Source organism: Ailuropoda melanoleuca, chromosome 3, assembly GCF_002007445.2.
Source record: "Ailuropoda melanoleuca isolate Jingjing chromosome 3, ASM200744v2, whole genome shotgun sequence".
Classification (NCBI taxonomy): Eukaryota; Metazoa; Chordata; class Mammalia; order Carnivora; family Ursidae; genus Ailuropoda; species Ailuropoda melanoleuca.
Window position 1 is genome coordinate 142,130,979 of NC_048220.1, and position 72,089 is coordinate 142,203,067.

A 72,089-nucleotide genomic window follows, 5' to 3' on the forward strand; every position below is an offset into this window, starting at 1 on the left:
TTAAGTTTTCATGTTTCTTCAGTAATTTGGGAGGTGAATAACTCTGGATTTTTTCACTGAACCTCCATACAATATATTCCTCTCTTGAGTATATTTCTAAATGTATTATAAATGTAATCTAGTACAGATGCTAAATAGAAATTGTCTGAATAATATTCTAATGATAGCATGTAATCTTTTGTAGCCTTTCATAACATCTCCAGCTATATGTTGATGGGGAACAGATCCAGGGTCCTGCTCTGAGCACACCGCCCCTAGGAAGTCTGTGAGTGGATTTCCGATGGGTCTGTGACTCCAGGGGTAGTGTGTGTGTCTGTGTGTGTGTGTGTGCATGCGTGTGCATGTACACACATGCACTTTTCAATGGAGACTGTTCATGGAGTTTCACCAGATTCTCAGAAGGAATCTAAATAAAGAAGAAACACCCTTGAAATGCACCAGAGGGTCTCCAGTCTCTCACTTTATTCTTTGGGCAGACATTTCTAAGCAATCTGCCAAAGAATAGTCCCCTTGGCATAAAATTCTATTATGAAATCAGTATTTGGATGAAGTGAAATGCCTGATAAAATGAGATTGGTGTGACTTATATTCTGCGGTCCTGCTTCTTACTGCCAGGGATAACATTGTGTGCAATGGAGGGAGAGAGAGAGGGAGAAAGGCAGTGAGGAACATGGGGAGAGAAAGAGAGAGAGAGAGAGAGAGAGAGAGAGAGAGAAAATTCTGGATCCATCCTTGGAAAACAGGAAGCAGCTTTGGGGCAACGTGCAAGACACCTGCCCTCATGTCTCTTACAATATAAGGCGAGATATTCCTTATCTTTATTTGCTACTGGTCTTGCCTGTGTCTCTGTTTGCAGAGTGGCCACTTTATCTGAGATGCTCCGTAAGCCTCTGTGGCAGGATGCTTCGCCCACCCCTGTGTTCTGCAGCCTGTGGGTTTCAGTTGCATAACACCCTGCATCTTCAACTCTGTTCTGGGCAGGGGTCCATTGCTTCTAATTGTCCTGTTCTTAAATACCCTCCCTTCCACCCTGGAGAGACACCTTATGTCTCATTTCTTTTTCTTCTTGAAAGAAGGCTCAACAACACCTGTGTCATGTCCTTAGCTCTCACTCATTCCAGAGATTTCCAATTGCTTACCTCCCTTGAAGATGATCTCTGAGCTCCTGACCCACATCTATGTGCTGAGCTGACCTCTCCACTTCCACGTCCCACGTGAACCTTAAAGTCGTTGGACTTTCTGGGTTGCCACCTGACTGTGCTGCTCATTGGCCGTGTGATCTTACACATATTGCTTATCCTCATTTTACCTTGGTTTTCTCTTTTGTAAAATGGAGATGGCAATGGGGTTGTAGGAAGAAAACACATCATGTACTCAGAGCCATCCAGACTTGCAGGTCTTTACCAAGGGACCGGCTGTTTTCTGTATCATTGTTATTCTTTTCTCTCACCCCAAATCGCTCCTTTTCCAGACTTTTCCTCCTCAGCTAATGGCACCACTAGCTTCTCAGGCTCACCCCTAGCTTCCACACTTTGAAACCACCCCTATCTTCTCATGTACTTTACTAAGATCTGCTGATTATCTCCAGAATGTACCTTCTATACCAAGATGCTTCTTCTTTACCCCCCTTTCCCGTCTTGCCAGGACTGCCATGAGCATCATGGGTGCCCCCTTCCATTCTTGCCCTGCCCTGATCTATTGTAGTGAATGTTTAGAAACACAAAAGGCCTCTCACCATTCCCAGCTTCAACAAATTCAGCAGCTTTATGTGACTCAATTGAGAGAGGCCATTGTTTTTTTTTTTTTTTTTTTTTTTTTAAAGATTTTATTTATTTATTCGACAGAGATAGAGACAGCCAGCGAGAGAGGGAACACAAGCAGGGGGAGTGGGAGAGGAAGAAGCAGGCTCACAACGCAAGAGCCTGACGTGGGGCTCAATCCCATAACGCCGGGATACGCCCTGAGCCGAAGGCAGACGCTTAACCGCTGTGCCACCCAGGCGCCCCTGATAGGGTGTTTTAAAAAAAGGATTTTGTCAAAGTCCACAAAGCAGGGCAAGGCAGCCTTGAAAAGGCTAAGACTTGGGGCAAGCTCACACCGGGGGTTGACAGGCTCATACCTGTCCCATAAGCAGGTTCTAGGGCTGAGCCTCAGTGCCACAATTCTCACACCTACAAGAACAACTGGTGAGAGTAAACCTCAGTTCCAAAACCTAGTTCCAAAACTAGTCCAAGGATGATTCTTTTTTTTTTTTTTTTTTTTTTAAAGATTTTATTTATTTATTCGACAGAGATAGAGACAGCCAGCGAGAGAGGGAACACAAGCAGGGGGAGTGGGAGAGGAAGAAGCAGGCTCATAGCGGAGGAGCCTGATGTGGGGCTCGATCCCATAATGCCGGGATCACGCCCTGAGCTGAAGGCAGACGCTTAACTGCTGTGCCACCCAGGCGCCCCGAGAGAGGCCATTGTTGTCTTCTGTGGCTTCTGGCTCGCTCTTACACTCTGGGCAGTCGCTGTCACTTGCCTCATCCACCAAACCGTGAGATCCAGTAGGCGGAATGGAATGCTTCCTTTCTCCATCCTGTCTCTAGGCTTGCCGTGGGTGCTCGAGAAACACATTTGAAGTAAATACAGAAGACTTCTGCTATCAACTTAATTTTGTCCATCACCTCTCTTCAGAGATTGCATCTCAACATGGCTGAATCCAGTTGCCCTTTCTTAATGTCCCTCTTCATGGCTTGGTTCTCCTTGCTCTAGGCCCTTGGATGACTTCATATCAGTTACAGCCACCAACAAAGCAGTCTTCTTTATACTCCTTCCACCCAAGGTTGCCAGACCCTATTATTTTATCTTTCAGAACACAGTCAACATTAGATAAGAATGCCACTTCCTCCATCAAGCTCTCCCTAACCTTCATCGATCATTTGCTGTCTCCACCTTCTGTGAATACGCTGCCATTTTGTTATTGTCTTTTGGTCCTTTGTGGCTTCTGCCTTGTTTGTACAGACATTTGTGTATGTCTGCTTGACTCCAGTGCCTGCTGGTTCCCACCCATCCGGGCTTACTCTGCTCGACAGATAGGAATTTAGTACCCTCCATCAGTTGTACAACGGGTGCTGGGGGTTGGCAAGTCAAGAGTAATGACACCATGCTGGCCTTGAGGGGCTCACAATGCCAGCACACGGAAGTGGTCCATCCTACCTACGTGTCTCTCTTGACTCCATTGCAAAACTTGTGCTGGAGTGTGGGTCCAGTTCGAGGGTCAGTTTCTTTACTAAAAAGACTCATCTTATATTTGAAGTGCTTAATTGATATGTGGTCATAAATTTGTAATTAAGAAATTGGAAGAGTGTGTGCAATGTCTGGATAATAAAGTTACTAGTTTATAATATATAATAACATCCTGTTTTCAAATTAGAAGGCATCAAAATATATCTGCGTCTCCAGGGAAACAAAGCTCTATACATCTCTCAGTTTGAAATAATTTAGCTGTTAACCTGAAAACAAACACACACAATGTATCTTGAGCAACTGCTTTCTTTTGTTGTTCATTTCAGTCCGTTTCCTAAAGTAGCAGGAAGTTTAGGAGAGGTGGCTGTGATAAAAGAAAGTTAATTCATTTTCAATTTAAATTTATTTAAAGCTTAAAGATCATATCCTATCCAGTATTGGCCACAATGAGGGTTATTAATACATGCATCTGCTGCAATTTGCATTAGCATGAATTATAAAAGAAAGCATTGGAATAACGTGTATAAGAATATTTTTTTATACTGGGTAATAGGGAACTTACTCAACAAAAAAAAATGTTTTCAGATTTCCTATCATGCTTTTTCCTCCTCTCGATTATTGGATTTTAACAAATCTTTTTTTCACTCTTTCCTGTTCCTCTGTAGTAAGTCTCCAATTGCTTCACGTGTCGTAGATTCTCAGTAATGGAACTAATAACATCCCTGCTGGGATTTAAGAAATCGTGACCATATATACATATACAGTGTATAACACAAAAAAGTCAGTCTCTAGTATTTCTAATTAATCTTATGTTGTTTAAGATACAGTGTCTCATCTGAGTGGGTCGCTTATTAAATGAAACCTCCATGAATGTCTAAATATTTGAATTAAAATGTCATTTCAACCATGTTCATTATTTTAAACACGGGAGAAGCATTCGATCACTGGACACGACTTCCTATGGACTCAAAGAGCATAAACACTTGGCTAAGGTCCCTGCTGTCAAAATGTGGAGGGGAATGACCTTTACTTTCCAATTAAGTGTGTGTTTTCGAAAAATGTGCATACTAATAATTCAGATGTGGCATAAAGGGTGGGAGGAGCAGAATAATAACAGTAAGAAGACAAGTGAAGGAAATGCAAATTATACCTTCATTTATCCAGAACTGCTGATTAAAGTTGAAGATAGATAGATGATTGGAAATGGGTGGATAGATCAGTAAGAGGATAGGTAGATGTATGGTAGAAGGATGGCAATAGATATGTAAATAGATGATAGGCTGATAGGTAGGTGGCAGATGACAGCAGGTGACAGACAGACGGACACAGAGATACAGGACTCATAGCTCAGAAGTATCTACTTGTGCAGCCTCAGCCCTAGTACCTCGAACAAGTACTGATCACTGCGGGCACTCAGGCTAGAGAACTGATGCTTTGAAATCTTGTTACAGTTCTGACTTAATAACGTTAGAGTTGATAGAAGTCTGATGACTGTTTCCAACAAGTTGCTGATTTCATTTCATTACAAAGTAATTAATAAGATACACACTTAAATACATACAAGATCTTTATGTTTAAAACTGCAAAAGCTGGTGAAAAAAATCAAAGAAAGTTTAAAGAACTAGCGATTTGTGGATTGAGAGATTCCACAGAAGAATGATTTAAATCTGGGCTCCTGGGTGGCTCAGTCTGTTAAACGTCTGCCTTCCGCTCAGGTCCTGACCCTGGAGTTCTGGGATTGAGTCCCACATCCGCCTCCCTGCTCAGTGGGGAGTCAGCTGCTCCCTCCGCCCTTCACCTTGGTTGTGCTCTCTCACTCTCTCTCTCTCTCAAATAAATAAATCAAATCTTAAAAAAAAAAAAAAAAGAATGATTTAAATTCTCCCAAAATTGATCTAGAGGTTTAATGCAAAACTCCGGGCAGGAAATACCTGTTGTAGGCAGATTTAGGATGAGAGTTCCCTGCATCGTTCCAGCTGCTGCATACCCCACCGCCATGGATGCACCTACCCCAGGACCCTACCTAGGTCCTCTCTTTTCCAGCACTTCCCCTCCTGGAATGGGTGTGTTTCATTCCAGAGGCCCGATAAAGCTTGTCCCGAAGGCACCCAGACTTCACAGGGATGGGCCCTCACCCCCATGAAACCCACCTCTGTTGACTCCCACACTCACTGGACCTGGCCTGTTGGAGGCACATGGGTCCCAGTCTGGAAGCACCTGCTGAGATCTGCCCAGGCCCTGACCTGTCAGCTGATGCCACCCAGGTACAATGTCGGATTCTTTCTCTGATGCCCAAGGATGGCTCATAATCAGAGGATAGCAGTGTGGGTTTGTGGAGGACGTGCTCTGTGGGTCCGAGGCACTCTGGCGACAGCACGTCCATATGTTGGTGCTTTTCCTGTGCGCAAGAATGACACAGAGTGAGGAAGCTGTGGTGGGATAGTCCGCAGACCCCTGGGAGGTGGGGCAACTAGTCCTGGCGACTTTGGGGCAGGCCTTTGCAGAGGGTGCAGAGAGACTGCTCCTGTCGCTAGTCAAACACGCAATGTTTCACCCCCTCCACCCAACATAGGAATGAGAAAATCAGACACAAGAGTCAAGCAGAGAACCGGGCTATGGAAGAAAGAACACAATATTCTTTTTTTTTTTTTAAGATTTTATTTATTTATTTGACAGAGAGAGACAGCCAGCAAGAGAGGGAACACAAGCAGGGGGAGTGGGAGAGGAAGAAGCAGGCTCCTAGCAGAGGAGCCTGATGTGGGGCTCGATCCCGGAACCCTGGGATCACGCCCTGAGCCAAAGGCAGACGCTTAAGGACTGAGCCGCCCAGGCGCCCCGGAACACAATATTCTTATGCGAACCATGGTTTAAGAAATACAGGCAGAAGATGGCGATGACTTCCAAATAATCTGACACTTTGGAAAGAAAGCAAGAAGCTCCGAGTTTGCAGGTCAATAAGAAGGGTCTGCACCTGGTAGTACTTCTTCATTTCTTCCTGTTTTAACCACGCTTCTCCTAAGACAAGGTGAACATCTCATGCTGCCTTTTGCCCAGAAGAAAACAGAAGCCAAGGGTTACCTGAGAGCGTATGGTTCTACTGTGAGTTCCCGAGAAAGCGGGACTGGAGCCCACATCTTCTAGCTGTCGGTGTGCGTTTTCGGGCTTTGTGCTGTAATGCCCGTGGGCTCTCTGAGTCCAGCCAGGCTCAGGCAGGATGGGGGGCAGTGCGACCGGGACATGGGGGGTGGGAAAGAAGAGGGAAGAAAGTGACCCCCCAGAAAACCCTGCTTCTGGCAGAGTTGCCTTGGAAACATCTGTTTGTACATATGTGGGGACGTGCAAGTCCTACTTTGGGGGTGTTGGGGGGGCCAAGGCAGCAGGGGCTGAGTGTGCGGCAGGTGGTAAACACAACTTCAGGTCAGCACTTCAAACTTCACACACGCCAGACAGAAGCGACAGGGGAGCAGCTTCTGAAGCTGTGGCAGGTGGCACATGGGTCCAGAAGATTCTTGGGTGTCAGGAGTGCCTGCGGTGGATTGATGGGAAGACAGACAGAGGCAGAGAGGAGATCTGAGGACACGGCAGCCAGGAGAAAGCTCCCTGAATAGTCTTCCGTGGGGTGTCCTTAGTAACACCGAGTCTGGCCAAAAACATTTTAGATATTCTTTTTTTTTTTTTAAGTTTTATCAAAGTAATGCATGTGTGTATTTCTTCTTTTTTTCCCTAAGATTTAATTTTTTATTTTTAGAGAGAGCTAGAGAGAGGGCGAGTGGAGGGGAAGGGGCAGAGGAAGAGGGAGAGAGAGGATCCTGAAGCAGACTCCCTCACAGAGCCGTGGGGGCTCCACCCCAGGACCCTGAGATCCCGACCTAAACCGAAACCAAGAGTTGGACAGCCACCGACTGAGCTACCCAGGTGCCCCTGTATTTCTGTGGGGTTTTTTTAAATTATATTTTAAATATTTTATTTATATATTTGAGAGAGAGAGGGTCAGAGGGAGGAGCAGACTTCCTGCTGAACAGGGAGCCCAGTGTGGGACTCGATCTCAGGACCCTGAGATCATGACCTGAGCTGAAGGCAGAAGCTTAACCGACTGACCCACCCAGGCGCCCCTGCTTTTCTGGTTTTTAAGCGAGGTGGTTTCTGAGAAAGAATTGGGGACACAAAAGCCTCGAAGCGCAGTGTGACAAAAGGCAAGGAGCAGCCAGGGCTGGTTCAGCAGCTGTCCTCGTGGCTGATGCCCAGGTGGTGGAGGGGAAGCCGGGTTATGGGCCGTGCAGAAACCAATGATGCCGGGAGGCCTGAGCCCTGAGAAGGAGGGATGGGACATTCTGCCCATCCGGATGGGGAATGGCTCATGCCCGCCTTGCCTCTGGGCAATGTCTCTTGGAGAAATGGAAACTCCAGACCAGGATTTCACCTGAGTGAGGAGTCCAGATTTACTATACACATGAGGTGAAGGAAAATCTAATTAGAGGGATTAATATAAAAATTGGTCCTAGGCCAGTGATCCTGCTGAGCCATCTGGAAGAATCAAACGGGACGCCAAAACTACATGGAGGGATGCTTTGTCCATTGAGGATTTGTGGACTGACAATCAAAACAAGTACGATTTCAAAATTTTAAAACACACATGGCAAACTCCTCTATGAAAATCCTGTAGAAAATAGAGTTAGTGGGAGCACTTTGCAGTGGGAGGGGGCTGAAATTGTAAAATACCAAACTTAAAAATGTTTAAATAAATAGGCTTTAAATTATTAAGAAGATCAAGGTAAGTTATAAAAGCCATTAAAAGACTCAATATTTTTAAAAAGGAAAAAAATTGTGCTAAGAAAAAGAACATAGGGAGACAAAAGATTAGCTCTCTACCTCACACGATATTGAAACAACATCTAGAAGGAAAAAAATTTATTTGTAACTATGAAACCAAAATTTTGAGAGTTCTGATTCCTACCTGGGTATGTAAAGAGCTGGAAAAAATGTACTAATATTTTTACAATAACAAGCTCCATATTGAGTTGCACCCATCAGAGAGCAAAGGTCACAGAGCAACCAAAAATCCCAAACTTGCAGAGCGATCAGTGCCTACGGGAAGAGCCAAGACTCTAGTATTTGTTGATCTGGGTCAGAAGCAGCTGGACCCTCGTAAGTAGAATTCCACTAGAACTTTCTATAAACTGGTGAAGGCCAAGTGCAGGCAGCCCCTGGGGGAAGCAGATAATTGAGGTGGGAAGCTTTTTACCACACACCCCTACCAGATGGTGGGGGAGAGGCTGGGGAGTCCCGAGAAAGCCACTGTGGCAGGGGTACAAAACTCCCCCTAGATCCCGCTGCCCATTTTCCTCATGGAATCAAAGCCTTGATCCATGGCGGGTGGGGTAGGCAACAAAACTGTCTTGCAGCTGGAGGAAGGGACAGGAATACAGCCAAAGGAAGCACATTCATGAAGTCTGTGTCCCTGAACCCCAGGAACACAAGTACCTCTAAGACTGAGGGTTAACCAGAACATCAGAGAACTCCTTCCACCCTCCACGGATCACAAGCATCAGTTCAAAGTACTCGTGAAACACTGCTGAGAAAGATACAAGGGTGTCTGTCAGAGAAAAGGAAGCCTAAAAGCTGAATATGGGGCAGACATGAGGAGAAACATCTAGAAAACCAGCCCCCATACAAAACACAAGGTATTGATGTAAGAATTTGGAGCCTGCAGTGTACTAAAGGTAACGATCATAACAACCTCAGACCCACTCACCTGCTAAGTAAATCGAGGGTCAATAAGCCACAGCCCTCAAGCCAGGTCCAGCTCCTGCGGGCTCGGTGATGGAAGCTTTTGGGGACACAGCCACACCCATTTGTTTTCCTTAGGGGTCGGAGGCTGCGTTCAAGTGTTGCAGAGAACTTATGGCTCACGAGTTTTAAAATATTTGTTATTTGGACCTTTGCATAGAATGTTTCCTGATCTTTTGACTAGATTAACCCAAAACTCCACAGGAAAGAATGAGCAAAAGGAAAGATGTGCCCATTTCTGAGCATAAAACCATTTCCTAGTTTCTGTTGTGGGACTCTTCCAGCAAAACCAACAAAGCATAAACAACAACAACAACAGCAAGAGAGAGAGAGAAAAGAGCAACAAGCTCCCAAGAAACAAAACAATAAACAAAGTTAAATTTAGATCTGACGCAGATGTCAGAGACTACTGATGGCTAGCAAGCTGGTGTTGAAGTCTCTGCTGGAAAAGTAAAAACTCCTCATACTAGAAAAGAAGGAAGGTCTTAAATCTGTAATCTAAGCTTCCACCTTAAGAAACTGAAAAAAATAAAGAGAAAACGAAATACTTCACACCCGTTAGTAGTTTGGTTTCTCACAGGACGATTGGTGAGCAATTCCGAAACAAATCAAATTAAAGGAAGTTCTCTAAAAACAAAACTGTTGCTTTATATTAATTATACTTCCAGAAAAAGTATCGAGTTGATGAAAGACAAGGAAAGTTCGAGAACCTGTGAGGATTGAAGGAAAGTAAGATGATGTCACCACTACATGTAATGTGTGTCCCTGCGTCCAGTCCGGGAATGGAAAAGGAACGTAAATTTTAAAAACTGGTGGAACCCAGATAAAATCTGTTGAGTCACCCCTGTTGACAAATGCTGCTGTTCTTTCTTCATTTTCTCTTCTATTCGGTATTCTATTGTATGCACAGTTCATAAATTATCAGGTGTCACAGAGAAAAAAGCTTAAAAACTTCCAGAGTATCTTGAATTCTCTATATATCTATATATGTCTATATAAATATGTGTGCATATAATCACAAATACTACCATAGATACAAGTATATTCATATATATATGTTCATATATAATATATATCACTCAAATAATATGTATATTATAGAAACCTGTGTGGAAATGATATATCTCAACCCCTGGAGAGAACTACGTGTGGGAGGGAATGACAGGGGTATTAATGAATCTTTATTATTTTATTTCTTCTAAGAAAACTCACAGGGCTCTACCACTAACTTTCCAAACTTAAAGACTTATTAAATCTGAGTGCTTGGATTTGTACGTGACTGTTACGTTTCATATTTGAAATATTTCACAATTTAAAAAGAAAGGGCAAAGATCACCTGCAATGGTGTGGTGGGTAGATTGGACAGAGTGACAGTGGATGGGGCGAGGCCATTCAGAATGTGATGTCAGTAACCAGTAACCTACTTTCATTTTCTCATGCTGTAACAGTATTGAGAGTGTACCAACTTTGGTTGTCAAAATTAGGTTAACTTTTTTTTAGTCTCTGTTTTGTACAAGTGACCATCAGCATATGCATGGGAAGGAAATTTCTGGTCCCAGCCAAATAAAGAGAACTCAAACCTGAGAGTTAAAAATGATTGTTCCTCATTAAATGACCCCACTTTTTAGATAATGGATAGGGCCAGTTACCTCACAGGAAGCCGACAATGGAGAGACTGTGTCTTCTGTCTCCTGGGGCTCGTCCTTTTGCTACTCCACATCCGTGTGCATTTAGATGGCCAATCACAGGGGAGGAGACATGGCCAGTTGCCGTCCTTCCCAGCGAGGCATTAGAGTGTCCTTAAGCCTAGAACACATACAAGTAAACCAACAAAATGATATCCCGGTACGTCTTTTGTCCTTTCCCTAAGAAGATTGCACTTAGACAAGAAAACCACTTGTCAATATTTTAATATGAGCCTGTTCCTTTGATAGCTGCATTTTCACTGAAATAAACTGGTTTTTTTTTTTTGGACCAGACTCCTACAGTCACGTTAAAAATTCCAGCATTATAACTCGAATTGAACTACCAGCTGAGCTCTATTTATATAAAAATTCTATAATTAGAGGAAACAATGACACCCAGCCTTAGGAGCATGTACAGCTGTAAAATAGAAGAAGCCAGGATGAGTTCATGGAAGTAAAGCTCATTCCTGCAGAGCAGCACACTCAAGTGTGCTCTCCTATTGCCATCCTTGGTCCGACCACAAGCATCAGCCACACGCCTGGTCTGGAGGCATTGTGCTGTCCTATGCGTCCTTGACACACCTGCTTTCACTTGATGTCTGCTCCTGTCGAGGGGAATGAGCAAAGTGACTCCCTGGAATGGGTTATAGAACAGAGTATGTCACGAATGCTCTCCTTGTTCAGCTAAACGTGAACTGGGTTATATAGTCCTTACTTCTTCCATACTGCCATTATGGCGAGGGACGAGTTTAGTCATGAAATTCCAAGGACACCTTTCTGATACATCATGTCTCCATTACTAATGGAGTGCTCGCCGTGTGCCCGAGATTCTGCCAGGTGCTGAGTGTGCAAAGGCATGACACGCTCTGCCCGTGAATTCTCAGCTCACGAGAGGTCACAGATGAGTTGGCCAGAGGATTTCAGGAGCAGAGAGAGAAGAAGGGCCATTGAAGCGTGAGGGAGGGTTTCCACCTCCATCAGCAGGGGTGGGGAGGCCACCTGGGGGACACACAGCCTTGAATGGGTCTCCTGAGGTTGTGGAGGACGCAAGAGGTGGTGAGGAAGGGGGACCAAGCACTTGAGGGTGAGGAATTGGCCACAGCACAGAAGAGAGGAGGCAGAATCTGTGCTCCCAGCTCTTCAGGACACGTTGGGTCTGAGCTGCAGAGGAAGCCATGCATGAGGGCCCACGGGCAGCGTGTCATCCTGCAGAACACACGGCTCACTGCGTTGAAGAGTGTTGGCTTCCAAGGTCAGTAGTGGGTACGGCCAGAGATTCTTCTTTCATAATAATCTGTCTTGATCTTTTGGGGCTTGTGAGTCTACATTATGAAGCCACACTCCTCTCCCTGTCATGCGCAAACTAGGAGGCACAGCAGGGAACATACTTGGCGGATGTGTGCACTCCAGGGCTGACACGCACTTGGGGGCTTTCGAAGACTCCATGACAATCCCATTCATAACATAAGGGGCCTTGCTTCGGTCCTTTCTTGCGGACGTTACAACTTGAAAGGCTTACTGCTGTACTAGCATCACATTCTCTTTTATTTGAAGATAGAATTTCTTGATTTGAAGATAGATGGGATTTTATTTGAAGAGAGAATATTTATGTCCCTAAATACAGAGGTTCTTTCCAAAGAGCTTTAGATAACTTCTAACTTCTGAACAAAAGTGAACAAATTGAAAACAGTAAACTGGTCCACTTTGCAGATAGAGTCAAGAGTTGCTTAGTTAAAGAAAAGACTAATACAATGCCCTAGCTAATCTAATAAGACAATGAAATGTATGTGCAGATAAGCTTAGGAATGAAACAGGGCATAGGTAATATTAAATGTTTAAGCAAATCGTGTGGTCACTGCCAGTGACGTCCCCAGCACGTATTCCACTCTCCTGCCATTGCCTGGGGCCGCCCACTCTCCAGAGCTTGCTCCTGATGGAACTAAATCAGTGAGCACAACCCCTCCTCATGCAAGTAAAATAAATGGAAGGATGTTCAGAATATTTTTGGATGAGTTAGAGGAAGGCAAACATGAGGGTTGGCGCTAGTGCTGTGACTTGGGTCTGTGAGTTGGGTTGAGTCCCCTTCCCAATACCCTGCAATCACTCAGTGTTTATAGTCGAGTTTACTATAAAGACTATCCGTGGTGGGTCTATAATGGTTCTTTAAGTGATGTTAAGGGCTGTCCCATATTTGAACACAGGGACTCTGGGGCCAGAGCCGATAAGCAGTTTTATGCCATAGCTACGTTTCACGAAAGCCAGTTTCTGTATCCCATCAGAAATCATCAATGTGACTGAGAGGCATGAAAAAGGCTTTAGTGGACCCCAGTGAATGTCTTATATAGTTTCTTCTCATTCAAGCTCAAACAGGTAGTTTTCTCAGAAAAGATGTTCATGTATAAAAACACATGGAAATGAGTGTGTTTTCTAACTTTTGGGGGGAAGAAGGTGTGGAAGGTGTATTGCCGTGTCACTGGAACATAACAGATGAAAGCATAAATGAGAGGATCATATGAAGAAATGATGTAAACATAACAGCATTTGATAGCAGAAATCAATGATCCCAGAATTATGAGAATGGCAAGTTTCTTAAGAAAAGGCTTTACTGAGTTATAATTTATATACAAAAAACTGCACATATTTAATATATACAATTTGATGAGTTTGGACAAATGCATACACCTGTGATATCACCTCCATGACCAAGGCAATGAACATGCCTCAAACTTTCCTTGTGTCCCTTTGTGGGCTGTGTGTGTGTGTGTGTGTGTGTCTGTGTGTGTGTGTGTGTATGAATGTGTGTGTGTTAAGAACACTTAACATGAGATCTACCCTCTCAAAACCTTGCAAGTGCACAACAGAAGCACTGTTAACTACAGACACTGTATTGCTCAGTAGATGTCTACAAGTTTTAAGTAACTTAATGAACTGGAAGTATGAGATGGGAGAGTGGCTCTGTGTGTATTAAATGTCACCACTGTGGTTAATAGAATTGTGTTGATGCTAGGCACAAGTTTGGGGCTCATCTGGCCCTTAGAACAACCCATTAGGTAACTTTCCTATTGTTTCTGCTGAAGGAAAAAAGTTAATAAATTTTACTGTTCTGAGTTACTCAGTTTGCGCTTTTAAGCAACAGAAAACCAACATGTTGGTGAGCTGGACAATGGTTTCTTTACAGCATCTCCTTTTAGTTTCTGCTCTTAAATAACTTTTTGAGATTTGGGTCTTTGTATGTCTCAGTTCATCGGGGAGTCAATTTAAGAGAAATTAGCATTGCCAAAGTCATCGGCCTGCAAAGATGGCAAGGGTCCTTCTCTCCTCAGTTATGTGGCCAGAGACCCCTTTCTCATGCTCATGCACCCATAACACAGATTTATTTCCCATGGACCCTCTATCCTGTGGATGCCCCCCAAACGGAAATTCAGGTGGCGGTCTCCTCATTCCGGCTGGCTAATGAGTGCGGTTGGATTGACAATTCTTTGGAGCCAATCAAATTCTAGATCATAGGATAGAATGATCCACTCCATTTGATGGCAGACATAATGTCTATTTATGCCTTGTGCCTAACAGTGCCTAGACCAGAGTGAGACCCCACAGAGCCTTTTGAATGAATCAGTTGAATGAACTGTGGACGAACTATGCCTTCTAGACACTCAGCTTGCCTGATGCTTTCCTAATCTAACATTTATTTCCATATTTCCAACGATTATACGTTTGCCTCAGATAATCCGTGAGTCCTTTCCTGACACTTCCCCTCTCTGCTAACATTGTAAAAGCTCTGCTTATCTTATTAAATTCAGTATACAGAGTTTTAATGACTAATTTATAAGCCCTGACTATGAATCTAGGAGGGATTATTCCAGATCATCTTCATCTAAAAATCAAATATCAGGATTCCCATCCTAGAGCGGTGCTCAAGAAACATTTTAATATGGCATCAAGTCTCTCTTTTTATGGCATTGCATTGATCTGTATTATGACTACACAAGGATCATCATTAAGTAAGCCAAATGCTTTCTGAAAATCTTTTATATTCAAGTGTATCTGTTAAAAATTGGCACTGCCACGTGACAGTTGAGGAAGCAAGAAACACGGTCAGTATCCCAAGCCTGGTGCTGAGGGAGCCTTTCGAAACAATGATACCATCTAGAAGGATTCTTTAAAAATCCAACTTACAGATCTGATATTGGTTTGGAGGGAGGAGCTCACTCATGGAAGTTGAACAGTAATGTCGTTTCTGCAAGTCACTAGCTGTAAATCCTTGTGAGAGTCACCACAGAACCTTCCAGCACTTCAGTTTTCCCAACTGTGAACAGAGAGGGTGGGAGTCACTATCTCTGGGACCCTTTGATTCTCGAGATTCTACGACTCTGATATTAAATATTTCTTAATAAGAGTTTAAAAATTTTATTTATCCTAAATACTAAGCTTGCTTAGTTATTGAAATGGTGGCTTAGCGGCTGAATTTTTTCAAAATTTTATTTTTAAAAAGTACGTCTTGGAGTAAAAACCAGGAATGACAAACTTCAGATCTTTTATTCCTAGAACACAGCTTGAACACAATATATTGTTTGAAAGTGCTGGTAGCATAGAGCAGATCACAGGATTTGAATTGTCTCAAAACCTCCCTGCAGATTTGTAACCTGATAATCACAACCACACTCAGTGGAAGCCTGTGCAGCAAGCCAGCTGGACCGCACCGAAGCACGGACACACGTTCTGTACCATCAAAACAACAGTAGGCTGCCGTACCTTCATAATAATGAAAATGTCAAACTGAGTATTTTGTGGAAAAAATTGATAAGCCTTTTCATAGGTGTTTATAAAAGACACATGCTTTGAAAGTGTTTTGGAAATTTTAAGGAAAATTAAAGTCTTATCCTTCTAAAAAAAAAAAAAGTCCAAATTTATAGTGTATTTGTGATTGAATAGTGTCCCCCTGCCCCCAATTCACCTTTATCTGGAAGCTCAGAATGTGATCTTATTTGGAAATGAGGTCTTGGAAGATGTAATTAATGAAGTTAAGATACCCTGCACTGCATTCGTTTGGGTCCCACATCTAAGGACTGGTGTCCTTCCAAAGAGAGGGGGAACAATAGACCCAAAGGGAAGAAGGTCAGTGAAGGCGGAGGCAGGGATGGAAGGTGGAGGCAGCTGCAAGCCTGGGAAGGCCCCGGATTGGCCTCAACAGCAGAACAAGAGTGAGAGGGATTCTTCTCTGGAGTCTGCAGAGAGCGCGTGGCCCTGTAAATACCTTGATTTTGGATTTTTAGCTTCAAGACTGTGAGAGAATACACTTGTGCCGTTTCCAGCCACCACGGTTGTGGCGATGGGTTACGGCAGCCCTGGGAGCTAATCCCGGTGTTAAACGGGGCTCGGGAGCAGAAACCGGGCAAGGCGACTGCGTACACTGAAGTCCCGCTATGCCCGTGCGCTATGTGCGTTTTATCCCATCACCCGGGACACAACTCTTGATCCATTTTAGCAAAATGAAGAACTGATTTCCAGAGACGTTCAGAGATGTGCCCATGAGCTGGTACGTGGGAGACGAGGTTTGAAATCCGGCTGAGAAAAAGCTCGCATTGTTCCTACCACTGGCACGGAGGGGAGCAGAGGCCTCGGTCGGGTATCTGAAGTGGAGGCCAGTGCAGGAGGGACCTCAGCTTCACCCGAAGGAGGGGAAAATAAGAGCAGTCACTCAAGGGAGGAGGTGGGAGACACGGCAGTGATGCCAGGGGCGGGGGGGCCTCACCAGAGCAGCCCTGCCGGCCTCACTGGGGGTCGGAGGCTTGCTGCCTCAGATCTAGGATGGCAGGGGGACAATGTGAAGGTTGCCTGGGTCCTGTTCCCTGTGAGGAAGTTCCAGAACATGAGCTCTGTGGGGTTGGTCAGTCTGTGCGCTGTGGGTGCAGAAAACAGAACCGACTGCTGACACGTTCACAGACGTGCGCTAGAACGTGCCTGCTTAGACCTTCCGTGGGCTTCACAGCCTCGCCGCCCCGGGGACCTGGTGCAGCAGGGAGCACAAGGATGAATAGTTTCAACTTTGTAGTGTGATACGGAGGGTAAGTCACACACACACACACACACACACACACACGGCAGCTCATCGACTGTCACCCTCCCTCTCATGCAGAAAATTACAGGGGTGTCGCTTCACCCTCCCATTTCAAAGGTACCTGTTCTGTGACTCGATCACATGTGTTCTGGGTTTACTGGAAATCAATGCCTGGGTGTCAAAGTCATTCTGTGCGTGGTCCCGAGCTGCCCTTTTTAATGCATGGCTCACTTTATAAAATGGATATTTACTTAAGAATTGGCCGGTGAAATGCATGTCTGAATGCTGAACAAATTTCCCATTTGATTACCTAATGAAATCGGAATACTAGAAAACTGGGATTAAACACGATTATTTCTCCAAATTGCAAATCTTGGGCCTATTATTGACAAGGAGAGAGGGATGTTATGGTTTGGGGGATGTGTCGTAGGCGGTAGCAAACCTGCTAAGGTAAGCCGCTCCTCCAGCTCCTCAGAGAGCTGGTGGGCCCTTCGGCCCCCCTTGCTCCCGAGGCGTCTGCATCTGTGTTTCATTTCTTGTGCTTTGCAGACGCCATGGATCAGGTTTCTGGAGCTCTGCAGTTCCTGGCACTGGGCAGGATTAATTAACCCTGCTCGCTCAACCTTACTGAAAGCATTAACTGAAGCTAGACAGGGACAATGGGAAAGCAAAGCGTCTGCGGACGGACCCAAGGCCAAGCCATGCTCTTATCATAACCATAACTTCCATTAAACATGTGAACCCTGTTCTTGATTTCCAGATGATCTCCCTATAAAACTGAGTAAGGCCTCAGTGCTGATTTTGGAAAGTGGCTGTATTCATAACTTCTAAAATCAATGAAAACCAGATATGGGACCCCTGTGGGGAGAAACTTGCCTTGAATGTTCAAGAAGAAAGCATTAATGAAGCATCCTTAAAATGGTGATTATGTCCCCAGCTTTGTCGGCTAGTGGAAGCAATTCTGAAATTTCAGCCACTTCACTCACCACTTGTTCAATGTGCTCCCCCCTCCCCCAAACCAAGTGGTGCATAATGGCCTTAATTATAAGACACTTAGGCTCCAGAAGGGGGGAGAGAGCAGAAGGAAGCTCCGCTTGGTTCCAGCTTACTGGTCAAAGCCAATTTTAAGTGCTTTATTTTGTCTAAGGAAGGGCAGTTCCATGCAGCCAGTGAAGATCAAATAACTTCGTGTTTGTCAGGAAAAGGACACTTAGTCCCAGAAATCGCATCTGGAACAGGAAGGCGAGAGGGCTCCTGGGAGCTTTATCAGCCCCCGTCAGAGCCGCGTGCGGTCGGAGGCCCGGGAGCACGCGCCCACGTGGGGCAGGCACGACCCGGGCTTACAGGAGCACGGCCCCCTAACAAGTAACCCAGATCTAAACCTAGGGCTGGGGAGAGGAGCCTGGCTTCGGGGGCTTTGCTTTCCGTTCTCCTTTCCTCCCTCCTGCCTTTCTGGCGTTTAGTCCTATAAACCTTGCTGTTTCCCCCACGAAGCATGCTTCCTCTGCGCTCTGATGAGCAACACTGGATGGAATGGGGCTCTGAGCGGGTCCGGTGGGACCCCCCCGACCCGGGTGGAGAATCCGTGGTCCTGGCGAGGTTGTACCTGGGTCTGGGGAGGGGTGCACAGGAGCTGCCCCCCTCCCCGTCATCCCCAACCCAGAGGTGATCAAGGCGACCCCAGTCACAGGCCGGCCCCTCCCTGTCCATCAGCTGGCAGAGTGGGCGCAGGGCCTGGGATGGGGCCCCGCAGACCGACCGCCAGGGGGAGAGCTGGTGGTGTGCGCATCCCGGAGCTGGGCCTGGAGGCCAGTGAGGGACTGCGGGGACCGGACAAACCCTTTCCACGCTGTACTCGGAGGCGTGGAGACCAGAGCAGAAATACCCTGGGGGCACTGAACCACCTGAAACCCCTGTTTCTTTTTTTTTTTAATCCACAGATTTTTTTTAATAATAATTTTTATTATGTTATGTTAGTCACCATACAGTACATCCCCAGTTTTTGATGTAATGTTCCATGATTCATTACTTGCATATGTCACCCAGGGCTCCATGCAATACGTGCCCTCCTTACTACCCATTACCAGCCTATCCCATTCCCCCACCTCCCTCCCCTCTGAAGCCCTCAGTTTGTTTCCCAGAGTCCTGTTTCTCATCTACCTGGGACAGCGGATGATTCCTGAGGCTCCAGGCTGCCACCAAGACCAAATACTAAAACAGGCTGCCTGGGGTTAGTCGCTGCCGGACAAAGACAGGCATTTCCCCTGCATTTGGTGTCAGGCCTCTGAGCGTGCGGCCCTGCACTGGAAGGGAAAATTGAGCTACTAGTGAGATAAAAGGAAAGATTGGAATTCTCAGCTTGAATCCAGAAAGTGTATCTCAGTGAGAATTTCTGGTTAGAACAGAACATTGAAGGACAGAGGTCCCCCTCCCCAGTGCCCACAGCTCCTTAGCTCACATGACACTTTCATTTATTTCTGTAAATGGTTACTCAGCCGAATAATCACCAAAACGCAAATGACCATAATCACATCCTGCCAAGGGGCACAGACACCTGTCCCTCTGTCCTATTGTCTGTCTCCCAAACTGGAGCTTTGAGCTCCAGCGGAACAAGGGTGTGCAGGACTTGTACCGATTACAGTGGTTGAATCCTAAATGCTTTTGTTGAATTAAAGCCGCGGGGCCAGGAATAGAGACATGAGCTTCTCCTGAGCAAACTGCCTGATGATTGTACAAGACAGGGAGGTGCTATGTGCTTAGAACACAAACCCTGATCTCTGTCTGTGATAGCCTTCTGAGGTCAGCAAAGAACAAAAGTAGTGCAAAAATATGTTATAAAATGTAAAATCTGCTTAATTACATCGTGTGCTTTTATTTTATTTATTAAATTAATCTATTTATTTATTTATTGGGGGGGTGCTGAGGGAGAGAGAGAAAATCACCAGCAGACTCCACACCCAGTGGGGAATGGGGATTCGATCTCACGACCCTGAGATCACCGCCTAAGCCAAAATCAAGAGTCCCAGGCTTAATCCACTGAGCCACCCAGGCTCATAACCCATAGCCTGTGCTTTTAACAAATAAATGATAAGCACTGATTTTTTTTTTTTTTGATTCGCCTCACACTCTTCCTTTCCATTAAATTCTCAGCCTTGGACTTTCAGTTCCTTGGCTGCTCCCAGCACCCCACTAAGCCCTGCCCCATGGCCAGTCCATCCCCTGCACGTTCCCCTTGAGAGCCAGCCTTCAGATCACTGCCTGTCCTCTCTCTAAGGCCTTGGGTTCTCAGACAATGACCTCCCAGCTCAATTTCTCTTGGGCCAGAGTTGTCAAATCAAATACAGGATTCCCAGTTAAATTTGGAATTTTAGAGAGGCAATTTCAGATAATTTTTAAAAAATAAACATGTCCATACAACATTTGAGGATCAATCATACTAAAATATTATTCATTTTATTTGGAAATTCAAATTAACTTGGATCCTGTATTTTTATTTCCTAAACCAGGCAACCCTACATTGGACCCCAATTCTAACAGTCTCTGATGGCACTGGGGTCTTCAAGCCTTTGGGTTGACTTTTTATGGGGCCCACATTTCTATGTCCTTCTTCCAGGACTTGGATCCCAGGGTACCTCCTTGTCATTTCTTCCAGATTTACCTGGCAGAGCCCCGACACTGGTTAAGTCCAATTCTCCATATACTTTGTGCCTGCACCTGAAAAGCTTGATGTGGATTGAGAAAAATATGATGATGACTGCTCTTGCTTTTTAATTTATGACTATAAATTGTAACTATATCCTTAGCACTGCCCAGAAGTCATGCTGTATTTCCTTTGTGAATTGTTTTCACCCTCCCGGAGAAACTGGTTCAGACCTGTGCTTCTGAAACCTCGACACCAGCTTCTCTGCTTGCTATCAGCTGATGGTCCTGTTCCTTACCTCGCTGAGAAAACGGAAAAAAGGAGAGATCTCCATCCCCCATCACCATCAAGCCAAACTGCCTGCGATGAACAGGTGCTCTTCTTTCTCTCCTGCTTCTCTGTGGGGCCACCCTCCACTTGCACGCTGGAGCCCATCCATCTCTGCCGACTTGAGATCCCTGTCTTTCCTATTATCTGCTTTTCTCCCTCTTTGTGAAGTGTTTCTATCTTTAACAGATCACTGTATCTGATTATGCCCAGAAGCCCAGAAAAAGAGCAATATGTGGAGCTAAATCAAACACACTTTCGGGTTTTAAATCATTTAATGCAAATTGATTCAAGTGTGTGTGTGTGTGTGTGTGTGTGTGTGTGTGTAGCTACAGTCGGAGAAAATGCACATCTCAGGCTTGACTACAGCACATCACCCCATGTCCACCATGCCTCTTCGGTGGAAGACAGAGCATTCAGGAGGGTGGGCAAGGACAGAAAGAAGAAAACAAAGCCAGCCGGTCTATGGTTTGAGAAAGGAAGCCTGGGCTCAATCTTTATGAGCCCAGAGTGGTAAAATTAGGCACAACCTTATATCTTCCTCTTAAGGATAGTAAATTTGGCAAAAATGTGCACATGTAAAGAGAGCTAAAGATCACCAAAGGCGATTGGTAGTGCCTCAAAAGAAACGTAATTGTGAGCTCCAGCTATCATCCAGACAATAGGATGTCTGTGCCATTTAAAACAACATACAGGAGTGTCAGGATGAAGCTTCGTAGGAAGGTTTGAAAGGGTGGTGCTTCTTGGCATTGTATACAAAGAACCAATTTTGAAATTTCTGGAATGATTGTGTGACACTGAACCTCTCTACTGAATCTCAAGAGAGCAAACTTCCGTCTTGTGTTGATGCCAGGTTTTTAAATGAACTCGGATATTAAACAAAGAGCATCTTGTTTTGCCAAATTTATTGCAAATGATTGCAGTGGCTATTAAAATTTGCATAATGTTTCCAAGTGTGGAAACTCACTTGTCACAGCTCACTCGCCACCGTGTGCAAAACAGCTCTCCAAGTTATGTGGGTGGGGGCTGCCTTCATTCAACTAGCCTAGATTCAAAGCCCATCGATTTAGTGTTTCGATAGTAGTAAGAATTACTACCACTTGTATTCCATATAAGACTGAACAGCAAGATTAATAATATTATTAACCCAAGCGGGATATGGAAACTGGCCAACGGTTTATGCTAAGCAAGCAGGAAATGGCAAATACAATTTTCTGTGTGACAAGCAAATCTGGGTTGGATTATAGTCTAAGACATGACAGATTTTGATTCTTCAAAGCCTTGGGCTGTCCTGCCAGGCATCTGATCATCTTACATCAGACTTTAAAATGGGTCAGAGAACAGACACTCAGCTAATGATGGAATGCTACAAGAAGTTTTGTTTGTCTTCCACAAAAATTGAGAACAGTTAAATTCCAAAATTCTGTATACAGAGAATGATCCAGGATTTGGGGTGGGACACACATGTTCTGTGTAAGGCAGGTCAACTGGGTCTTTGGATTATGATGTTGGAAGCTGAGTAAAACTCTGGAGCCATTTTGGCCAACTGCATAGCTCCTTAGATTTGGAGCTGGAAGGAAGTGTTCATCTTTGTGCCGTGAGATTTCCCAAGGAGCTTCCCTTGCCCTTGGCTTGTGCTCTCTGATCAGCAGCCTTGGTCTTATCAGGAAAATAAGTGATGTTGCTTGGGGAAGGAAAGCAGCTCTCAGAAGCTTCACTCATTACTGGCTGTGTGACCTTGGGCAAGTCACTTCCGTGAGCCTCCATTTCCTCGAGCCTCCACTTTCTCGAGCCTCCACTTCCTCATCTTAAAAAGGGAATACTTACAGTGCCCGCCATGCACCACTTTCATGAGGATTAAATAAAAGCATGCTTGGAAAGCACTTGGCACAGCGCCTGAACCATAACACATTTTCAAGAAGTGTTTGCCTTCCCCTTACTATTTACCATTGTTGTTACATTATTGCTGTAGTTGTCTCTTCGATGCAGCAAACACTTACTGAAAGCAGTTCTCTATCACTGAGCAGGTTAGCTTTTGTTTTGCTAGTACATGTGACACCGGTCTACCTAACTTCTTCTCTGAGTTCTAGCCATTATTCCCTAGAGTCCCCCAAGCCCTCAGGATAGGCAGGATATCCTAACCTCACTGCCACCATCTCTGAACATTTCCTTCACCTCTGTCCTTACCAACTCTCATCTCTGGAGATTCCAAATCCAAAAGGCAATCATCAGTGCTCGAAAATTATGAATTGCTTAAATCTGAGAGCAGTGGAACATTAAAAGAGCTCTCTTACTCAGTAACCAGCCATTGAAGTGAAACAGCGTTCTAGGCATGTAATAAGAAATGGGAAAAGAAAGGTCTTAAAACCCTGAACGCGTGTTTGGATTGATAACAGCTGTGAGGAATTGTCATGTTTCTTGTCGGGCACGTACAGTTGTCCTAACGTATTTGAAAGGAAAAGGCTGGTGACTGTCCTCCCCCCCACCCCCCACCCCCGCCCTTGCTCAGGCTCTATCTGAAATGTGTCTCTACTGATCCAAGCTACAATAGTCCCTGGTACGGTATTTGTCCCTCTTGATGTTCTGTATGGCTTCCAGAAAGAGCCCACGATAGAACCGTCTCCATACATGCGAACATGGGCACTGGGCATATGGGATCTGCCCATCTCATGCTCGGTTCCATCCTTGTGTTTCATTGTTGGAAGAGCTATGTGAAAAACATCAGACAAATACCAACTGAGGAACAGTCTACAAAATACCTGACCGGGGCAGTCAAGGTGATCCACCTAGGGGAGGTCTGAGACACGGTCATGACCGAGAGGAGCCTAAGCAGACACCCTGACTCCAGGTAATGTGGGGTCCTGGATGGGGTCCCAAACCGAAAAGGGACATCAGGTGAAAACTAAGGAAACATGAATAAAGTATGGACTTCAGTTAATAAAAACAGCTCAATATCGGCTCATTGTGACAAGTGCACAGTGCCGGGAAGATGCTAATGCTAGAGGAAATGAGGTGTAAGGTGTAGGGGAGCTCTCACTGCCCTCATAATTCTCCTGTAGATCCAAAGCTCTTCTGAGAGCCAAAGCTAGGTGACTAAATGAAAACAAGTGTATTAGCTAGTGGAATTAAAGAAAAACATGTTCGTGAACATTTATGATCTCAAGTATAACCATTGCAGCTTTAATGTGAGGGATTCGCATGAGTTACAACGGCATCTGTGGTCTGGGGTACTTACTGGAAAGACTGAGTCTGTTTTCATGGTTGTATGTCTCTCTGAATCTCCTTGTGTTTGGTTGTTAAAGTGTAGTTTAACTACTAATAATAACTACCTCACCATAATAACAAGTACTTGACAGGTTTTCTATGAGGATTTAATTCAACATTTGCGAACCTCCGCACAATGGCTGACACATAGTAAGTAGTTAGTATAAACTCCTTTCTTATTCCCTTTAACTTTCTTTTCAATACAGAATTAGTCACGCTCTCTCTTTTCTTCAGATCTGAAGAACTTGATCAACTGTTAAAGTAATTTTGGCCATGCCGAGTGTGGTTGCCCCATAAGAAAGAAATTCCCTAATGTTCAATGTTTAATCATCTGTGACTTGTCTGCACACAAAGCTGGAAGCTTTAAAAACAAAACAAAATAAAAATGTAAAAGAACATGGTTTCAATGTTGCCTTTGTTCCGTGTTTTGGAGGGAAAAAGTATCAGGTAGAACTTGAAGGCACTATATGCTTAAGAAAAGAAGGTTCTCTCTAGAAATGAGTTAGTCTACCTGCATGGACCATTTCTTTTTTCTGCAGTAGAAAAGTATAAGTGGAGAATGGAGAGAAAGAAGCCTATTTTTATAATCCATGGCTCTCTCTTAAGGAACATGGGTGATTTGAATGGAGGGGTACACATTCACTCAAGCAACTAACTGTTTTTTTAATAAATATAATGGATTTATTTTTTTTAATTTATTTTTTGATTATGATGCTAGTCACGATACAGTACATCATTAGTTTTTTATGTAGTGTTCCATGGTTCATTGTTTGCATATAACACCCAGTCCTCCATGCAATGCGTGCCCTCCTTAATACCCATCACCGGGCTAGCCCATCTCCCACCCCCTCCCCTCTGAAGCCCTCAGTTTGTTTCCCGGAGTCCATAAGCAGCTCACTTTTAAGAACTCACTCTATGTGACTTTTGATACTGATGCCAGAGATGGAGGGAAGGGTAGTCTCAGCTATGATATTGCTCACAGTCTGCTTGAATAGGTTCCATGGATTAACACTTGACACCTAGCCAGGGTCAGAGGTCAAGAGAATGTCCCCGAGTATGCCATTCTGCTGAGTTCTGAAGGCGCCCACATAAAAATGAGCAGAGGAAGGTGGCTGCGGGCTTAAGCTAAAAGTCCATCCCCAGATGGCCACAGCTGCGCACTTCCACAGAGACAGACGTGTAGGCTGTGAATGGAAGGCTGGTCCATGAGGCCAAAGAGCGAGGCAGTGGCCAGGTCCTGTGCTCAGACTTGCTCAGCTCAGGCGTCAAGAGGTAAGTGATCCACGTAGGCTTCCATCATAGACAGAACTCTGGGACTGCTGGCTGGGCTATAAACTAACGTGGCTCAGATGGGAAGCAGTGTTCAGGCAAGAAGTGCTGAGAAATTAAATAAGGGAGTAGCCGAAAGAACGAAAAGCAAGCCCAGCGAGTTGGCAGGGATGAGTTGCTAACCAAGCGAATGTGGAACCTACAGTCCTGACTAACTCCCAGGAGGATGGAGAGGGTGGGAGGAGCCAGTGTGGAGGGGAGGATGGAGAGGGTGGGAGGAGCCAGTGTGGAGGGGAGGATGGAGAGGGTGGGGAGGATGACGTTGATCGCTTCAAATAGGAAAATGCTGAGCTTGAGAAACCTACAGGCTGCCTAAGATACAACTGAACATAGCAAGAAGAAAGCAGTAATTCTCAAAAAGAAAAAGGTAGTGATGGCAAACAACCCCACTGCAATTGGAAGAAAAATATCACGACAAGTGCTTATCTCTTATGGAATTTTACCTTAAATGAAATGAAATTAATTTTAATCCAATCGTGGCCTTAAGAATGATCACGAGATAGAGAAAGCGTTGTTTATGGAAAGGGTGAGAACCAGAAGCATACGGGATCACTAGGGTCGAGGGGATACTTGCGGTCATGGGTAGGATTTAGTTTGCTCCCAGAAAGCACATCAGGTAAATGGAAAAATCATTACTCTGTAGCTTGGGCCTGACACGTTGCCATCCCTCTGAAAATGCATAAGACTGGTCTCCTGCATTTCTTTCAAACCCAAGAGTGAAGCTCTGATGCAGAAATCAGATTGAGAAGGACGAGAAGATATGCAAAGTGTTCCGCTGATGCTCTCCAGTGTGCAATACGGTTGAGCGACTGGGTTTCTTAGAGACCCACGGGCATCGATTACAAGCCTGAGCGACATGTTATACAGTTTATTTTCAGGAAACACAAAACTAACAATATATCAATAAAATAAAATGCTGTGTTAACTCAACTGTTAGATAACTTCATAGATATATTTTGGAAAGACGTGTTTATTTCTCCATCGCTAATACGCATGGCAGTTCATTTGTGTCCATTAGGATTCATTTTGACTGAGAGTGATAAAAACCCAGAATAGCAGTGGTTTATTCAAGATGGGCTGATTTATTTCTGGGGTAAAAGAACTCACAGGGAAGCACTGGGGGCTGGTACCAGCACCGTGCTTGTCAGGATCCCAGACCCCACCTGAACATTTGCCCCCCTGTCCTCCACACGTACCTCTCCTGCATGGCCTCTGCACCCCAGCCAACTCACACGCTTCCCCATCGGCAGGAAGGAGGCAGGCAGACCCGCCTGAACTTGGACAGGACATTCCCCTTCAACCTACCATTCAGAACCCAGCTTCCAGGGAAAGGGAGAAACACAGTTTTTCTTCTAAATAGTCAGGCACCCAGATGAAAATTAACGGTGTTATGATCAGGGAGGAATGGAGAGAATGAGTATGAGGAGCAAGGATAGATCACCCACAGATGCCCCTTAAAATTAGGCTGGTCAGATTTGAACAAACATTGATTTATATATATATATATATATATGTTTATGCCAACCAAATCTTATATACTCTGCCCCTATTTTATACCAGGCACTCTTAAAAGTGATAGAAGGAAACAGCAGTGAACAAAACAGAAAAAAAAAATTGCTGTCCTCACAGAGCTTAAATTATAACAAGAGATAACTGTTTTTACCCTCGGGATCAGGTGAACAGGTTTTTTGTTTTGTTTTGTTTTGTTTTGTTTTAAGATTTTATTTATTTATTTGAGAGAAAGAGAGAGAGAGAGCACGAGCATGGTGAAGGGCAGAGCGAGAGGAAGAAGCAGATTCCCTGCTGACCCTGACATTGAGACCTGAGCCGAAGACAGACGCTTAACCGACTGAGCCACCCAGGCGCCCCAGTCAGGTCAACGTTCAACCAGAACTGGGACGGAGGGTGAAGGAGCTACGTCCTTTTGTGATTGAACTAAGGAGTGGAAGTCTGCATCTTGGCTTAGCCATCCCAGGGCCAATCAGAATACCTTGCCCTCTGGCACAGGCAGCTTCACATGCAGAATAATAATAGTGTTCAGAATTTGTATAAAGATGACCCTGTCTAATCTCAGCACTGAATACCTTCAAATTCTGTAACTATTAAACTTTGAGCAACACAACGGAGAGCTGGCAAAATGAAGAACCCCCCTTGTGTCCCTGTCAACCATGATACTCGAGATGGATTGTACCATTGGTTTGTGTCTTGGTTTTGTGTGTCATGAAGCTATACGGAGTGGGGACGGCACCTCTGGGCTTTCTGTGTAACGTGGGGTCATCATTCGATGCTGCTTATGGGCCCTGATGTGTTGAGCATGATGTAATGCTATCCCAGCCTGGAAAGAAAAGGGAGCGGTCAAGCCTCAGATACAATATCGATAGCCCCCTCGAATGATCCGCTGGTCAAGCTAAGAATTCATGACAGGCAATGCAGTATAACAGAAACTTTTGTTTGTCACTTCAGCTGTGTGTTTGTGAGTCAGTTATGAACATTGTTTGAACTACAATTTTGCCCCATCTACAATAAAACAAAAAAAAATAATATTACTTATCTCCAAATGCTGTTTTTTTCCCCAAATGTTGTTTAAAAGTGAGTAAAATTACATACATACACATACTTTCTAATCTGTAAAACATTAATAAAAATGTCATAACACATTAATATTATTGTTGAAATGTGAATTCCTTGGGCAAGATTATTAGGCAGACTAAGATATTTTATAATTAGTATGCATTTTGATTTAGGCTATCTTTTAGGAAAGAAATCATTCAAAAAATTTTTTATTTGTAGTCAGTGTTTAGATAAGCTTAGCTGACCTTTTCCTCAATCTTGACAGTTAGCTGGTGAAATGAGATATGCCCCGCGAAGAGAATACACGGTGTACCTTACTGCCATGATAAGACAAACAGCAAACCCAGTCCCACAGAGCAAGCCGTGGAGGCAATTAAACTTTGTGGAAGGTGTCAGTCCCGTGTCCAACCAAGCAGACATAACAATCTCTGTAATAAGAGGTATTTTGATTTGCCATGAATCCTTTTATTTTTACCAGTGAAAGAGCTGAATTTGTTTTTGCTGGATACATTTCGTCTTTCTCCAGAGCGCAGTTTATTTTTTAATTGGGTTTTCCCAAATCATCAGTTTGGGCTGGCCTTCAGCTTTTTTGCAGTGTTCTGGTAGCTCTGAGGGCTAAGCTAGGAAAGGTTTGTTTGAGACACGTGTTGTATTTTTATGGGCACCGTGGCACTTGCTACCCGCTGAAGGGTGGAATGAGCAAAGGGGATGAAAGGTTGCTGGATGGGCAGCAGACAGAAGACCCAGGGGAGAATGACCAGAAGAAAAAGACAGTCTCTACCAACACAGAGGTGTTCTCGCCTAGAGAGACAGCAATTCTGGTTTGCTTTTGTCACAAGGCGCAGTGCTGGCCTTTGTTGGTAGCTTCGTTGACGTTTTCTTTTAAAAGGGTGAGACCATTCTCTCATAAGACACGGAGGAAAGTTCTGTTGATCTAATCATGTGATACTGATTTCTTCCCTAAGAAGAATGAAAGATTGGGTTGGGCAAGATGACTTTAGAAGATGTGTCCCTGGTGATGGTGTCACCAAGAGATCAGAGACCCAGAAACCCCTGGAATAACCCCCGGAAGATGGAAGGTTGTATGCCATGGAGACAGAATCTAGAAATATCTGCTCTGCAAAGCTACTGAGTGTATGCTTTACTGACTGTCCTTCATTTAAGATTCCAGGACCCCAAGAAAGGTGTACCCCAAGGTGGGGTGGGGGCACAAAATATAGACAATGGGAGGCAGGAATTGGGCAGTGGGACATCCTGCAGATGCCGCACAAGAGAGCTCTGGGGTGTTTCCTCCAAACCCAGGGCTGGAATCCCTCTAAAGGTGTTCTGTTCCCACAGGACCCAGCCACTCAACTCAGGGGAGCAGCGCCCCCGCCCCCAGTACGTAATAGGATTTCCACATTGGGTGGAGCTGATGCTAGCTTTGTTAGATTACAATGTGCTGAAGTCTAAGAGCTCCTGGAGCAGGAAGCGTTGTTATCACGGAAGGAAATGGTGCCCACAGTTAAATTAATTTAAAAGGAATTATCCTACTGTTGGATGTGCTGGAAGAAGGCAGTGGGAGGTGGGCGGGTAGGAGATTAGAGGGACTTGAGCATTAAATACAGCTCCTTCGACTTAATACTTTTTAAATGTCTTTAATGCTGATTACAAAGGGAAATACAAAATTGCCCTGGGCTTTCCTTGTAAGATGTAGTCCTTAGTGTACAAAATCTCGGATGCGGTTCTTAGCGCTCCCGTAACAGGTCATGAAGCACTTCTGCCACCCATCATCCACTGTGTTTGCTGACCTTTGTGTTTTACACCCAATGCTATCGATGATACTGTGATCCCAGAGTCTCTATTTCCTGCATTCAGGAATAGATTCTGATAGAGGTCTGCCCACCCAAGAGTTATCCTTGTTTTTGACTCATCGCACCCCATGAGCTAAGTCATTTTCTCTGAATTTGTGAATTAATAAGATAAAAAGAACATGTATTCAAGTAGTTTCAAAAAATGCATTTACCATGATTTTCCTTTTTTTAGAGAGAGTGGGGGAAGGGCAGAGGGAGAGAGAGAATCTTATGCAGGCTCCACGCCCGGCATGGAGCCTGACTTGGGCCTTGATCTCATGACCCTGAGATCATGACCTGAGCCGAAATCAAGAGTCTGATGCTTAACCAACTGAGCCACCCGGGTGCCCCTGCACTCACCGTGATTTTTATGAAATTCAAGGAGCATGTCTAACTGTGGAGGACCATAGTGGAGGGTGGGTGGATTGACATAGCAGTGGAGTTGCGGCTTCATGGGGCACTTGGGGTTTTTAAGATTTTCTCAGTATGACTTTTTATTGTTTCAGCAGGTGAAAGATGCCCAGGAGCACATTAAGGGATGCTACCTCTCCAGTTATTGGGGTGTCAAAGACTATGGAGACTCAGTGACTCAGGAGAGAAGGTAGGAGCCTGGGGAATCTTGATTCAGATGCCTCGGAGGCAAGGCTTATTTTTCCTTCCCTTGTCCCAAGCTTGCTGTCTTAATGACCTTGTGACCATATTGGCCCAAAGTATTGATTTTCCCATCCCCTGTTTTTATCATCCATCCTTTGGAAAATAGCTCCCGCAGGCACCTGTTACAGGAACAGCCCATGTGACTCATAATCATGGGGCTGTTTCCTGTCTGTGCAGCAGAACGAGAGTGGTAGCTTCTCTCTGCCTTTTTAGAGGCTAACTTGTCGCTCTTGTCCGAGCAAACTTCAGGTTAGTATGACATGCAAACAAAAGGAAATGATTTTTTTTTTTTTTTTGCTATTAGTTTTAGGGTCTTAAGACTGATTCTCATTATTTTCTCGTTGTTCTTCCCCTTTGGCAGTTACTTATAACCAACAGGAGAAATTCAGGCAGACAGAAGACTTTGCTTGTTGAAGCAGACATGGGTCCTCTTCATGCACAGATCTGAATCGTGACGGGTCTGTGGAGGCCGCAATCACACTGAACTCTGTCTTCTACGGATCTGCTTCTCTATGTCTAAAGAAATAAAAGAAAGCAGTGGTCACTTTATTTCCCATTTGCCGTTGGGTCCACATGGTCACAATACAACAACAACAAAATGGGTAACCAGATAACTATCGTTTCTGAGCTGCTAATAGGGTAATGTAATTAACCAAATTACGTAATGCCATAGGAAAGATAAAAATTCAGACTGAATTTCAGGAAATGTTTCCTGATTATAGGAACTATTTGATTAATAGAAAGGCTCTCAGGAGGATGGATAGAAGTTCTACCACTCAGAATATTTCAAAATTAGATCAAAGCCAGAGAAATGAAAGCCGGGCTTTTGTTTCTGCGTATCTCTTAGATTTTCCCTATCCAGACCACCCTGTATGGGAGCGAGAACATTTTGTTTTAACTCTGGACAACTCTGTATAGTAAGCAAGTTCCAATATGAATCGCGTTTTCCAATTTCTGAGCAAAATTCATCTTTGCAACACAACGTGGAAGGAATGGTTTTAGTCAATTTGGGAAAAACCGAAACATACAGATATCTCTGTAGCTTCAAGTTTCCCCCGTATATATGCGACGTCTGTTCTGTGTGGCTCTGAAGTTGACCTGTGAGGCAAGATTCCTTCTTGTCAGCTCCCGGAAGTGTACAGGGAATCACTCAAAAAACCCACTGAACACATCTGACGCGAGGCCCTTATGCTGTCCGTGTGGTTCTTTATATATAAAGGCCCGTTGAGTCTTTGAGGTGGGTGGGATGGCCTGTTTGTTTCACTCTCGTTTAATCATATGCCAGTCAGTGAATATATTTTTAGGCTTAAAGAGTTACTCAACACAGACATGAAAAATAAAAAGTCAAAGCCCCTTCCTCACTCTTCCCCAACAAGCCCCATTAGTTGGTATCAGTTCAGAATTTATTGTTTTACAAATTTAGGCACATGCATACACATGTGGTGTTTTTTTTTTTTAATTCCAGTGTAGTTAATAGACAGTGTTATGTTATTTCAGGCTACAGTATAGTGATTCAATAATTCTATACATTAATCAGTGCTCATGATGACAGGTGCACGCCTGAATCCCCATCACCTGTTTCCCTCATCCCCTCACCCGCCTCCTCTCTGGTGACCATCAGTGTATTCTCTAGAGTTAAGAGTCTCCTTTTTGGTCTGTCTCTTTTTTTCTTTGTTTCACACACAGCATGTTTTTAACTTAAATAGAATCATCCTATCTTTGTCGTTCTCTAATTTGTTGTGTTCAACTAATACTGTATCTGCGAGATCTTTTTCAGGGTAAAACATATGGATTTATATCATTCTTCTAAAAAAACTATATAGTATTCATGGTAACAGCATTATTTATATAATCATTCATAAATTAATAAATGTTAAGTTATTTCTCATTTTTCACTTCTGTGAAATGTTACAATAAACATTCACACTTACATATCTTGTGCACGAGTATGAACATTTCATAGCATTGCAGGCACTTCCTAATACGGCAGATGTTGTTCTCCACACTTGGCAAATTTTACTTCATGTAACCCTCACAGCTTTAAGAGGCAGATACTATCATTCCGGAACATTTATAGGCGATGAAGTTGAAACAGAGAGTATTTGTTGCTCTTGAGATTGGGTTTTTCTCCCCCCACTAAATATTCTAATTAGTTATTACTGGTTTATTAAAAAACTATTGATTTTTATATATCAATCTTTTAAGTAATCTTTACATTGAATTTACTCATAGGATTTAAGAGTTTCAATTGATTGCATTGACTTTTTTAAAAAAAGATTTCTCCATTAATTTTGAGAGAGAGAGAGAGAGCATACGTGAGTGTGAGCGGGGGGTGGGGGGCAAGGGGCAGAGGGAAAGGGAGGTGAGAATCTCAAGCAGACTCCCTAATGACCACAGAGAGAGACGTGGGGCTTGATTGCACGAGCCCGAGATCATGACCTGAGAGAAAATCAAGAGTTGGGCCCTCAAGACAGTGAGCCATTCAAACACCCAGATTGCATTGAATTTTTCAACAGTTTTATTGAGGGATAATTTTCAGACCATAAAATTCACTGGCTTTAAATATACAGTTGATCACTTTTAGTGAATTTACCAAGGTGGACAACTAATAGCATAAACCAGTTTTGGAAAATTCCCATCACTCTAACTAGACCTCTCATGCCTGTTGGTAGTTAACCTCTGTTCCTGCCTCCTTTGGTAATCAACAAAGCACTTTATGTCTTTGTAGATTTGCCTTTTCTGGACATTTCATTTAAAAATAACCATACAATATGTGGTCTTTTGTGTCTGGCTTCTTTTATTTGATGTCATGCTTTTCAGGTTCATCCATATCATAACATGTAGAAGTATTTTGTTTCCTTTTATTACTGAATATCATTCCATTGCATGGATACATTTTATCTATCCATTCACCAGTTAACGGACTTTTGGGTTTTTCTACATTTTGCTTATTATAAATGATGTTGCTATAAACATTGGTACGGAAGTCTTTGTATGAACATATGTTTTCATTACTTTTGGGTAGGTGACTAGGAATGAAAGTACTAGGTCATATGGTGAACTTACATTCAACTTCTTAAGATACAAAGAGACTATTTTCCAAAGGGCTTCACTGTTTTACATTACCATTAACAATGTATTTCCATTAACAACGACTATAGCTGATAACACTGTATTGTATAATTGAGATTTGCTAAAAGAGAGAAGTAAAATATTCTCACCAGAAGGAGAAGGAGGAGGAGGACAAGAAGAAAGAGGAGGGGAACGTAGGGGAGGAGGAAGAGGGGGTGGGGGAGGGGAGGGGGGAAGGGAGGAGAAGGCGTGATTTTTCTGTCCTCCCAGCCTGTAAATGTCAGAGTTAAGAATCACACTGAGACCTTCCTGACTCCAAACCCCAAACTCTTAAAGATTTTATTTATTCATTTGACAGAGAGAGAGAGAGACAGCCAGCGAGAGAGGGAACACAAACGGGGGGAGTGGGAGAGGAAGAAGCAGGCTCCAGCAGAGCAGGGAGCCTGATGCGGGGCTCCATCCCAGGACCCTAGGATCATGCCCTGAGCTGAAGGCAGACGCTTAATGACTGAGTCACCCAGGCACCCCCAAACCCTTAACTATATTAATTAATAGCAGTAACTTCAAGATAATTATCAGTGATTCTCTTGGTGACAAAATCAGTGTTTCTAATGATCTATTTTTTTTAAATATTAAGTTCTATATGGATAAAGTTGTTACTTTTTTTTTTTTGGGTTGTTGTTAGTGGAAGGAAGACAAGACATCAGAAGGAAAGAGAGAATGAGGAAAGACATTGATGGAACAAACTCATACAATGACAGCAGGTCAGACACCTCCTCTCCCAGTTCTTGTTGATCCTTCTGCCTGAATCATCAAAGACCCATTTCCCCTTCAGTAAGTCATGTTCTCCCCTCAAGACTTAACCCACGAATATCACCCAAGAAGATGGCAGAATAACTGACTACCCACCCATTGTTGATATGAGAAGGGTTTGCTCTCTTGGGGGGGGGCGGTGTTAGATCATCTAAAATCCAGTGATACATCCTCTGTTCCCTCCCTCGAACATCCCTCCTGACACAGCTCATCTACCCACCTGCCTATTGCTTTCACCCAACCCAGTAACATGTCCTGGCCACAGGGACACCAGAGAATGCTCCTGACCTCTCTCTGGATGCTGTGATCATAGCACATGATACTATGCATGTCTCAGGGGTCTACACGCGATTGATCTCTTAGGTAACCAGAACATACGTATCCCTTTACTCTAGCAGTGGTGTGCAGGGCTAACAGAATGAACAAGTAGGATCATGAGTCTGTCCCCGCACAGGACCCTCCTCTGTTTCTCAGGCTCACCGGCTTATGTGCACTCTCCAAGAGAAAACAGACCACTTCTCCTTTCACTCAATAGACTCACTTTGTCCCAACATGGCCATCACACTCCCATTTTCTCCCCCTTTAGAAGTGACAGAGCGGTTTGTAGATCAATTTAGAAATGGATGGACATGAACTCAAACTCCTCATCTTAACTACATCTGTGTCTCACATGTTTTCCATTTGGATCTGATATTGATGGAGAATCATCTTTCTCAATCCCAGCAGTATCCAACATGCTTAACATACTTAATTTTCCTAATGCACAAAACAATCCAAACATTCCCAAATCCTATTGAACGATAGCACAACGTTTGAAACTTACTCCCAAGTCTGTCACATGCTGTGCTGACATAGCATGATAGAAAAGCTAACTTGGATTACAATAAGTCTTTTTGTAAAAAGCCAAAGCACTTGGTCCAGCTGATGATTCTGGGTGTTGATTTATTAATATCCCTGAGTTAAATACCAGCCTCACAAAGGGTTTCCACAAGACTTACTTCACTTTAAGCACGTCTAGAAGAATCTGTATGTGCAAATACATAGAGTGGCAGAATAGAATGGATTTTCTAACATTAACATGGATCATTTGCTTAAACCCTGACTCTTAGCTGAACAAATACTTTTCAGCATGCTCATGAAAAATATATATTGCTTTTCTCTGAATCCCTTGGAATTTTATCAAAAATGCCATGGATTCCCTCAAGGAAAATACAGGTCCGGTGCATAGTGGCTGAAAGGAGACAGGATGGTTTTTAGAACAGAAAGGCTTCACATCTCTGTTCCTTGTATTTTTTTTTTTAAAGATTTTCTTTATTTATTTGACAGAGATAGAGACAGCCAGCAAGAGAGGGAACACAAGCAGGGGGAATGGGAGAGGAAGAAGCAGGCTCATAGTGGAGGAGCCTGATGTGGGGCTCGATCCCACAACGCTGGGATCACGCCCTGAGCCGAAGGCAGACGCTTAACTGCTGTGCCACCCAGGCACCCCTGTATTTTTTTTTAAGCAAATAATGTTAAATAAACCCAAAGGATGGCCAGGAAGAAACTAGAGAAGGCAGTTGGAGATACACTTTGCATTTTTCCTCCAGTTTCCAAGTTCCACTGGTGAAGCAACATGTAGCTGTTGGAAGCCCCGCTGTTCCTGGTGTTATTTCAACAACGCTCTCTTTGGCTCTTACCTGACATTCCTTGGTGAAGTTGAGGGAATGTCTTCTTTTCAGTCACTTAGACTTTATTAAAATTTTGGATACCATGTTTGTTTGGGATAAAAACTCTCATTTTGACCTCAAAAAGTAACTTGTTTTCCCTTGCTAAAAAGTGGATGATAAAAAAGACACTTTCATTAGAAAAGAAATCTTAAAAGACTCAGGTGTAATTCTTTAACTGTGCTGTAGTTCATTCTTCTAATCAGTTTGGTGTTAATGAGAATAGGTATGTTAATGGAAACATCAATGTTTTTGAGGGAAAAAAACCCTTTTCAACATGCACTCATATAATTGATATTAATTTTGGGGTGCCTGTGTGGCTCAGTTGGTTAAGCATCTGTCTTCGGCTCATGATCCCTGGGGTCCTGGGATCCAGCCCCGCCCTGGGCTCCCTGCTCAGTGGGGAGTCTGATTCTCCCTCTGCCATCCCCCACTTGTGCTTGACCTCTCTCTGTCTCTGATAAATAAATAAAAAATCTTAAAAAAATAATAATTAATGTTAATTTTCAAAATTCATTTGAATGCCATTAACTTTTGTGCAAAATGTTGAATTAGCTTACGATAGTAAATAGAATAAGAGGTATTAAGCTATTTAAATTATTTAATGTCTAGTTTACAGGAACTCCTACTGAAGCAGGGTTGACTGTCATTCTGTATACTATAGGCAAAATGCTGCGAATAGTTGTTCAACTTTTAAAAGAAGCTCTATGAGCATCTTTTGGGTACCCCGAGTACTTCTCTTGCCAAAGGTCTCCCTCATTGACACAGCAACAGAGCCAAATGTACAATTTGGAAGAGAATAATATGGATGGGGGTTAGAAGAACTACAAGCTGAAAAACCTTTCAGAGGAAAAGCTAAAGGTGGCAGAATATGAAAGATGACAATGTGAACCTTACGTATGCCACCCTGGAATCAGCTTCCTTTCTAAAGGTCATGCTGTTGCTCTCCAGAGCCTTGAAAAGGCTGAGAAGTGTCAGTGCCTTTGTCACCACTACTGTTGCCAGCAACAAACCACCACCTTGAATAAGAGCCAAAAGTGTGTCATGTTCTCTTTAAGAAATACATAGAGAGGGGCTTGGGTGTCTCAGTCAGTTGGTTGTCTGAGTCTTGATTTCCTAAGGTCAGGATCTCAGGGTTGTGGGATCCAGCCCTGGTTCAGGCTCTGCCTTCAGCGGGGAGCCAGCTTGAGGATTCTCTCTCTCCTTCTGCCCCTCCTCTTGCTTTCACGCTCTCTCTCTCTCTCAAATGAACAAATCAATCTTATATATATGTATGATTTATACATATATAAGCATATACATATAACCATATTGTTTATATGTATGAATAAACCTGTTTACATTTTAAAATTTAGGACTTCTCCCTTTGAGTGTATTAGAAACAGCCACTAACTTCATAATTCTATAAACTCCTATTTTTGGTTCAAGACATATACCAAGTTGTGGAAAAGATACCAAGTTGACCCTTCCACCTGGTGGAAAGCAGTGTCTCTCCTCTTAAAGACGATCCTATTTTAACTCGTATGTGCAAATACATTCTGCAAATCAATATTCCATAACGTGTGTGCAATCCTTAAGCTGCAGTAAATGTCAGAAATGGCCACTCTCTGAAACAGTCATTGCAGAAAGCAGCAGTGAAAATGCAGGCCCAGTTTTCTGCAGAGCATCCTGTTCTAAGAGAACATTTCTTTGTATAACTGATGGGACTTAGATGTTTGTCACATCTCCATCAGGAGTCCAAGGAAGTGTTCTTGGGAAACACAGTTGGAATGTAATGGTGTGACCCATCTTAGGGCACAGGAACCCGTTCTCAATGGATGATATGTCTTCAGCAACATGAAGAAGAGTGGAGAAAGACAAATGTCGTATGATGTCACTCACATGTGGATCTTAAAAAGCCAAACCCATGGAAACATAAAATAGAACAGTGGTTACTGGGGGTTAGGGTATGGGAGGAGAGGGGAGATGTTGGTCAAAGGGTACAAACTCCTAGTTAAAGATGAGTATGTTCTGGGATCTAATGTACAGCGTGGTGATCATAGGTAACAACACTGTATGATATACTGAAAGGTTGCTAAGAGGGTAGACCTTAAATATTCTCACCATACGAAAGAAATGGTAACTATGAGACACAATGTAGCTGTTAGCTAATGTTATGGAGGCAATCATTTTGCAATATATCAGTGCTTCCAATCAACACATTGTACCCCTTAAACCTAATACTATGTTACACGTGCATTATAGTTCAATAAAGCTGGAAGAACAAGTGGACTTCCACATTCCTTATGAACTCATGTTTAAGTGGATCCCTCCCTATATGCAGACACCCTGTTCAAATGGGATGATACGTGTAAACAGAGACATGTTCTAATTGTGGCGTGTGTGTTGGTGACAGTGGTGGTTGGGGAACAGAAGGGCAGTGACCCACCCACCTTTTTAAGAGCCGTCTTCATAGATCTTGGTAGTGCTAAGGCATCTTGAAATCCACTACTTTGAGCCTATGGCACAAAGAGGCAGACATCATTTCTTGTATTTTACAGGGAGATGGTACGTCACAATATGACAGTTTGTCCTTAGGGTGATCTAACCACTTACTTGCCTTAATTTTGGGCTCACCAAACATTGTCAGCTTGATTCTCTTACCAACATGTGTGCTTGGGAGAGAACACACAGATCCCTTGATAAAAATAGTTTGGTCAATACTTCCCATGGTAAGTTAATAAACAGGCATTTTATTTACCAGGGAGGATCTTTGGATACTGAGATATAAATGTTTTATGCTTGGTCCAACTTTTTATGAATTTTGTTCAAGTTTTGAACTTGTGGAGTTGAAGTCCAATCCCTACACCAAGGATCACAAATTTACTTTCCTAGAGGAGCAGGTAGTTAAGGGGATAACAAGGGGCAGGCTGGGGACCACAGCAAAATAAGACTCTTTGGCGTGAGCCAGCAACAACCACATAGAAATGTGAGACCACCTGTGGTCAGATCCTGCTTTTCAAAAGGAGATAAATACCCAGATTTTTGTAGGAATCCTACCAACATTTAAATATTAGCACAAATAGAACAACCAGCTGGTATGAACAAAGCACTCCTGGAAGCCAGATCTGGCCTATGGACAACCAGGAGTGACTTCTGCCCCGGTCCTTGTTCTAAAAGGACGCAGTCCTGATTGGAGTTCTGGAAGTTTTCTTGGCTTACCACCACCGTGTGCCTCATCTGAAAATGACCAGTGAGTCTCACAAACTGAGGTGACATAGTACAGCTCAGCTAGTTTCACATCTTTCATCTTAGATAACAGAAGGCACTGAAATAAATAATTATGGTAATGATTACAAATAATATTCCTTCTGCACGCACATATAATGTTATAATTATATATTCATACGCACACAGCTGCAAAGTCTATCTGCCCAAGGAATATAATTTGTTCTTCCTCTGTTGCCATTTCTAACTAAAAATATTAAGATACAAAGTCTGCAGTGACTGCCATGGACAAAGACTCTCCCCAGTACACACCATTTGAACTAATATTTCCAGACTTCCCACAAAGTCGTCTTTCTCTATCCCAGCATGTAGAAAGGCAGATGAATTCTGTTCCTTCACTCAACTGAGTGGATGTTTCAAAAGAAAAGTCTATGGCAATGCCTTTGTAATGCTCTCAATAGTTCATTGTTTCTTGTACCTGCAGAGTTTTGCATTGATCTTATCGATTAACCTCTCCATGGGTGTGTGTTCTTGCTGATTTGTTTGATCTGGAATAATAGTCATGCCCTTAAACATTGTTTTGTTTTTACTTAATGTATAATAAAAATATAAAAGAAAATCAGTCAAATAATTTTCTTATCAAAATCACAAGCTGAAGCAGAGTGTGGGGGGGATTCCACTGAACGTTCATTCAATGATGAATCTTCCAGGCTCTGCCTCTTTCTGTCTCGCCAGTCACGGAAGGTAGCTCCCACCCGGGGGGGAGGGGACGGTTTATGAGGCCGTGCTGACAAATTGGGAAAAAGAAGTCACACCTAAGTGTTTTCACTTCACTCTCCTGGTCTATACAGAGTGTGGTGTGGAGGGAGAGGAGGGAAGGATGGGTTTACAACCTCTCAGTCCCAACTTCTTTCTATTTGCCACAGTCGAGAAGCAAATGAAACCTATCTTTTTTTGTTGTTGTTTTTTAAATCTTAGAGAGAGAGAGAGAGAGCCCTACAGAGGGAAGAGCAGAGGGAGAGGGAGAGGGAGAGAATCTCAAGCAGACTCCCCTGCCATCATCCCATGACCCTGAGATCAGACCTGAGCAGAAACCGAAAGTCAGAGCCTAACTGACTACGCCACTCAGGTGCCCCTGAACCCTCCTGTTTGACTAGATTTCTTTCTTTTTACCCACCCTATCCATCTCCCCTTTTGTTCTTGAACAGCCAATGTGTTTGGGCTCCTGTGACACGCGCTATCATAAACTGTCGGGTGTAGATAGGAACCATGTTGGAATTGGTAATCCAGGGGGCTAATCACCCCAGGATTTGTATTTTAAGAGCATAGAATGGGGAATTACATAATTTAGTGGAACTTGTGCCTAAGGGTAATATCTCTGCCACCCTGCTCCTTAGATGAGGAAATGAGAGAGAGAGAGAGAGAGAGAGAGAGGAGAGAATGTTGTTGGGGTAGTGGATCTCTAGAAGTTCTTTATGTTGCATAACTAAAACTGTGTTCTGTGACCATCTACCACATAGTGCCTTTAGATAACGCTATTGTGTTATATACTTAATGTTTCTAAGAAGGTAGATTTTATGCTTCTTACCACTCACTAAAAAATATTATAATAGGGAGGGTGGGAAGAGACTTGGGGAGGTGACGGATATGTTTATGGCCCCACTGGTGGTGATGATTTCATGGGTTTATACCTATCCCCAAACTCATCAGGTTGTGTATGTTAAATATGTACAGCTTTGCACGGGTCAATCATACCTCAATAAAGTGCTTTTAAAAAACCACACCATGAAAGTAACTGCTTTCTGCATTATGCACAACCAAGGAACAAATAATAAGAAAATTCGTGATCAAATTGTATCAAGCCAGTGATGTAGCATTTTTTTGCTAAATGAGGTACCAACAAACAAGTACAATGGCGTTAAAGACCCGGATCGACCATTGTTCTCCAGCAGCTGACATTAATCTAAGATTGTTTAACCCACGGAGACCTCTGTCTCGAGCTGCCTTGTTCGCTGCTGCCCTCCGAGACCCCGTGCATTGTACTCAGGGTAGATTCAGTGAACGAGTGAACTGACGGACGCATATAGCCCATGGAAGGGGAGAATTCCAACAGCATCCCACAGAAGCCCACAAGAATGACCACTCAGATGAGAACTGAAAGCTCATGCAGAGAAACATCCTTACACTGAAGCCTGTGTTTCCACAAATCAGGGAGAGAAATCTGCATGAAGTGCAAAATCCATGCCTCAGTGGAAATCAGAGCAGAGCCACCCTCCCTGTTGGCTCGGTCCCATAGTAGCCCGGTGACTGTGGGCGGAGAACCCATCTCTCCAAGCCAGCTTGTCCATCTCTACGGTGCAAGCAACGCTTACCTCGGGGGAGGCAGTATTAACAACAAAAGTGATATCTGAAACACGAGCAAACTCTGCTCTCATTTCTTATTCCCCTTTCCTTCCCACTTCCTGTTATTTCTTGGAACACTCCCATCTCTTCCCCTCAATACATGGGTTGCGAGACATTCACATCATTACTGAGAAAATCACACCGTGTGCTCCATTGCCTGCCCCACCACTCACCCATCATGTGACTTTTGACAAGTTATTTACTTTCTTTAGGATCTCTTCTCAGTTCTAAAAATTTTATTTATTAAAAAAAAAATTAAAGTAGGCTCCACACTGGGCGCACAATGGAATATTACTCAGCTAAATGCAGGGCTTCACCCACGACCCTGAGATGGTAAATAACCCAGTCAAGAAATGGGCAGAAGACATGAACAGACATTTCTCCAAAGAAGACATACAAATGGCTGATAGACACATGAAAAAATGCTTCAAATCACTTGACATCAAGGAAATACAAATCAAAACCACAATGAGATACCACCTTACACTGGTCCGAATGGCTAAAATTAACAAGACAGGAAACAAGTGTTGGGGAGGATGTGGAGAAAAGGGAACCCTCTTACACTGTCGGTGGGGATGCAAGCTGGTACAGCCACTCTGAAAAACAGAATGGAGTTTCCTCAGGAAGTTAAAAATAGAGCTCTCCTACGACCCAGCAATTGCACTACTGGGTATTTACTCCCAAAATACAGATGCAGTGAAAAGAAGGGACACATGTACCCCAACATTCACAGCAGCAGTGTCCACAATAGCCAAACTGGAAAGAGCTGAGATGCCCTTCAACAGATGACTGAATAAAGATGTGGTTCATATATACAATGGAATATTATGCAGCCATCATAAAGGATGAATACCTACCATTTACATCGACATGGATCGAACTGAAGGTATTATGCTAAGTGAAATAAGTCAATCAGAGGCAGACAATTATTATATGGTTTCACTCATATGTGGAACATAAGGGATAGTGTGGAGGATCATAGGAGAAGGGAGGGAAAACTGAATGGGACGAAATCAGAGAAACCATGAGACATTCTTGACTCTTGGAAACAAACTGAGGGTTGTGGAAAGGGAGGTGGGTGGGGGGATGGGGTAACCAGGTGATGGGTATTAAGGAGGGCACGTGATGTGATGAGCACTGGGTGTTATATGCAACTGATGAATCGTTGAACACTGCATCAAAAACTAATGATGTGCTATATGTTGGCTAATTGAATTAAAAAAAAAAAGACTTGAGCTGAGAGAAAGAGTCAGATATTTAACTGACTGAGCCACTCAGGGGCCCCTCTTTCCTCATACAACCTGTAATGAAGTACATTCATTAGAGCCCATTGTCAACCTCATTCTACCTTCATTCCCTTGGGGAATTATGGCTGCTGTATTGGTCAGGGTCTAACCAGGAAAGCAGGAACCGCTCTAAATACGTATGACAGAAGGACTTTCCTTCAGGGGATTGGTAAGTGGATGATGGAGGAAGTCAGGAAGCCAGCAGGAGACTGTGGGGGAAAAGCGATGACTGGCAACAACAGGCAGCCGGCAGCCCTGGGGAGGCGATGGTACAGGGGGCCAAGGATATGGGGTGTTGCGCCCATGCCTGTCTGCTGGGCACAGGCTGAGATAGAGAGGAAGAAATACTGTGGGCTGTACTGTTCTTCCCACCTCCTTCTTTCCTGCCATGGACTGAACAAGGTCAGGAGCCAGCTGCGTGGGGAAATGCAGCCCAGGGTGGAAGCCAGTGGTACTGGGAAGAACCAGAACGGACGGAGGAGGGTGGCACTCACACCCACCACCCACTGCTGACCATCACAGAAGCCACGTTCAGAAACAAAAGCCCCAGTTCAGCAGATAGAGATACACAGAATTATTTAATGTGGGGTAAAAAATGTTTTTATAGGTGGAAGCAAAAGACGACCAGGATTTTGCTGTGCCTTCTCTCTCAGTTAGAACTTGGATTTTCCCAAGTATTTACACGGAATGTATCTTTGAAGAACTACGAAAACATTCTTTTTGGACTGTTAGAATGATATCAACAGAATATTCCCTCAGTTTTCATAAGGGCGGACAGCATGAGGGGGAAAAAAAGCATTTCAGTGGTTCACAGTGTTTCTCTGATCGTTTCTAGCATAGTATTTTCAAGAAGTTTCGTTTATTTTGTTAAAAGCATGGGTAAGTCTAGATTTGTTCAAAGACTGTTCTTTCCAAAAAGCCAGTTCCCTGCTGTCTTATAAATTCTTGTGATCTGCTGTTGTGTTACAATCAATCCATGTCTTTATTAATTCAGTATTCGTCTTGAGCTTTCTGTGATGCACGAATATGGATAAGCCTGAAGAGCTCAGGCTTTATTTGGGAAAGAAGGCAAGACAAGAGAATATAAATGATGGCATAAAATACAGCAAGAGGGAAATTATGTGTTAGGAGGGCTGTACTCTGGAATCTGGAACTTGAGCTGGTTTTCTGTTTTCACTCTTGTTTTAACCTTTGGCTAAGAGCATGAGGACGAGGATGTCCTCTGCAAAGGGATTGCTCCGTGCACCACGGGGGCCATTCAAGAGTTTGATTTGGTGTGTTCAACATTGGATTGAGGTCACTCTGACCAAATTCTTTCACTGCCTTCTTAAAATTCCAAATTAATGACTTTTTTCCAGCAATCACCACCCCCACCCCAGTGCCTGCCAGGACCTCTCCACGCTGGTGCCAGGGTAAGTGAACCAGAACCTACCTTGACAGGTGCTAGGTTTTCACTGAGGATGGAAAGAGGCAGACAGAACTGCAAAGACAACAGCTGTTCAAACACTGATGTCTACGAGCACCTCATTTGCAAACTTCTTGCTCCCCTGGTTTTCATTCCTAAAGAGTTATATCAAGTTTGGACTATATTTTCTTTCGTTCCCCAACTTCCTTTCATGGGCTGCTTACCCCCAGCTGTACCAGGGAGATGACAATACTTGAGACAAGAATGGGGGTCCTACTTGACTTTTCCTCTCCAGTCTCCCTGAGCACTGAGGATAAGCTAGGTTTGTGCATAGTGGTGCATGTGGGTGAAGGAATGAGTGAAGGAGAGAATGAATGAAAGAAAGAGTCAAGGCAACAAAGCAACCGGAAAGAACTTAGGCTTTGGAGTAACAGAAATTTGGGTTCCAACCATCATCTTCTCACTGTGATTAAGGACAACTCACACAACGTCTCTGAGCCTTTCTGCCTGATTTGTTGGGACAATTAGTGATAAAGAATTTAAAGCATGGACCAGAAGCAATGACTCCATTATAAATTCTTAAAAGATGGAAGGCTTAAAGAAGATGCAGTTCATTTATACAACAGAATATTACTCATCCATCAGAAAGGATGAATACCTACCATTTGCATCAACACGGACGGAACTGGAAGAGGTTATGCTGAGGGAAATAAGTCAAGCAGAGAAAGACAATTATGGTTTCACTCATATGTGGAACATAAGGGATAGCTCATAGGAGAAGGGAGGGAAAACTGAATGGGAAGAAATCAGAGAGGGAGACAAACCATGAGAGACTCTGGACTCTGGGAAACAAACTGAAGGTTACATAAAGGTGGGGATGGGGGAGATGGGTAACCAGGTGATGGCTATTAAGGAGGGCACATGTTGTGATAAGCACTGGGTGCATACATAACTAATGAATCATTGAACATTAAATCAAATATGCTGGCTAACTGAACATAATAATAATAATAATAAAAAACCCTAAAAGATGGAAGGATTTGTTCCATAAAGATGGAGATGTTTATGTGGTGGTTTAGTATGAGGGAAAAGGAAACCAAGAAAATTTGGGGTTTTTCCAAATGTATTTGAAATAACAACTGCTTCTTGATGCATAATCAACTAAAAATATTCAAGTGTGGTCACAGCAATGTCTTGGCAATTCCTTTCCTAGACTTGGATGGGACATAAAGCTATGAAGAAGGATTGTTGCCACTCCTCTCAGCTTGAAATGGGAACATTTCTCTTGGAGTCGGGACAGGAAAACTCCGCTCTGAGAAACTGGGTCCTTAGTATCAGTTGAACCTGATAAATCTATGCCACTCTTTTATAGAACTCCATTGGCTATAATCCTGGAAACGAATATATTTTTCCTGACAGTGTCTCCAAGTAGACCGGGGCAGCCTTGGATAGCTTCCAGAGATTTCTTGTTCCATTCAGGGGTTAGAACAGTCTTCTTAGACATCATGAAATTGATGAAGTCTAAACAAAATCTGAGTTTCTCACTCACCAGTTCAGCATGAGAGTGCAATGGAGGTTTCTCTAGACCAGGAGGGAAGGTGTTCAAAGTTTCTAGAAACTTCCTTGCTCCAACTCCTTTCCTATCTGTTGTTCCCACCTTCAGAGTCTGAGATAAAGGAAGAACTACAGAAGAAAAAACAGTTTTATTTCAGCTGGTGCTGTTTTTAAATTTTTCTCTTCGGTCCAAAAATGACTGTGCCTCTCTCGGCGCTTGTGTGGTCCTCTGGCAACATTTCCCTCCTCCCCACCCCAAATCGTGGCTCTGCACAGGATCCTACTCAGGTGATGGCCCCCCCCCCCCAGTATGCCTGTCTGCTGAGGGTGCCACGGGGCAGGCTGCTGGGCAGGGTCCTTTCATGGTGCCCAGCTGCCTACCTTCCCAAGGCACAGAAGAGAAGGTGACTCCTGCACCAGCCATCTTCCCACCTTCAGCCTTGTCCAGGCCCCTGTCTCTATGGCCCCAAGCATGGGGGTTGGCACCAGTCCAGGTCTTCTAGTGCTTGCTTCATGCTGCGTTTGAAAAGGGCGGGCTTTTGCTGTGGCTCAGCAGGCATCCAGCCGGGTTGAGGTGTCTTCTTCCTTTTTTATAAGAAACCCTCCTCCCCATGTCTCTCTTGGCTTCAGAGTCTGGAAGGACAGGAGCTCTAGCGGAGGAGGGACATGAGGCCGCTCCTCTGCAGCTCTAGGAGAACTCTTCCCCGAGTCTCAGTCCTCCCTTGGGTACTTACTGAGGATGGAGTTCATGAGAACTGTTTGGCCATCCCTGCGATGTTGCCATGCTTCTCTTTAGAACGTGGGGTGACAACACTCCCTAATCTCAGCTTCAAGACTTTGGCCAGAACTCAGGACAGCAAGAAAACTCCGGTCTACATTAGATTACATTACGAATGTGCAATTTTTTCCATCATGGGCATTAGAAAGCGGAGAGTCATGGCAGCTCACCCGAAAGGGAGGTAGGACCCCGGAGGGCATGTACTGCCGAAGGCTGAACTTTATTCTCTTTGCCTTGTTTTTCCTACAATCCAGTTTCTTCATTTAATTGCATTCCTTCTCTTTTATCATGATCTTACGTTGAAACAAGGTAGGATTTAAATAAGTACATAAACACTACCGCTGTATGGCAAAGTATCAGTCACTGACTTTGTAAGACATACATCAAGAATTCTGTATTATGATTTCCATTTACAGGGGGAGAACTGGAAGTAGTTAGTCTGAGGTGCTCAGGGTCACAGAGCTGGTGACTGGAGTTCCAAAATGTGGACACTTTCTGGTTCTAGAGTCTGTGCCCTAAACACTGTGTGATAACTACGGTTTAAAAGGAGTAACAAGTGGGACACTTCCTTGATGATGTGCCTGACCCAATTTGGGCAGGCCTTGTCCTGTGGCATACCTCAAAGTAGCTGAGGCACCCAAAAGCACGGGTTTAGCTTGACTTCTAGTCCCACCATTGGAAACTCTACCACAGACATAACTGAAACTATGAATATTCTCTCTGGAAACCCATGGCCCTTTTGACCCTCCCAAGAAAGGGTAAGAGCTTTGAGGCACAGCTTGTCAAATCAAATGCTCCAAGTCTCTGAAACATTCAGGGGCAGGCTCCTGGGAGGGCTGGTGGGGTGTCGTTTGGGGAGTTTAAGCAAAATTCTTTGTATTGTCACAGGCTCTGTGAGGAAGAGGGACAACTTCCAGCAATGTTCCCTTCCTGCAAAATCTGCCTGCTTTTACATATATTTGGCAGAAGTTGAAAGCTGGGGTACAATAAAATATGCTTGGTGTCTCCCAATTACTGGGGCAAGAAGTTAAGAATAGCTTTTCCCCCATTCCCCCCACCTAGGAAAGGAACAGTGTTCTACTTTATTAAGAGAAATTAAAGACCGATGCCAGCCTGAGGTCAATGTGACCTAGGTTGTGTTTATTTATTTATTTTTTAAAGATTTTATTCATTTATTTCACAGAGATAGAGACAGCCAGCGAGAGAGGGAACACAAGCAGGAGAATGGGAGGGGAAGAAGCAGGTTCCCAGCAGAGGAGCCTGATGTGGGGCTCGATCCCAGAATGCTGGGATCACGCCCTGAGCCGAAGGCAGACGCTTAACGACTGAGCCACCCAGGCCCCCCTGGTTGCGTTTATTTTTAAATAAGTTTTTAAAAATAAACATTTGTGAGTTTTCCACCTGTCTGGGAAGGTAGAAAGAGCAATTTGGTAGGGCTCAGGAAGTCCAGGTTTTAATACAGCTTCTTCCCCTAACATGCGATACATTTTATTTAATTGCTCTGAGACTGATTCTAGCCCCTAAAATGGGGGAGAAGGACCAGGTCAAAGATGCTTAACTTTCTGTAAAGTGGGTTTTTTTTGTTTGTTTTTTTTTTGAAAAATTTCAACTTCCAAGGGAAGTTGCAGCGACAGTACTGTGAGCCTCAGGGTCCTGGTCACCTACATTCGCTGATGCTATGATGCTTCATTTCTCTCTTTTCTGTGATGGTGATGGTAATAATGATCATGTGATTTTTAGCATTTGACACAGCGTTTCAGAGTAAATTGGAGAGACTGAGCCTTTTCAGGTCTAACTACTTCTGTGGACCACCTCTTCTAAAACCATGATGCAGTTATCAGTCAGAAAGTTCACATTGATACCCTGGTGTATAATCTACAACCCATATTTAAATTTCATCAGATGTCCTAATAATGTACATTGTAGCAATTTTTCCCAATCCAGGGTCCAGTCCAGGATCACACTTTAGTTGAACTCAACATACCTCCTGGGCCTCCTTTGATATGAAACATTTCTCCTATGTCCTTTGTCTTTTGGGACATTGATCTTTTTGAATCGGAGAGCCGAGGTTTTGTGTTAGCGCGATGCTCACTCATGTTCAGGTTTGGGCTGTGCAATTTGGGCACAAGGAGTGAGGTTGTGTCTTCGTGCGTTAGCTCAAAGGTTGTGCAGCCAACTTGTCTCATTGTCAGTGACATTCTCTTTGATGACTTGGTCGAAGAGGTGTCCTCTGGGGTCCTCCACTGCACTGACCACTTTCCCCTTTGTATAAATAAGAAGGAATCTCTGTGAAGATTCTTTAAGGCTGAGCACATATCCTCTTTCTTCATCAAACTTTCATCAAGGAGTTTAGCTTTCTCTGATGAGTCAGGATTGAAGCACTCAGCACCGGGATGGCTGCAAAATGCTGATTTCCTATCCTTCCTTCTGCATTTGCATATTGGCTTTCTGCTGTAGGAAGAGGTTCACTGTGCTCCATTTAGTTAAGCTGTCTGTTGTCTGTTTGTGTTTATCACTATGGACTCGTGGTTGAAACACTTTTTGACCCAGACAGTGAGATAATGACGCCAAAGCCCTGTTTCCCTAGGAAAAAAATGCACGTAACTCACAGACACCTGTCAGAGTGCATATATTGTTCGGATTTTGCTGGATCCTGGAAGTCCATTCATGGGCCAAATCCTAAGGTAGTCATGGAAATTTTCATAATGGCTCTAAAATGCTGTGATACTTCTGCACCTGTTGAAATTATTTGCAAGGAAGCAGATGTTAGGCCTATTAAAATGAGTAGGACAGATGCATTCCTAACTCCTCAATTACCAGATAGCTTCTTAGAAAGCAGGCTATTTTGGTTTCTTTTATGACTATCACTGTACAAGTGCTTCCAACACACACTTAAAAGCCATACAGTTTCTCTGGAATGCTCAGAAAGCTAGAGTAGCCCTTCCCCCCGGCTCCTCCTTTACCCTTTGGGTCCCTGGTACTTAGAGGGTAGCGTAGGCTCTGTGGATTCCGTGAGGTTCATAGTGTAGTCCGGTGTAGCTTCAAGTCACAGTTCATTCCAGGGTGCATACTGGAGAACGTGGCAGTAACAGATCCCCCACGAGGGCCGTCCACAAGCAAACACACCTTTATTCTAATGGAGGGGAATATCGTCAATGCCAGGAGCTGATGACTTTGTTTCAGGCTCTGAGACGGGTAGACCAGAGTTCCAGACCCAGATCACCACACAGGCCTGACTGCGCTATTGGACAACCCTAAATCTTAGTTCTCTGACACACATAGTGGGGACGGTCATCATGTCTGGACCAAGTGTCAGGAAGAGCAGCGTCGGGACTGTGGAAGGGAGGAGATGGTGGCTCGCAGTGATTCAGGGCCTCACTGAAACTACTCCGAGCATAATAGTTCCCAGTTCATTCATTCATTCTCTTGCTCCTTCCTTCCTTCCATCTTGAAACATTTGCACAGAGATACAATGTGCGATTAAGAGGCAAGTAACAGCCCAGCTACTTATATCAAGGGAAAAATATCAACTGTTTCATTGATATGATCCTAAATACCTTTAAAAGATTGTATTTATTTACTTGAGAGACAGAAAGAGCACAAGTGGGAGGAGGGGCAAAGGGAGAGGAAGAGAGGAGCAGACTCCCGGCTGAGTGGGGAGCCCAATGTGGGGCTCGATCCCAGACCCTGAGATCATGACCTGAGCCTAAGTCCGACACTTAACCGACTGAGCCCCCCAGGCGCCCTGGTCCTAAACATCTTAATGACTTCCTCAAGGAATGCTACTTGAAGCTTTACCAAGATCCAGAAATTTGGGGGATAGGATATCTAGAAATGACTTAACAGCTCACATTGCTGTCTATTGTTCAGAGCATTTATCTCTGCTAGTCTTCATTTTTTTTCTAAGGAAGCTATTTTGGGTAATCATCTTATTATCTTTATTATTATAATATTCTTATTATTTTAGGATAAGGAGCAGATATTTCAGCTGCTCGTACTTCCTTTCATTGGCAGAAATTCTCTGCTTCCCTGACAAAGTAAAATGAGAAAAAAATGGAAAGACTCCAGGTAGATGCAACCAGGTGAGGATGGGTAGGTGACCAAGGACCTACCGTATGCCTTCAGAAGTGAATGACGTATTCAAAGATGTATTCTTATGTATCAAGGATCTAATTTATGGATCTAATTTAGACACCAGATCTAATTTATGCAGATGAAGCATGACACCAAGGTCTAATTTACCCAGATGAAGCATAAAGACATTATTGCCGCAGGCCCTATCACAGTATGGAAATTAAGAAGAACAATTTAGAATTTATTCTACCTTCAGCAATAGTTGAAATTAATTTTTTTTCAAGTCCGTCAATCCTTGAAATGTTAAAAAAGCAAATGTTATTACGTCTGAGGAAATTCAACACCAGACAGAGTTTACATCATATTGTTGGGGAATTGATGTGTTCGATAATGGTGGGAAGGAAGGAGATTTTGTTGGAAGAAGTGGTGGGGTGGGTCTGTGAGGTAAAGGTGGTTGGGGTAGGGGTGAAGGGTGGGAGCTAGGGGTGGACTGTGGGGGATGGGGTGGGCGGGAGGAGGGCAGGTAACAAAACCACTCTGGATCCGGAGTTAGCATCTGGCTTTGTAATTTGTTGACAGTACAGCCTTAAGTGGGGGTGAAAGGGTCTTGTGTCATTTATTACATAGGCTAGTTGTAAAAATCAAATAAGGTAATGCAGAATGTTTATATAAACTGTAATGTGATGGACAAATAGAGCATATTTTAGGAAGGGTTTCTAAACTCAGGAGGAATCCCATATGATCACCATATGGTATTAACATTGTCTTCTCTATGTGAGTGCAGGAGAATTGGAACAGCATTGCCTGCAAATAGTTAACACGTGAATAAATTTCTAGTTCTGGAAAACTTGCCATATTGGAATGTTTTCTTGAGCCAATAGAAAAAAACTAGCATTTACCCCCTAGTTCACCAGTCGGGAAGCATTGAATGAATTCCCACCATGTATTCAAGTACCAGGTTGGGCCCCAGGGCTTCAGAAAGGTAAGGACAACACTTGGACTTTGGACTTCCAGTGTCTGGGGAAAAGGACAGACAGTAAGGGAACTGTTCGAATATGGCAGGTTTCTTCCTGACTCCAAGCCCTTGGCTTTCCGTTACTTAGAGCATTTCCTTGAGAACACTTGCCATTGGAAATCCTTCATCTGCCCTTTTGAAGTGTGGATCTTCTCCTAGACTCTTGCCAGTTCTAAAGCCCAGGAATGTCTTTCTCAGGGACCTGGGAGTCACGCCTCTGAACCGTGGTCATCAAGGAAGATAGGGCCCTTGTCTCCCAGTCTCCATAGGAGGGTGGGAGCCTAAATTTGATAAACACCGATTAGCAAACTCAGATGGCCTAATCTCATTAGCCACCTGCCCATAATGTCCTGCAATGCTTTTCCAGCAGCTATCCCAGGGCTTCAAAACTATATCCCCCTTCATGTCTACATAATTGCCTTCAATCTCTTCTATTGGGATAGAGTCTCTCCCCTCCTGTAGTAGTCTTGAATAAAGTCTTTCTTGCCTCTTTAACTGACCCAGTGAGATTTTACTCTTGTGAGACAAACACAGAGGAGTGAGAACAGAGCGATGGACAGAGAATTAGGACAAAGGTGGATGAACCATGGCTTCTGTGATCACGGGAGCTGCTTGGATGCTGAACTGCTTTCCAGCCGCATGTTCCAGGGTCTGTGCTTCCTGAGCTTTCGGGTACACCGGGTTGTTCAGCTGTATCTGCCTCATTGAAAGGCAGCGTCACATGAATAAAATACCTAGTATGTCATTCAGCTACTCACAATATGCAAGGACCCGGAGATGAACACCCACCACTTTCCAGTGCGTGATTCAGAGAGCCAGAGAAGAAGGCTTTCCCAGGGAAGCCAATTAGCAATGGCTTTGAGGGAAAATGCTTTCATGTTTCAACACTGATGGACTGGAACTTTTGTGCTCTGGAACCTGGCTGAGGAGCCCCAGGAGAGCGGAGAGAACCACCTTAAGGACTGGGAAGTCGAACAGGGGATGTACCACAAGGAAGGATACTTGTGTTGGTCTCATCCAACACTTCTGCATTCTCCATGGTGTGTCTTGGTGAAGCAGCTACAATTCCATTCCCGGTTTTCTTCTCCCATGGACCATGTACCCAGCTGCCACCTGCTGATGGCGGACGACCGACCTAATCTTAACAAAAATCGCAATAGATTCCGATCTCACGATGGAGATTTACCTGATTGGACATAAAAGGGGCACCAACTGGCATGGATGCTTCTGGGCGACACTGGTGGGTGACTGTGCAGCCAGAATTGAGTTGTTTTGACAGGATTCCCTTGGCAATTCACCGTCCTTAGGACACGGATAGCCATTGACCTTTGTTGACTGCAGCTGCCCATTGATACGCACCAATGATTTTAAAGCCGCGCGATAATCATGGGTGTGTTGGTATTGGGTGGCTCAACCCACACACCCACCAGCTTGTCGTACAATAGCACCCCTTTGTCTTGCTGCTCGATGCAGTGTTGTTCTTTCCGAGGGGACACTGAAGGCGTACTATCTCGCCATAATTTCTGCTCCAATTGTATTTTTTAGTGGATCTTCTAATGCTATGTATCTTCTCAGTCTTTCTTTCCTTTCTTTCCTGGCTGCCTCCAAACGATTTTCCATGTTCACAAGTGATATATATATATTGACATTTCTCCCCAGTCCCTACCTGCGAGCGCACAGGCACGTCTGAGGAATGAGAGAGTTCTCACCTCTGGGAGGGCGTCCTTCAGCCCTCAGCAGAATGGGAATGCTTCCCTGGACCCCGAATCCGCGAAGACAACCTAAGAGCTTACACCAACAATGATGTCTATTTGGATATGGTATCAGTGCACCCCAAATTCTTTCTGTAACATTTTCTCTTTTGAATATCAGTTTTCCTACAAGAGGAAGGCTTGGTACGTGGGAGCCAGGCATAGAGAGGCTGTGGGTTGAGTACCTGCCTGCCACTGAATTGTTGTGTAATCAAAGATGACCAGTCTAGGCTGTAGGAATGTGTGTAGACTTTAACAGAGTCTAACTGGATTCCTCAACACTCAAATATATAGGTGGAAAACAGCTACTTTAAAAATGCCTGTCTCTTGACAAAATTGAACCTTGATTCGTTCCATTGAACAGACCTGAATGCATTGAAGGGGAGTCCACTTTGCTGAAAAGGACATCATTTCTATAAAAATTTTTCTTCAATATTAAATCCTGTAATAAAAAGTAGTCATAAATCATTTGGTCAGTGGCTTCATGTAGAAATATTAAATAAAAATATTAAATTAGGCATCATATAATATTAAAATCAGTGAGTAGAAAATAAACTTCAGGAATCAAATAGTCAAGTCCCTTGCCTACAAATAAGTGCTCGTTTTAATTTTCTGGGATCAAAAGATTTGATTTGTCCCCCACCCCTATCCCCTTCCCCCCATCTCCCATAGGATCTTCAGGGAACCCTCAGCAGCTCATTCAGGTATCTTGGTCAGCCTGATTGACAGAAAGCTCTTCCTTACATCTAATTCCTGTTTTTTCTATCTTAATTTAAACATTATGTGGACTTACTTTAGCTGGTAAATAAATAAGATATTTGCCTTAGGCGGCAATACCAAGATATCATGGACCGAATGGCTTAAATAACAGATAGTATTTTCTTCCAGTTCTCCAGCGTGGATGCCAGTGTGGTCCATGAGAAGACAGCCACCTTCTCACTGTGCTCATATGGCCTCTTCTTGGCTCAGGAGGAAGAGGGAGCACTCTGCTGTCTCCTCCCATAAAGGCACGAAGCCCTTCAGACCACAGGCCTGGCCACCTGGCCCCAACCAACCCTAATCACCTCCTAAAGGCCCCATATCCAAGTCCATCACGCTGGGGGTTAGGGCATATAGGAAATTTGGGGGACACAAGCATTCAATGCTTAACAACATACTATGGAATACTTTTTTCCCTATGTGTTTTGTAAGTCTGAAATGCTAAATATTTTATTTTATTTAAAGATTTAGTTTATTTATTTCACACAGAGAGAACACAAGCAGTGGGAGAGGCAGAGGGAGAAGCAGGATCCCTGCTGCAGGGAGCCCAACGTGGGGCTCGATCCCAGAACCCTGGGACCATGACCTGAGCCAAAGGCAGACACGCAACCGACTGAGCCACCCAGGTGCCCCTGAAATTCTAACTATTTTAAAATATTTACTCTATATCCTTTTAGAAAATCATAATGCTTACCTCTCAACCCTATGTAGTTCCTCCCCATCTTTAAACATACGATTCTACAGAACTATTTATAACACACATATATCTAAACGTGTGTGTGTGTGTGTGTGTGTGTGTAGTGTCTAAGCAGCATCTGAGAAAAACTGCATAGCTGGATTCATACTTCACTGCCTACTTCAGAATAAACCCCAGATGAATGAATGAAACGTGAACGAGAATGGAATTTTCAAAAATTCTAACTTGGTAACACTGACGGAGGGTATAGAAATGTTGCTAAGAGCCAAAGGGGAGTCTTCTTAGGCAAAATTTCCAAAACTTTAGTTACACTGATAAATCTTATATTCAATGACACAAAAAATTAAAATTTGCCGCATGGAAAAATAAATGACAACAATAAAGTAAAAATCAAAGTAAAACAAAACGGTGAACTAGGAAAACATTTATAACACATATGGTAGACAAAGGGCTAATGCCTTTAAGATGGATCAGCAAAAACAAAGAAAAACTCAACCCAATAGAAAATCAGTAATAAACGTGAAAAATATTTTTTTAGAATCATAATCATTATTAACATGATTTATTTGGAATTATTTAGAAGGAGAATCACAATATAGTTTGGGTTCCCTCCACGTAAGTGTTCCCAAATGTTTCAGATCCCTTCATTGTTCTCGTGTTTTTTTTTGATGCATTCAGGATAGAAAAGTAAAACATTTATGCAATGGCATTGTAGATATGAGTAAAAATTCTTGCTCTGAGAGAAGGTAGAGTTCCAAGATATATAATTTGAAATTATTATTATAACTTTTGTCATTAATGCTGCTGTTGTAGAAGAGAAATTACAAAGTAAGACTGAAAAACAAACTTACCAAGAAGCAAGAGAATTTCAAGGTAAAAAGATTTTCTATTTTGTAAGGTAAAAATGTGAATGATTATGTGTTCCCATGGTAATCATAAATAATATTTTAAAGAAACTCAACCTTGTTTATTAAAAAAATACAATAATATAGAGAATCCAAAAAGATGAAAAGTCTCCGTAAAATGGAAAAAGTTAAAAAAATACAAGAACTAAATGAGACACCATTTTCAATTGTTAGATTAACAAAAAAATGTTTTAAAAGTCTCACAAGTGTGGGCAAAAGTGTGGAGAAATCATTCTGACTTGCTGTGTTAGAAGCTTTCTTTCTTTCTTTTTTTTTTTTTAAGATTTTATTTATTTATTCGACAGAGATAGAGACAGCCAGCGAGAGAGGGAACACAAGCAGGGGGAGTGGGAGAGGAAGAAGCAGGCTTATAGCAGAAGAGCCTGATATGGGGCTTGATCCCATAACGTCAGGATCACGCCCTGAGCCAAAGGCAGACGCTTAACTGCTGTGCCACCCAGGTGCCCCATACTCAGCGTTTCTAATTAAGCATGTGTCCGAACTACAAAGGTTATTGTCCTCAGTTAGGCCTCGCCTATTTCCCTGGCCACCTGAAGATACATCACGCTTGTTGAAGGAATTGTAAATACGCACTCGTGATCTCCGGGTCTATTTCATATCGTTTATTCTGGGTTTTCCATAAACATCTACATTTGTTGCATACTCACGGTATGCCAGGCCCTTGCTAGGCATGGAACCCTGACATTAAAATTTTAAAATGGGAGACCTCATAAGAGTACAATTGGCAGCACTTTCTCATTTTGAATAAAGCGTTCTCCAATAATTAAACCATAAATAGGACAGCCTTGAAAAATGCTTTTGTACATCTCCATTTCCAAAGTTTGAAATAATTTTAATAATTAAAATAGTACTTTGAGTAATGTAATAATCATATGCTACAACCATGTTAATAATTGAAGTAATTTTTTAATAATGTAATAATTTTAATATGATAATAATTATAATAATTCTAAAGAGCTGGAAGTCATGAAACAACCAGGGACTGGATTTTGCTTCAGAATTATATTTGCCCTTTTCCTAAAATTTATATGGGTTTTTTTGTCTTTTTTGTCTTACTTCTTTTTCTTTTCTTTTCTTTTTTTTTTCTGGAAAGTGCAGCTGAGCACAACTAGGTCAAGACTGTTAAAAAGAAAATCATTTTTAGCCACTTATCTTGGCCAGAAAATCTGTTGAAAGTGAATTCACTGCTGTCAAAAAAAAAAGCTGTGTAATACCAGTTTTTAAAAGTACATGGTATTTTGGATTCGATTTTCTGGAACAAAATCCAGGTGGGGGAAAAGTCCTCACTGCCTTCCTTTTTACAGGATTCTGTTTTGACTCCTGCGCTTTCACATCCTGTCCCCTTATTCATGTAGACCTGTCTGGGTGGGTTCCTTTCATGTGAAACCTGATCAGAGTCATTCATCAAAAAGTAATGCATTAAAAAGAACGTCATCAATACCTATTGTAAACTGCATTGTCATACTGTTGTTGTCACAAAAAGAGTGAAATTTAAAAGAAATGTGTTTGAAGAAAAGTGATGCAATCCTCAAGCTGCAAGATTCCAGACCACATAGTTCTTTGCGGCGGTGTTCCTGGAGATGCGAGCATCCTGATACATTTTTCAATAAAAAATGTAATTAGGAAACATCACAAAATCATTATGTATTTGAGCTGACTGGAAGCAATTCTTTGTTCATTTTCTCTCTTGCACTCTGAGATATTAACTTTCAGAATATTCCCCAGCAGACCAAAGTCATTACTTTCATAGAAAAGGCCAGTTCAGCTAAGCCATGCAGCCCTGCCCTATATTTATCATCCAGGAGATGCAGGCTCTGGGTGGAGCTGGGAGGTTAGGGGTGATTTAAACACTCTCAAGTCTGGTTAAGTGTCGATGGACCTTCCGACACGGTGCGGTTGCCAGGGAGAGCAGCACCACGGCTCACGTGGCTCTTCCTGTGCTGAACAAGAAGGGCAAGGACGGGCATGTCAACAGAGGAGAGGAGTCTGAGAGACCTCTGGTAGGACACAAAGGAAATGCCAGCCTCCCGGAAAAGCAATGCAGGTGAACAGAGAGCTCGTCGGGGTGGGGACAGGGCAGAAATCAAGATAAAGGAAGAGGGAGGCATTTGGACTCTTAGAAAAGCCGGTGTTATCAACTTTAGATTTTTAAAATACACTTGAAGGCACTGAAGGACTCCAGACAATCATAAACAAGTCAAGGACAATCACAACAAATTGCTCTTAAAGTATGAATTTGCCTCAATCATACCTATCCCTGCCCTGAGTCTCACTGACATTTTTCATCATTGCTGCTGTCATTGATAGACCCCGTGATGTCCCTGATGATGTTTGTTACGTATCTAGGATTCCTCCCATGTTCTGGGAAGTACATGACCCATGTACTCTGCGTTCTCTGCCCAACCAAGCTCAAGGCTGCCTGGGTCGTGTCGGTAGCTCAAATATCAGACTCCAACCTTTGAGGTTTGTCTCGCTCTAGCTGGTGTGTCTGGGTATGTTTCCAAGGCTGCACGTGGCTGCTGATTCTCCACTGGGCACATACCTCCATCCGATGGTTCCCAGCACCATGCTATCCAGAACCCCTCCACACACGGAGACCAGCAGGAGCCCTATCAACAGCCCCTTAAAAAGAATCCAGAGAAGTAAAGTTTGAGAAGGCCACACCTGACTTTTCCTCATTGCCCCTGTAGCACTACTCTAAGTCTACAAAGGACCCTTTGGGTTTAATGAAGAATAGGGATTATAGAAAGGAAATCAGAACATGGGAAGAGAAGTTTATAAACTGAGGACTCCAGATGAGTGTTCCCTTAATTCAATGAAAAGGCCCAAATAGAAGTTAAACGGCGTGTAAGAGACTCTTGTGTTTTACTTGCTGCTGATGCATCTTCCTTCAGCAGAAGACATTTCCCATTGGACCTTCATAGAGATACATACCTTCACCGACTAAGCGGTCCAAGGACAAAGGAATTCCTTGCAGAAACTTTCCCCGTGTAGTGGGTTGGATTGTGTCCCCAAAAAAGAAATGTCCAAGTCCTAAAGAGAAGAAGAGGCGAGGAACAATCCCGACTAGAGCCTTCAGAGGGAGTGTGGTCCTATCAACACATTGATTTCAGACTTCTGGCCCCCCAAACTATAAGATACTAGGTTTCCTTTGTCTAAGCCCTAAATTTTGTGGTGATTTCTTTTGGCAGCTCCAGGAAACTAAAATATCCCCAATCTGTATTAGTCAGTCTGGGCCAGGCTAACACTACTGGGAGGTCGGAAGTCGGGGGGACGGGTGGGAGGGTCTGAGCTTTGGGGGACCAGAAGAGGATGGACTGAAGAAGGACAAACCTAGTCTTGTGCCCGGTGCTCCAGGGTCAAGCATGGATCCCATTCTGTGTAGACATCGGACTGGATCAAATTTGACTGAATCATGACTCAGTGAAACATTTCCAACGTATCTCGGAAGACCAACATAAATTCTAAAAGATGGTAGGGTCTAGTGCTGTCTTATGAAATAAAAACTTTCCTCTCAACGCAGCACGATCGCACGTACTCCCGGCCAGAGCGGAAACTTCACTTTCCGATGTTAAGCAAAGTAGAGTCTTCCTCTGGCCTGCCCTCCACGCGTGCCATCCCTCTGGCCTCGGGCTCGCCCTGCTGCATCCTAAAGATAATGACGGTGTCAATAATAATGGTATAAATAAAAAGAATTGCAGGCACTAACGTAGCACTTACTGTGCTCCCAGAAGTGTTCTAAGCAGATTAGATGCTTATAAGTAGTCCATTAAAAAAGGCAAAAAACAAAAAAACAAAAACCCGGGGCGCCTGGGTGGCTCAGTTGGTTAAGCATCTGCTTCACCTCAGGTCATGACCCCGGAGTTCTGGGATCGCACCCTACATCGGGCTCCCAGCCCAGTTGGGAGTCTGCGTCTCCCTCTGCCCTTTGCCCTGCTCCTGCTCTCTCTCTCTCTCTCTCTTGCTCCCTCTCTCTCTTTCAAATAAATAAATAAAATCTAAAACAAAAACAAAAACAAAACCTTCTGTGGCAGGCAATTATTATCCTCATTTCATAAAGGGCTGAAGAGAGGAAGGGACCTACTCAAAGACACACTTGGCTGGCAAATGGGAGGGACTTGGTCTCATTACAGAATCGAGACCTGTATATGGAGACCGTATGGGTTGAACTGTGTCCCTCAGAAAGATATGCTGAAGCTCTAACCCCGGTACTTGGGAATGTGGCTTTATGTGGAAATAGGGCCTTTGCAGGTGCATTCAGTTAAGATGAGGTCATTAGAGTGGGCCCTCATCCAACGCGATCGGTGTCCTTCTAAGAGGAGGTGATTAGGACACAGACACCCACACACGGAGGAGAAGGCCATGTGAAGACATAGACACAGAGGGAAGATGGCCACGTGCAGACAGAGACTCTGCCACGGACCAGGGGGCTCTGCCGGAAGCTGGCAGAGGCAGGAAAGCACCCTCCCCAGAAGCTTTGGAGGAAGCATGGCCCTGCCCACACCTAGATTTTGGCCTTCTGACCTCCCGAACCAAGAGAAAATAAATTTCTGTTGTTTTAAGCCAGATTGTGATACTTTGTTACTGTTGCCCTAGGAAACTAATATTGAAATCTAGTGAATTTTCAGAAATTACTAATTTTCTTTTTCTATTTGTGTTTAGATGTTTTTAACAGAGAAAGAATGGGCAGCCAAGTAATGGGGCAAGTACCCTGTCCTCACCCCGCGGGTCCCAGAAATAAAAAAAATGTCCAGAACCCCAGAGGCTCCTGCATATATAACTTTCTTTTGAGTTTCTTGAGTGAGCGTTTTTATTTTGATGTATGTATAGTTTCTCTTAATACCTCGGTAGGCATCTTACTTCTATAGTTGGGTTTTGCGCATATTTCATCCTTGTAAAAGGATCCCTTAGCAAGGATGGTTCATGTGCTCATGAGTATAAAAATGAGCAAAGGCTCGCCTGGCTTGCTTGGCTCAGCACTGTGCCCGTAAAATCATCCCAATGCTCCATGGACGGTCCAGTAGACCGAGTTCTCCCACTGTGCCCCTTTTCGGGAGTGCCTTGCCTGTTACTGGCCGTCTTCATTTCCATTGACATTTTAGAATCAGCTTGTTAGGCTCCATTTGAAAACAGCTGTTGGGATTTTTATTATACTTCATTGAATCCATAGATGATACTGGGGAGAACTGATATTTTTTCAATATCGAATATTCTGCTGCATAAACATGTTGTAACTCTCCATTTCCTTATTTCATAATTCCATAATTCCTTCTTAAACATATTCCACAGGTTACCAGATTGAATCACTAGGCATATTTTATCAGAATTATTCTTAAGCACCTGAGATTTGTATGCTATCTTACATATATATCTTTAATTTCATGTTCTGTTTGTTTCTCATATTTGGAAAGGCCCGTGCTTATTTCTGTTTATTAACATAATAGCAAATATGTTATACTTATAAATTCTAATAATTTATCATAGGTTTTGTTATATTTGCAAGATGTAAACATTTGCATCATCTGCCAGTGTTTGCTTTTATTTCTTCCTGTCCAAATATTCTATATCTTTTGTTTTTTTTTTTTCTTTTCTCACTGCAGAGATCAGGACCCCTACTACGAAGTTGACAGTAAGTGGTCAAAGTGGCACAGTGGCGTGATCCCAGTCTCAGAAGGAGCATTCCGAAGTTTCACCATTTAAGGAAGCCAGTGCTAACTGCACGATTTTTAAAAATACCTTTCTAAGATTAAGGGAATTCCATTCTGCTAGTGGTATGCAATGGCTTTATAAAAATCATAAACAAACACTAATTATTATACAATGCATTTTCTGCATCTATTGAGATGATCATACTATTTTCCTTCTTGATTCTATTCATGCAGTGAATTACAATATGGATTTTGAATGATAAACAGCTCTGTGTTTCTGAAATTGAAAGCCAGCTGACCATGATGTCACATATTCCTATATATTTAGGATTTTTAAGGGCATGATTTTTAAATGTGATTTTTTTTTTAAACTTGGAGCTGAACTCACAATTTTGAGGTCAAAGACCCTGAGATCAAGACCTGAGCTGAGATCAAGAGTCAGAAGCTTAACCGACTGAGCCACCCAGGAGACCCTAAAATGTGATCGTTTCTAATCGTATATGAACGTACAAAACAAAAAGCTTCAAAAACTATGTATGTGCAATAGATAGATACTTCCTTTTTCAATTTTTGTGAAGAGCTTGTGTAAGACTGGTATTATTTCTTCATTAAATATCACATGGATTTTACTGGCAGTGCTATTTGGGCTTGGAATGTTCTTTGCCAGCTTTGGTAATCTGTTCTCTTATGAATGTGTCTATTACGTCCAAATTTTAAATTTACTAGAGCTGCTTGTAATATCCTCCTGTGATCTTTTTTAATGAGTGTGGGTCTGTTTCATTTCTGGTTCTGGTCTCTGAGTAGTCTATGCCTCCTCTCCTTTCTTATTTTGTTTTTCTTCTTTTGTTTTTTCATGGGTTTATCAATGTTATTAGTCCTTTTATAGAATCAACTTTTGTGTTTTTTTTGACCATGGATCTTATATATATTTTTCTATCTCATTAATTTCTGCTTTTATCTCCACTGTTTGGTCACTTCTAATATTTTTTTGGTTAATTTTGCAGCTTTCCCTGTAATGCTTTAAGATGGGTGTTTTTAGATCACTGATGTTCACTCTTTCTTCTTATTTAAGTACAATGAGAAGTCTCTCGAGCTAAATAGGTGAGCGATATGGCCTCAATGACGTTTTTGAAAGTATTTTTCTGGCTAAGTTCAAAAGGTATGATCACAATTAACATTCTATTTTATAGGCATTCTATGCTTAATTCCAAAAAACTAAGTAAACCCTCAGAAACGCATCCAGTGGCAACTTGCCATTGCAATTCTAGAGCTGTTTCAATGATAAATGTGAAGGAAAATAATTGAAAGAGAAGAGACTTTATAGGAAGTCAGACCTGCAAACAAAATGGAACAGGGAACATAGTACAGCATGAGTTCACAATGTGTTAGACTGGATGGAAAGATGATATTTCAACAAATCAAACAACCAAGACATGGCATTAAAGACAAAGGAAAGCTGTGAAATGAAACCTGCGTCATTCAAGTTCACTTCCATAAGATGTCCTAATGAAAATCTCGTCATCCTGGAATCACAGGTCATCTCTTAAATGAACAGTGCCTGGATGGTTCCTTCATTCTCTGGTACCCGCCATAGAGCAAAGAAAAGCGTACTGTGATGTCTTGCCCCTTTACAAAGGAACCTGTTTGTATTGACTTGCTTTTATCTGAAAACAAAAAACCAAAATTGCCTATCAAGTTGACCTTGTTTACAGAGAAGAGCAAGTTCATCTTTTTGAACGCGTATTAAATGGAAACTTCAAAGAGTTTGAGGCTGCGAAAATCAAGTGCCCACATTTGGAAAAGGCGAGTAATCCACGCTAAATCCATCAAAGCTTTTTGCTCGACAAAACGTAACTGTTTCAAGTAAATGGCAAGTGGTTCCAGTCCACCCTCAAGCAGGTTCTTTGGCAGTAGGAGACATTTCTAATTGCCAACCTCCGAAGTAGAAACTGCGATAACAAAGGTGAAAACACCCATGACAAACTCTTAAGCAAAAGTTCTGGTGCACTGGCAAGAGGAAATTAGAGACTAAAGAGGTGAAGCTTGAGAAATAAATGTCTGGAAACAACAAAAAAAGGAGGATGCCGTCCCTTAAGCTAATGGCTATGCAGTGCGTCTGTACAGGTTTAGAAAGCAATGGTTTTAAAATGTGGTAGAAGCTAGGCTGAGGATAAGCCTGGAATGAGGAACACAGTGACAGGGTGGTCCTGGGTACTGCCGTTCCGTTGTTCCGGGAGCTTACGCTGTCATCGGGCGGCTTCCTGACTCAGAGGATACAGTGTGAGCTCAATCTCCACGCACCTCGTGGGTCTGCTCGTCTGGCCACGTGTCCCGGATGGACCAGTGAACGGAGGAGGCAGACATTTTCAGAGGTGCTCCCCTCTTAAAGGAAAACACGTCTTCCTCATCACACAAATTACAATATCAAAAAAATAAAATTAAAAGGAGTGTCTCATCGTGGGCAAGAGCAAAAGTGGTGTGTGAAGAATGTCTTGAAGAGGAAAATGATAGCGGAGGAATGAGAGTGACGTGAGGATTCCCAGGGTTGAGGTCAAGGAAGAGAAAGAATGTGAGACACACCAGTGTGTGCTGAGGAAGATGAGGAGGAATGTGGGAAGGACCGTGATGACTAAGGTGGAGAAAATGGGCAGGCCAGTGATGACACGTGAGAGAGGATTGACTTAGGTCCCTGAACCAAAGTGGACGGCATCAACTGAATATCTGTCCAACTGAACAAAACAGGCCCCTCCTGGCTCAGCATTGCCTGTTCTCCTGAGGAATAAGGTCCTTGTGAGGCTTTGTCAGGGGCGGACACACCTTCCCGGAGTCATAGGGTGGTGCCCATGCCGCGTCTGAGATGTAACTCTGTAGAGAAAGGTTTTGTTCAACTGTTTGTAAGTTCCACCTAGTGAATAGAAAACACATACATGTGTGTGTGAAAGTGACTGACCCCCCAAATCATAACACGTCAAACATAAGCAACATATGTATATATTATCCATGAATTTATTTTTAGTAAGATGTATCATGTAGGCAAAATATGGTGCAATAGGCAATTTCAGACCAGGATTGTGAGTATGCAAATTAATACAACTGTTTTGAAAGACATAAGTAGAATTTACCAAGATTCTTAACGTCGATATTCCTCTTCCCTCGTCAGTGCTAGCTATGGGTATTTATACCGAGGAGACGATTTGTTGGAGTTGCGCACGAATACTTGTGTTCAGAGACGTTCATGAGATTGTTTTAGGTATTGGTAAAAGGATAGAAACAACCTAAACATTCAAAATAGTTGACAAGTTAGGCCAATTATATATATGCTGCATCACTTCTGTTGATAACACAGCACTACAAAACTTGCAGCTTAAAATAAAAAACCTCTATTTTGCAGGTTGACAGTTTGGCTGTTCTTCTAGCTTCGTCTGGATTTGGCTCTCTTCGCTGTTTTCGATGTCGTATCTGGTCCCTCGGTTGGGAAGACTAGGGTGATTGGAGCCCCTCTCCACATGGTCGTCATCCCCCAGTGCGCTAGCTTAGGGCTTAAAGAGTGAAAGTGGAAATGCACAAAGGTTCTTGAGGCCCAGCCTCAGAACTAAAATATGGCTTTTTATTGGCCAAAGCAAGTCCCGGTTCAGCCCAGATTCAGGGGCGAAGTAAGCAATGGATTCTGCCTCTTCATGAGAAGTGCCCATTTTGGGATTCGACCACAGGGAGATTCTCCTGCGTGGCTCCTGGATCCCAACTACTACCATACTCTGTAGCCATGAAAATAGCATCTGTGTGGTGACTCTCTGGAAAAACTTTTGTGAATACTAAATGAAAAGAGCAAGATGCAAATTTGGTTATGCGACATGAGGGCAAAACAAGCTTGTTATAAAAGCAGGAAATAATGCAACTGGAAGGTGATAATAACTGTATTTTGGTGACAGAACTGTGGATGATTTTTCTGCCATCTTTACATTTCTGTGTTTTGGAAGTCCTAATAGAATGTGAACATTTGTGCATGTATGTGTGTGCACACACATGCACACACACACACGCAGAAACCGAGAGAGAGAGACAGAATATTTTGGCTTACACTTTCTCTAGATGGACATATATTGTGTGGTAGAGTTGGGCGTAGGGTGGGAACATTTTTAAAACCCATTAAGCCTGCTGCACTACTTACGAGTCATTTGCTCCTCCTGATGGGAAAGGGAAAAACAGTCTACATAACTGCTTTCATATAATGTGTCACAAAACCTTTTTAAAAGTTACAAGCACCATTAAAAGAGCACATATAATTAAAACATAAAGAAGAAAACAGAGAACAGAAGGGATTTAATGCAAACGGAATTGATGCTTTTCCAATGGACTTAATGTTCTAAATATAAGTGTGGTTGAATTCTTCCTCCGGGTATGGAGAGCAAAAAATGAGGACCCCTGATCGCCAACGACCCTGTAATGGGCCGATATAAGAGCAGAGAGTGTGATTTAATGTCTGGGGAGGTGAAAAACCACAAAGAATACCGCGAAGGGTACTTACTCCAGTTCTAACAGCTCAAATCCCAGGCAGAGCCTAGTGGTCAAAAGATGGATTGCTTGTAGAAGACGGGGGCCTCCAATCGCTCTTGAAATTTATGATGAAATACTGCAAATAAAATGTATTGTAGAAAGAAAAAAAAAGCCAGAAGCCCAGCAAGAATTAATTAATAATTGATCAATTCATTGGTAAGTGCGGCAGGCAAACAAGTGTGAAATGAGGCTGGATGAAGTGTAGCAAAGTAGCAAACCAGCTGGGTTCCCTGTGCACTCGACATGCATGGTGCCTGCTTCTTAATACAGCGAGAATTTCTTCTCATTTTTCCTTTTGAATTCTTGGATAGATTTTTCTTTTCAAATTTTATTTTATTTTTAATTCTCATAAAATATCCATAGCCACCGGCATTTAAATAACTAAGATTATAAGATTATGCCCATACTTCAGTCCATGACCCTGACCCTGTGCTCCCTGCTGTACGTGCTATTCCAGGCCTTATAAAGAAGAATGGACGTGCTTTTTGGGGTGTCAGGAGAACAAAGCAGAGGCCAGCTCTGGAGTTTTGCATGGGATAAGAAGAGAAGTAGAGAAATGAGTCTGAGTTACGGAAATGAAGGTGATGAAACATGGTCCTATTTGAAATAAATCACGAAGATATCACCAACAAACTTAGCTAATGGACTAAATGTGGGTTGTGAAAATTATGACCCACACAAATTGTGTGTTTGGCCCGAGCAACTGGATGGAGCTAGCATTCACTGAGATGAGTGGTAGCAGCTTTTTGAGAGGAAATCAAAAGATTTTTTATAAAGACATGTTAAATTTAAAATGTCTATTAGACATTCAAGCTGAGATCACAAGTTGCCTGTCGGATTTACAGCCCAAAATTCAGAGAAAATAGAGGCTAGATATAAAAGTTGGGGAGCCATCCATACATAAATGGAACTGAACGAGATCACCCAATCAATAGGAACCCAGAAAGTAATCATGGAAACACAGAGATTAATCTTGTCCATGGATAGAAGACATTTCTGTGTTGACGGAAACTATTAGAACTATATTGTAACCATGTAACTTCTCTCAAAACTTATCTATACATTTGATGGCAGCTCAGTCAAAATCCCAAAGGATTTTGGAATGCCCATGGAATCTGAGCCTCTAATTCTGAGGTGCGTATGTACTTATTTTAAGTGTTTTTGCGTTTGGGTGACAGAAAATCCAAAGTCGTTTAGGGAAACGGACCATTGCTTGGATCAGGAATCTTGGTGATAAAACTGCGTGAGACAGGTTTATTTCAGCAAGTCGGGATTTCGTGTGCTTTGAGTTTCTGGGCCGTATTTAGCTCTAGATATTGTCCCTCATATTCATGCTGGTTCCCTCCCCTGTGTGCAGAACTCATGTTGCTGTCCCAGCTTCACGACAGAATAGAAACCTGGCCCACCTGGGGAAGAAATGCCTCTTACAGAACAACTTTCTTTCTTTCTCCTAAAAACAAGGTGGTTCTGTCCTTGGAGCTTCCAGGAAACCTCTTGCCCAGCCTTGACCTGAACAGGGTCACGTGTCCATGCCAATCTCCGGGCTCAGTGAATGTCACCAATCCATCCTAGGTCTTGGGCTCTGTCCTGAGGAACATGGGCTGCATGGTGGAGGGGAGGTGACTGCATGAAACGTGGTGTATGCTGGGGGAGTAAAAAGGGCAGTGGATGTTGAGTAAGATATAATAACATATATTACTATACCAGAGGAAAATACACACAAGAAGCAAACATATGTTTAAAAGAATAGCGAGGGGGCACCTGCTGGCTCTCAGGGTTGTGAGTTCAAGCCCCATATTGGGGATAGAGTTTACTTAAATAAAAAAAAATATTGAAAGAATAATGAGGAAGAATTTGCTCCTCTGAATAACAAAGCAACGTGTAGAATTATAGTGGTAAAAATGTCTGCTATTGGCTCCAGAATGGGCAAATGAACTGATTAAGGAGAACAGAGCGAGAATTCATGTCCTCAATGTAGCACCCAACGCAATGAAGGCAGCACTTAAAACCAGTAGACACTAATGGATTAGTCATAATGGTATCATATGATTGACAATGCATTTGGGGAAAAAAATAAAGTTAGAGCCCTGCTTCATAACAATCACAAAAATAGACTACAAATAAAGAGCTTAAGATAAAATATGTGTGTTAATTCAAAAATAAATGAGGAAGTTGTTTATAGTCTTCTGGGGATGGAAGGCATTGCTGAGCAAGTCACAAAGCCCAGTACCCATAAAGGAAAATGATGACAGACTACAAGATGAAGACTGAAAATATTTGTAGGACACAAGATGACATTCCAAACCTGAATGGTAGCCCCTCGGGTGGAAATATTTGCCTACTAATGGCATAAGTAATTATTTAACAAATATCTGAAATACAAAAAGGGGGGATGCCTGGGTGGCTCAGTTGGTTAAGCCTCCCACTCTTGGTTTCATCTCAGGTCATGATCTTAGGGTCATGAGATGAAGTCCTGCCTTGAGCTCCATGCTGGGCATGGAGACTGCTTAAGATTGTTTCTCTCCCTCTCCCTCTACCCCTCCCCCTGCTCGTGCTCTCTNCCTCTCCCTCTACCCCTCCCCCTGCTGGTGCTCTCTGAAAGAAAGAAAGAAAGAGGAGCATAGACATACTTTTTTTTTTTTTTTAGATTTTATTTATTTGACAGAGAGAGAGAGAGACAGCCAGCCAGAGAGGGAACACAAGCAAGGGGAGTGGGAGAGGAACAGGCAGGCTCCCAGCAGAGGAGCCCAATGTAGGGCTCGATCCCAGGACTCTAGGATCACACCCTGAGCCGAAGGCAGACGCTTAATGACTGAGCCACCCAGGTGCCCCACACAGACATACTTCTAAGTCAAAAGCATTCAAGCTAAGAAGATTTCTTGCTCACAGCTGACCCTTTTTTTGGAGGACTTTCAAGAATGACCTCAGCTGATAGAAACCCCTCACCCCCAGGAGACAAACAGATAAAAGGTGCACAGTGATGAGGGAACAGAAGGCAAGCTGAAGACAAAGCACACGCCTACACCTGAAACCTACCCCCACCCCCCCACTCCTGGATGGGATATGTGATGTTCCTCCAGGAAGTTCCCAAGTATCTTCATGTTAATGCCTTGCTAGAGGGAAAAACAACCTTAACTTGACATCACAAGCCCTCTGGTATCCTGTGAGTCTTCTTTAACATATGGAAGTACTTTCTCAACCTCCCTGTTTCCTTACCTCCCTCAACCCCATAGTATATAATCAGCACCCCTCACAACCCGGGGCAGTAGCTCTTTCTGCTCACGGGTCCTGTCCCCGTGCTTTAATAAATGACCATTTTGCATCAGAGATGTCTCAAGAATTCTTTCTTGGCCGTCGGCTCTGGACTCCACCCCACTGAACCTCACCTATAGTCCAAAACCCCATCACACAAAACCACCCCTTTGCCTCAAAGAGGGCCTCTCTGTGGTACCTTTGCAAATCCCACCCCTGGCCCATCTGATCTGTCCAAGGCTAAACCTCAGGGTAATTCATTTCCTTCAGCGTATTCCCTTTCCTCTCCTGCTTCCCTCCCTCACTCTCTGAAGAACATGTCCTCCTGAATCCGTACCTTGATCCAGTGGGGAGACAGTATCCACAGCTGGAGATGCCCCCTGCTCCGACTGCTTCGTGCTGCCCTCTTCATGTAAAAGTCACTGCAAAGGGAAGTTCCCCTGACCCTCCAGGCTAACACAATCCCCTCTTCTATGCCCACAGCATCCAACCTCTGAGAGAACGCTTCCATTCAGCTGACTCACAGATTCCAACCTGGCTACTGGATACTCCTTTCCAAACTGAGGATACGGACCCATTAGAGGGTCAGAATTCAACTTGGTAGGTCACAATCAGCATTTTACAGATGGTATAGACTAGATTAGAATGGACTAAAGAGAAAAATGTCAAAGAGCGTCATATAAGAAAATAGTGAACATTGATTCCTTGAGGTTTTCCATGTATGTGTCTGTGCATCTATTGGTATTACAATGTACAGAATGTGTATTGCTTTTTGTGGTTCAGAGTCAAAGCGTTGACCAGCCCTTGTGCTAGACTGTAAACTCTCTGAGCGCAAAGACTTTGTTTACTTGGGGGATGCTGTGCCTGTAGCACCCAATGCAATTGCAGCACTGGGTAAATTACACGCAGTAATAACATCTGCAGCTGTGGTAATATCTAAGCAGTAGTAATATCAGCAGTACATAATATCAGCAGCTATTATGGGGCTGGGCACTATTCTGTATGTTTTTTACATATCTCATTCCAAACTCACAATTACTTTAAGAGATGTTATTGTATGCATTTCACATGAAAAGAAACTGATGCTTCAGTAAATACTTTGTGGCAGGTGGGTCAATATTTTTATTATCCTTCCATCAATAATAATAAAAATTACAATTCGAGTGACAGCCAGTACCAATTATGAGTCTTGTTGCCGGTTAACTTTATTTATTTGACAAGCTCACATGGTGTGCATACTCTATTCCAGGGTTTGCAGTGGGGGGAAGAGAGGATAAAATATAGTTCCTGGCCTTGAAGTACTCAAGTCTAGAAAAGTCTCAGAAATTAAGACAACTTCAAGGCCCCATAGAGAAGCCAGGAATTTTGAGGAGTTCTTGGAAGAAAGCAAAGACCCGCTAGACTGAATGCAATAAAGACTCCTGTGTAAATTCTGAACTCTGGCTAAGTACAGATGCAGCAGCCCTGTAGGTCCTAAGAAGAAGAAGCCATCTGTAGTGGGACACGAATGACAGGTCCTTCTTCGGATTTCTAAAGCTGTCTCCTTCTTTTGCTCATGCAATTTGGCCTTGGGTAAACTAACAGCAGGATCATGGTCTCTGGCTTGGAGAGTCCACAAGAGCCAGGACTCCATCCAGAAATGCAAGAGACTGATCTCTGCACGATAAACTGTAACTGATGGGAAACAGGAGACTCAAGACAGCTGGACACACACAAACCCCCTGCTTTCTCTTCCTTGTGCCTCCTGGAGGAGTCCTATGTGCTGAGGGAGCACTCAGGCTGGGTGGCCCATTGTGTCCTCTTGTGGCCGGCTGTGACGTTGCGCCCAGTCCGTAGGCAGTCTGCCAGGCTGCTTCACACCTGCCCTGCTCGGCACCTGCCAACTGTCAGGCTCTTTCTCAAGGAATGCAGCTAATACACCACACATCCCGAGCTGACATGACGGGAGCAGCCTCAGTCACAGAGATTCAGTAGAATCGAGATGTCGAAGGACAAATTCAGTAGGATTTGCCTTAGCCATATCTGGCTTGTTTTTTTTTTTTTTTTTAACCAGCTCATGGGCAAGAGGAATTAGATGTTAATATCAGGGCAGTATTGCATTATTTATGGGTTATAGTACAATATCACAATTATATAGGTTATTGATATAATTAGATAAGTGCACCCCAATCATTTCAGATTCTGGGCACTTAAGTAAAACCTCGGCACATAAGTAGAATAATCTACAGAATGCCCAGTTAGGGATTTTCCTTGCCTGCATGCGTTACAAGTCTCAGTAGAAACACCTAGAAGGCATAAAAAATCCCACAGGACAAGTCATTCCCACTCCTAAACTCAGTTAGCGGAGCCTGTCGGCACTAGATCCGCATACAGTAAATCAACTGGATCTGTGAGACAAAACTGTAAGCATTCAGGAGTTAGCTGGAAAATGGTTACATGCAGTTTTCATCTTCCCTAGCAAAAAAGAAATGTGAGTCTCTTGTCTGAAGTATAATAGTCTGATTTTACAGTGTTGCAGTGAAAACTCTTTGAGAGAAGAGAAAAACTGCCAGGTAGGTCAAAGATTATTCTCAAGAGGTTATGAACCAGCAGCGAGACAGAGCCTTGGGGGGAACGCATTCTTGTCTTTCAGAAGAAACAAAGGTTGCGGTAGGCTCGTAGAAGCTGCATTGGCAACGGACCGTTCTTTTAAATTACGTATTGCCTGGATCAATGTAGCTCATTTATATTAATGAAAGGTAGNTTTTATTAATGAAAGGTAAGGAAAATTATCCTTTGATCTAACTCCTCAAATACTTGAAAAAGAAGGTGG